This window comes from Solea senegalensis, unplaced genomic scaffold, assembly GCF_019176455.1.
Source record: "Solea senegalensis isolate Sse05_10M unplaced genomic scaffold, IFAPA_SoseM_1 scf7180000015389, whole genome shotgun sequence".
NCBI classification, from domain to species: domain Eukaryota; kingdom Metazoa; phylum Chordata; class Actinopteri; order Pleuronectiformes; family Soleidae; genus Solea; species Solea senegalensis.
Window position 1 is genome coordinate 18,441 of NW_025321310.1, and position 72,089 is coordinate 90,529.

General features: G+C 41.3%; 2 protein-coding genes and 1 pseudogene across 2 annotated transcripts; 1 reads left to right on the forward strand and 2 right to left on the reverse strand.

The window, feature by feature from the left end:
• The window catches only part of LOC122762198, a 7,453-nt pseudogene extending 4,914 nt beyond the window's left edge, over positions 1 to 2,539 (forward strand).
• A 35,574-nt stretch (positions 2,540 to 38,113) lies between these two features.
• LOC122762199 lies at positions 38,114 to 39,334 on the reverse strand. Its single transcript, XM_044017405.1, has 4 exons — positions 39,278 to 39,334; positions 39,008 to 39,188; positions 38,489 to 38,737; positions 38,114 to 38,289 (listed from the first exon to the last, which is right to left on the reverse strand). The coding sequence occupies exons 1-4, from the start codon at positions 39,320 to 39,322 to the stop codon at positions 38,114 to 38,116; spliced, it is 651 nt and encodes a 216-aa protein (XP_043873340.1). The 5' UTR covers positions 39,323 to 39,334.
• A 1,309-nt stretch (positions 39,335 to 40,643) lies between these two features.
• On the reverse strand, positions 40,644 to 42,270 carry LOC122762200. The gene is made up of 4 exons (XM_044017406.1): positions 41,942 to 42,270; positions 41,202 to 41,304; positions 40,896 to 41,124; positions 40,644 to 40,809 (listed from the first exon to the last, which is right to left on the reverse strand). The coding sequence occupies exons 1-4, from the start codon at positions 42,224 to 42,226 to the stop codon at positions 40,644 to 40,646; spliced, it is 783 nt and encodes a 260-aa protein (XP_043873341.1). The 5' UTR covers positions 42,227 to 42,270.
• Positions 42,271 to 72,089: the final 29,819 nt, after the last annotated feature.

A 72,089-nucleotide genomic window follows, 5' to 3' on the forward strand; every position in this document is an offset into this window, starting at 1 on the left:
GACATGGCGTGTTTTCCACCACAGTAAATACTTTAAAGTAACTTTTGGTTATGCTGGACTTTATTGTACATTATTTTTAATGGTGTGGAATGGCACCTTTACTTTAAAAATGATTTTGGCAAGTCTTTCACCGTGAGCTTACCATAATTGGTTGGGGGACTGAACACTGTAGACCCTCCGCCTTATAGCATGACGGCATCTAAATGATCGCCCAATAGGATCCACTCGATCCAGGCTGTCTCTGACCCGCCAGCGCTGGATCCTTAAGTCACGTGATCTCAGGCTTCCAAGAACATAGGTTTCACCTGCATTTGGAGTACTCTTACTACAGTAATATTACAGTTACAAGGCTATCCAGTTCTTGATTTGACATAACTGCATATCGTAATGGTTCAATTCCCAGTAGTTGTCTGTGTCTGTGCAGAGTTCTTCTGCTTATCCCAAAGCAGGATGCAATTCTCTGCCATGTCATGCCAATGGACACAAGGTGAGAAATCTGTTCAATGGTTATGGTGAATCTGGGATGGCCAGCGAGACCAGTGAAGGTTGTTGGGGGTAACAAATTTGTATTAGCAGACCTCTGTCTGGCCTCGTGTTCATGAAGCAAACTGCGAAAACACCTGTGAAGTGATCCCAGTAGGTGACTCACATCCCTATTCCAAGGATCATATCTGGACACCACAGCATGAAGAGCAGATATAGTTCTTGCATGGTCATCAAGGACTCTATAAAGCCTTTCCTGGTCAAAATTATTGGGCTCATTTCTCTGAAGCGATACAATAGACTGTAAAGCGCTTGTAAAAAAACGTATTACATCCTCTTCATTCCCTTTCACATCATAAAATAAAGTTTGCACTAATAAACAAAAAACAAAGAGGAACAGATGAAGATTCATTTTAAGCACTGTCACTCCCCTCCAGCGATTATCCACCATGTAGACAGCATGTGTGTCCTCAGAATGCTCAAAAAAAGAAAAATAGCCTACACTTCCTCTTTCAAGCCACCTTCCTGTTACACTGAATCGCCTTCCTGTTACATTGAAATGCTGTCCTGTTACACTGAAATTTCATATGTGTGTATGAGAGCGTTTCATATGTGTGTATGAGAGCGTTTCATATGTGTGTATGAGAGCGTTTCATATGTGTGTGTGAGAGCGTTTCACATGTGTGTGTGAGAGCGTTTCATATGTGTGTGTGAGAGCTTTCATATGTGTGTGTGAGAGCGCTTCATATGTGTGTATGAGAGCATTTCATATGTGTATTCATATGTGTGTGTGAGAGCGCTTCATATGTGTGTGTGAGAGCGTGTGTGTATGAGAGCGTTTCATATGTGTGTGTGGCGTTTTATATGTGTGTGTGAGAGCGTTTCATATGTGTGTGTGAGAGTTCACATGTGTGTTTCACATGTGTGTGTGAGAGCTGTTTCATATGTGTGTGTGAGAGCGTTTCACATGTGTGTATGAGAGCGTTTCATATGTGTGTATGAGAGCATGACATTTCACATGTGTGTATGAGAGCGTTTCACATGTGTGTATGAGAGCATTTCACTAGTGTGTGTGAGAGCATAACATTTCAGTTGTGTGTGTGAGAGGATTTCACTAGTGTGTGTGAATTGTAATTCTGAATAATGTCCCTGACGGCCCCTTATAGATATACACTTTATTTATGAAGAATAAATCACATTGTCACATTGTCATTTCATGAGAAGAGGTAACAAATATTTTATTCCAACTTTATGGGCAACAGTGAATACACAAACATACATTCATGTCCCCACACATTCATATATGCCTAGGCCTACTTCTACTTTCACACATATTCATGCTTCCATCTATGCATTACTGAAGAAGACTGAGTGAAAATTCTATAAATGTATTTGCAGTAAGAGATCAGACCGAGCTTATTTTAACTGTTGTTTGTTTTTCAACCATAGAGAATGGATCCTAAATTTAGGAAGAGGGGAGACGGTCTTGCCAGCCTCTGTGATACAGATCGCCAGATCGCGTGAAAGAGTCAGCAAGGGTGGCTGTTCTGAGTCGTGGTGGAGACACCTACAATGAGAAGCCACCAAAGTTTTATCCATGTAAGTATACAACTAGAAAAAGGATTCTGTGTAACATGGAGTTTTAGATGTTTGTAATGTATTCTGATGTGTATGTTTTTTTCAGCTGCTCCTGCTGTGTCTCCTGCCTGCACCGCAACCTCTTCTGCTTGCACCACAACCTCTCCTGCCTGCACCACAACCTCTGGTGCAGGCTGTGGTTCTTACCAAACCGGCAGCTGATGTGCCATACACAACACAGCAGTACCATAAAAAAAAGATGCAGCAAGAGGAGAGTGGCATTAAAAAGCAGAAGTACACTAAAAAGAGTGACAACATCATTTGCAAGCAGTGCAAGAGGGAGCGAGACCCTGCCACCCACCAGCAGTACTTCGGAAGTTGGTACTGCCAAGCCACAGCCACTACAACTCTGGCTGAGTGGAAGGCCTCATTTGAAGCCCAGGGTTATGGCAAAAGGAAAGATGCGCCACCACAATAATTTTGTATTTTTGTATTGTGTTGTATTTGTCTTCACTTATTCTATTCTGTTCTGTTTTATATGTATATATTATTGTATATTGCTATTTGTTATCTGTTATATACACTGTTTCACTAGAGTTGCATTATTGTTTACATGTGTATATATTTATTAGAATGCTCACTCTTTTTTTTACTGATTTTATTACTGCACTGGTTGTTTTTATTTGTTTGTAATAAATTTGTCTTCAGATGGCTTTGTCCATCAAGTGTTATTTTGTATTCAAATACAATATACATTATAATCTAAGATAATCCTTTATTAGTCCCATGCACAGGAGGAAATTTTCGCACACACCACATGGGGGGGGTATTATCACACCAGAGATAATAATTTAGCCATTATCCATCATATCAAAGGGCCAAGTTGCAAGTTATTGTAATTCTGCAACAAAGGTGTGTGTAATATTGCTTCACTCATCAAGTTATATGACATTCATCATTTAATTGATGATTGTCTATTGCTTAATCATAATGGTAAGCATACACATTTTTATTTTACAGCCAATGCTTGTGATAGACAATATACACGTTTTACATAAAAATAAAATAGTAACATTATACCTTTCATATTACTGTTAATAGCAGTCAATAATTGTGCTAAACGATATTTTAATGTTAACATACAGCACACAATGTTGGTAAGCTTATACATGTTATTTTATAACGTTAACAGTCATTAATTGTGATAAACTAGATGCTGAAATGTTTACAAACACCAAAAACGTCTTAATTAATTAATACCATAACCAATTTACAATGCAGTTCGCTTCAAAAGTGACGGGAGACACGGGACGCGAACCGGTAACCGCAACGGCATATCATGGTAGGGTGTGGAGATTTCTAGTTACAGGACCACGACAAACGGGCTATTTCCTTGGTGCTAGATGATGACTGACTGACTGTTGATCAAGTGCAATATATGGACAATAAAACTGTCGTATACATTCTGTTACGCTCTCTAATGAGAGCGGTTTGACTACAGAGAGGATCCGACAATGCAGAGACAGATCACGGTTTAACAAGGTTTATTGCCAATGCAGCTGTGCCGGGAAATGGCGAGAGCCCAGGGTGAGAGTCAGTGAGTGGGGGAATGCTGGATGGCTCAGACTCATGATGGTGAATAGGGACAGGGGAGGTTCCAGCAGCCAAGATGGGTTGTGGTGAATCCGCAGCTCTTGGGAAGCAGGAGACGTGGTGACCTGAAGCAGAATAACACCAGTAAATATTCCAGGAGTCAGAGTTTCAGAAATCACTGAAGAAGTTACCACTGGTAGAGCAAAAACAATCTGCTTAAGAAGCCTCCTGATTGCTGGTGAGGATGAGCTGCCGCAGGTGTTGCTGATCACCAGCGTCATCAGTGGAAGTAGGTCAGCCACGCCTCCTGTAGAGAGGGGAGAGAGAGAGAGAGCAGCACGGTGGAAAATAACGAATAATAACCGTGGAGGAGAGTGGGATCGTGACACATTCAAGGACAATAAACAGGTGTACCTTCGGTAAAATTTTTTAAATCCTTTTGCACTCCTCTCGCTCTCATCTCTCTCCCTCTTGTTCGTGTGCGCTGCATATTTTATAAATTAAATAAATTAATTAAAATAAATAAAGAACAAAACAATAAAAATGGAGCCAAACAAAAAAATGCAAACACACTGAACTTATTTTGAAGACACACACCCTTTTTGTTGGTGCAAACATGCACTTGTTTTTTTTATTTTTTTTGTGTAAACATGGATTTTTTAAAACTTTTTTTTGTCTTTATTTAAAACATTTTTTTCATTGTGCAAACATGCACTTTTTAAACTTTTATTTGGAAACACATTTTTGTACACTATCTACATCCTTTTGGGGTATTTTTGTCTGGGGCTGAACCCCAGCTTCACTTTGACCTTTTTGGCCAAAATCTGTGATGCAGACGGCTTCTTCCGTGGCGTCACCTTCAGAATAAAGAACAAGTACACATAAGGTTAGTGAATTTTGACTGTGGTGTGATAGCAATTGCAAGGGTTTAACTTACTGTTGTGTCCTCCTCCGACTCTTCCTCCACTGCTTTGGAGGTGGTGAAGGGGTCAGTGGCGGAAAGGGTCAGTGGCGGAGGGGTCGGCGGAAGTAGATCAGCAAGCTGGTTCGGCTCGTCTCAGGGAGAGACTGACGAACAGCTCTCTCATCTGCTTAGCAGTTGCAGTGTTTTATGCAGTGCATAGTGTTGGATGAATAACCACAACTACTGTTGTTCCACAGAAACTTTACTTAGCAATCGCATTTCACATCCATAACCATGGGTGCCGCATAACCATGGGTGCCGCCATAAACTCCCACTCTGCACATGCGCAGTAGTTAACATTACAACTTAACAATCTCCCCTTTTTCTTTAAAGAACATTTGAAAATTAGAACATTTCATTTTTTAACAAGGATGGGTTGAAGACTTTTTATGTACGTACTTTGTTGAACTTGTATTTCATCCTTCAGGGAATGAACCTGCATTCCAATGTAGCTGAAGCTGTTGCGTTCTTCACGTCCAACTTGAAAAGCCGCTTTCAATTGGGGGATGACAGTTGTGGAGAAAGTGTCTGAACCACCCCAGATAAAGTCATCAACATGAGAGCCAAGGACCCCCATCACCTTGCAGGAATCATCCAGCCAGTAGAATACTGCTGGTTCGAGCTTTGAAACAGTGGCTCCCAACTGCTGCATAGTGTCTTTCACTCTATTGTACCAGTACAAAGAAGCATCGCTTAGGCCGTAAACACACTTTTTCAACTTCCATACAGTATATATATATAGTATATATACAGCTATATAACAGCCATGATCATTTTGAGAGACTCTGAAGCACATGTAGGCGAGTCCTTAGGAAGGTCTTGAGTGTTTATCTCTTCAAAGCCCCTCGCAACTAGTCTAGCTTTTGGTACGATGCCTAGAGGTGTGTCCTTAAGTGTGCAGACCCACCTTGTTGAGATGCATTTTCTGACCTTCATCTTTCACCAAATACATCATTTCGTCTCCAGGTACTGAGTTCACTGTGTTTGGCAGGTATGAAGGCCTCATCATTCACTATTAATATGTCATCCGTGTATTCCGTGCATAACTCGGTGTGCTCCAATGGAAAAACCTGAAGGTTTTCCATTTGTCCTAGATCAACTGACCTTGTTGTACCAGCAATTACATTACATTACATGTCATTTAGCAGACGCTTTTATCCAAAGCGACTTACAAAAGTGCATTTAAACATTTGGGTACAAATAAGAGCTAGAAGTAAGTAAGAGCTTCAAGTAGAACAAACTATGAAGTGCTAGTCATAAGTGCGATGGATCAAGGAGGTTAGAGAAGATAGAGAAAAGTTTTTTGGGGTTAGAGAAAGAGGATTGAAATTTAGTCTGATAGAAAGATTGTTTGGCTGCAGAGATAGAGGCAGTGAAGGTGGAGAGGAGAGAGTGATAGGAAAGCAGGTCATCAGGGTGTTTTGATTTCCTCCATTTTCTTTCTGATGCCCGTATCGTGGCTCTCTCAGCACGCATTGAGTCTGACAACCACGGGGCTGGGGAGGACTTACGAACCCGCCGGGAAGTAAGAGGACAGAGAGAGTCAAGAGAGGAGGACAGAGTAGAGAGGAAGGTGTCTGTGGCAGAGTTGGGATGCATGAGGGAGAAGGAGTCAGCTGAAGGAAGTGCTGATAGAACAGTTGAGGAGAGAGAGGAGGGAGAGAGAGAGCGAATGTTGCGACGGACAAGTGCAATATCTGATGAGATGAGATCATCAGATTGGGAGAGTGGGAGAGAGTAGGAAATGAAGAAATGATCAGAGACATGAAGTGGGGTTACCTTGAGGTCGGAGGTGGAGCAGTTTCTGGTGAAGATGAGGTCAAGGTGGTTGCCAGCTCTGTGAGTTGGTGGAGAAGGAGCAGGTGAGAGAGAAAGCGATGAAAGAAGAAGAAGTAGATCAGATGACTTCTCTGACTGGATGTTGAAGTCACCAAGAAGAACAAGTGGTGGACCATTTTCTGGGATGTTTGAGAGGAGGACATCTAGTTCATCCAAGAAGTGTCCCAATGGGCCTGGTGGACGGTAGATGACAACAATGATGAGTTTTACTGGGTGAGTTATAGTTACAGCATGAAATTCAAACGACTGTGAAGAGAAGTGAGGCAGTGGGAAAAGAGTGAAAGTCCAGTTGGGGTTGATAAGCAGACCTGTCCCGCCACCTCTTCCAGTGGATCTGGGTGTGTGGGAGAAGGAGTGGGCAGAGGAGAGAGCCGCAGGGGTGGCTGTGTTGGAGGGTGTTATCCAAGTCTCTGTGAGAGCAAGGAAGTCCAGACATTGCTCAGTAGCAAAGCCAGAGATGAACTCAGTCTTGCGGGTAGCTGACTGGCAGTTCCACAGGCCCCCTGCAACAAGGTGTTGGATGTGTGTGGAGCGGGTGGGATAGATAAGTGAGGAAAGGTTACGGTGGTGCTGTGAGTGATTGTGAGGTTTGTAATATCTATGAGAAGAGACATGAACAGGAATGGAAAAAACGCACATATGTGAAAAGTAGTAGAAAAACAGTTGTAGGTACAGGTACTTAGCCTCATTAGCCTCCTTGTTAGACTCCGGTTTAGACTCCTTTGTCTTTGTCTTCCTGAGTCTTGACTCCAGTTTAGAATCAGAATCAGAATCAGAATCAGAAGAGCTTTATTGCCAAGTACGATTTGCACATACAAGGAATTTGTTCTGGTGTCATTGGCGCATAACAAGCATACAAAATTTTCTAAAGTGAACAGTAAACGTATATATACACAGTATATAAATGTTTTTAAAGATGAAAAAGAGCACTGCAGAAAGAGCAGTAAAGAGCAGTATGACTGGGCAGAAGTGAGTAACAGTGCAAAGTGCAAAGTTCACAGTAATGAACACAGTAATGACGTTAATATAACGCATAAAAAGGATGTAATGATAATGTGACATGTAGAGGCAGAGGAGGAGTGTGAGGAGTCAGAGTGTCGGGGGGGGTCTCCGGGCCTTGTTGATAAGGCTAGTAGCAGACGGGAAAAAACTGTTCTTGTGGCGTGAGGTTCTGGTCCTGATGGACCGCAGCCTCCTGCCAGAGGGGAGTGACTCAAAGAGTTTCTGTCCGGGGTGGGAGGGATCAGCCATAATCTTTCCTGCACGACTCAGAGTTCTGGAGGCGAACAGGTCCTGGAGAGATGGAAGATTGCAGCCGATCACCTTCTTTGCAGACCGAATGACACGCTGCAGTCTGCCCTTGTCCTTGGCCGTGGCAGCAGCGTACCAGATGGTGATGGAGGAGGTGAGGATGGACTCAATGATGGAGGAGTAGAAGTGCACCATCATTGTCTTTGGCAGGTTGAATTTCTTCAGCTGCCGCAGGAAGTACATCCTCTGCTGGGCTTTTTTGATGAGAGAGCTGATGTTCAGCTCCCACTTGAGGTCCTGGGTGATGATAGTTCCCAGGAAGCGAAAGGAATCCACAGTGTCAACTGTGGAGTCACAGAGGTTGATGGGTGCAGGTGAGGCTGAGTTCTTCCTGAAGTCCACGACCATCTCCACTGTCTTTAGAGCGTTGAGCTCTAGGTTGTTTCGGTTGCACCAAGTGACCAGCTGGTCAACCTCCCACCTGTAGGCGGACTCGTCACCATCAGAGATGAGTCCGATGAGGGTGGTGTCGTCCGCGAACTTCAGGAGCTTGACAGACTGGTGACTGGAGGTGCAACTGTTTGTGTACAGGGAGAAGAGCAGAGGAGAAAGAACGCAGCCCTGGGGGGATCCGGTGCTGATGACCTGTGAGTCGGAGACATGTTTTCCCAGCTTCACATGCTGCTTCCTGTCAGACAGGAAGTCAGTGATCCACCTGCAGATGGAGTCAGGCACGCTCAGCTGGGAGAGCTTCTCCTGGAGCAGAGCCGGGATGATGGTGTTGAAGGCAGAGCTGAAATCCACAAACAGGATCCTGGCGTAGGTTCCTGCAGAGTCCAGGTGCTGGAGGATGTGGTGGAGGGCCAGATTAATTGCATCGTCTACAGACCTGTTGGCTCTGTAGGCAAACTGCAGTGGGTCCAGGAGGGGGTTGGTGATGGCTTTCAGGTGTGAAAGCACAAGACGCTCAAAGGACTTCATAACCACAGAGGTCAGGGCGACGGGTCTGTAGTCATTGAGTCCTGTGGTCCTTGGCTTTTTGGGAACAGGGATTATTGTTGAGGTCTTGAAGCAGGCTGGCACGTGACATGTCTCCAATGAGGTGTTGAAAATGTCTGTGAACACTGGAGACAGCTGATCAGCGCAGTGCTTCAAGCTGGATGGGGAGACAGAATCCGGACCAGCTGCTTTCCTGGGATTCTGTTTCCTGAAGAGTTTGTTGACGTCCCTCTCGTGGATGGAAAGAGTCAACACTGAGGTGGGTGGGGAGGTGGAGGGGGGGACCGTGGAGGGGGGGACCTTTAAGGTGGGCATTGGTGGAGATGCCCAGGCCCCTGCTGAGGTGGGGGAGGTGTAGGTGAAACACTGGAGCTGGGGGAGTTGGGAGGTGTTGTTGGGGATGGTTTCAGGACTGTCCCTCTGTCTTTCAAAGCGGCAGTAGAACTCGTTCAGGTCGTTGGCTAGGCGTTGGTCGTTAAAGGAGTGGGGGGCTTTAGGCTTGTAGTTGGTGATCTGCCTAAGCCCTTTCCAGACAGATGCAGAGTCGTTGGCTGAGAATTGGTGTTGGAGCTTCTCAGAGTACAGTCGTTTAGCCTCTTTCACCGCCTTGCTAAACTTGTACTTTGCCTCTTTAAATCTGTCTTTGTCTCCACTCCTGAAGGCCTCTTCCTTATCCAACCTTAACCTTCTGAGCTTGGCTGAGAACCAGGGTTTGTCATTGTTGTAACTCACCCTGGTGCATGATGGAACACAGCAGTCCTCACAGAAGCTGATGTATGACGTCACAGCCTCTGTGTACTCATCCAGACTGTTTGTAGCAGTCCTGAATACATCCCAGTCAGTAGAGTCCAAACACGCCTGTAGATCCTCCACAGCCTCACTGGAGGAGGCTCCTTTGTCTTTGTCTTCCTGAGTCTTCGTCTGAAGAGTCTGCCGCTGAAGCTGCAGTACAGTCCTCTGGTTCACTGTACTGCAAATTGTAGCAGTTTTTGTATTTACCAGTTGCCTTTCCTGCCCTGCTGAGGATTTTTCCAGTATGGGCTTGGTCTTTTTTTTTTTTTTTTTTAAACACAATTTTTATTGAACTTTTTTTCGCAAAGCAGGCATGACAAGGACATTAAACGAACATAACATTAGTACCAGTAAAATACAGGCACACAGACTCAAGACAGAGGTACATAATATAAAACACAAGTAGAAAAATAAGTACCAAAGATAAATAAAAATAAATTACACACACAAAAAAAAACAAAAAAACAAAAAAAAAAAACACAGGAGCTCTGGGGATACAAGTCCAGCAAGGACAGCATAATACAAACTACATCATGATATCGCAACAAACTATGGCTCTACATCTCGCGACCAGGCTAGACCTAAAAGTCCAGACCTCAACCTACGAGATACAGATGCACCCAGATACTCAAGGAAGGGATCCCAGGTCTGATAAAATAAGAAGGGTTTATCCCTCAACGCTGTAGAATAAGCCTCAAGTGGGATGATACTCATCACAGTTTGCCGCCACTGAGTGAGAGTGGGAGCTTTATCAGTGATCCATAAGGTCAGAATACATTTCCGGGCACAGTGTAGTAGAATATCCAGAAGGTCTCTGTTGCGAAAGTCAGCAGGCAACTCATCATTAAGTCCCAATAGGCAAGTCCTTGCGCCCAGGTGTAGAAGGCGCTTAAAAATTACGTTGAACTGTTGAGTAATTGTAAACCAGAACCGCTGGATAAGAGGACAGCTCCATAGACAATGAATGAGTGACCCGGCAGCAGACTGACATTTCATACATAACTCTGACAAAGTTGGATTCATTTTATGTCTGGCTTCAGGGGTAATCGAGCCTATGCAAAATCTTAAATTGCCTCTCCCAGGCAGAGTTAGACAACAGAACACTAGAGGGCTGGCTACATAGGGCATTCCAATCCTCAGGCTCGATCGGACCCAGATCAGATTCCCATTTGCCTTTTACTTTGTCAGAGTTATCTGCATTGAGATTACAGAGGGTCTTATAAACCTTTTTGGTGAAGAATTTAAGTCTCTTGTCGTTTACCAATAAGGACGCTATAGGGGAAATAGCCAGACCCCCAGTGGATTTTTTCAAATTACACAGAACAAAATTTTTAACCTGGAGGTATTTTAAGAAATCGTTATTAGTGATGTCATATTTGCTTTTCAAGCGCCAACTGTTTGTCTTTAACATCAAGTCCCGCAGTGTCTAACAGCTTGAAAGCTAACACGGCATCTGGTAGATCCATTGATGTAATCCACCATAGAAACACCGCTTCCTCTTGCGATCCGGTCAAACTCCGTGTACGCCTCGTATTGCCGGTCTTTTTCTTCTTTCAAATACACGGAGTCCAATTTTGTCAGAAGTGCAGTCATTCCCGTGTCAGAATTTAAGTCACCTGCAGCAATTTCCAATGCACTGGCCTTCGCTCTCCCCATTAACGACAAGGTAACCGCCTAGGCTTGCTTCTTTATGTCCAGGTCGGTAACGAGTCTCCAAATTTCGACCTCATTTTTCCAGGTTTCGTAAGACGTCTTCTCGTCAAATGGTGGCGGGACTTTGTAATTCCCAGCAGCGGCCATCTGTCACAACCGAACAAGGACTTGAACCCAATAGCACGACTCAGAGACAACTTCCAAAAATACTCTAATTTATTGGACAAAGTAACAAATAAAAATCACTCTCAAAGGGAGGAAAAGTATCAACAGAAAATCACTCTATCGAGGAATCACTAGATAAGCAAAAGGCCAAAGTAACAAATTATAATCACTCACTGGGAGGAGACAAAAGGTCTAGGCAAGGTGCCAAATCAAAATCACTCTTCACGAGGAAAAAACTCTGATGGCTCAAAAAGGGACAAAACAAAGTAGCAACTAAGAAAAGCAAAAACCTTACAAACAATTGACGTGGCATGGATTGGCGTGGGTTCTCTGGCATGACAGACAAGACGAACTGACGCAGGGCAGAGGGAAGCACAGGCTATATGTAACTCAAAGTAAATGGGGAACAGGTGGAAACAATCAGGGCGGGGAAGATAATCAGACTGGCGGGAAAACTACAGGGGAAGGGCAAGTTATCTGAAACGAGAGGAAAGAGAGATGTCAAAATAAAACAGGAAGTCACAAAACAAATAGAAGGCAAAACTAAACATAACTTAACACAACTTTCTGGATATGACAGTACCCCCCCCTCTAGGGACGGCACCTGACGGCCCAGATAACTGAGGGTGGCGTCTGTAAAAGTCTGTGATGAGGTCAGGATCCACAATAAAGCTAGCAGGAACCCATGATCGTTCCTCTGGACCGTAGCCCTCCCAATCCACCAGGAACTGCCTGCCCCGGCCCCTGTTGCGCACAGCCAGCAGAGCCTTGACTGAGTAGACAGGGCCGCCGTCGACCATCTGGGGAGGTGGAGGGGGTGCGGCTGCGGGCACCATGAGGCTTTCCTTAACCGGTTTCACCCGGCTGACGTGGAAGGTGGGGTGGACTCTCATGGACCGGGGCAAACGCAGCCGGACAGCGGAAGGGCCGATGACCTTGGACACTGGGAAAGGCCCCACGAACCGTGGAGCCAACTTCCTGGAGGCGACTTGGAGAGGCAAATCCCGCGTAGAGAGCCAGACCTTCTGGCCAGGCTTGTATACAGGCGCAGGTAGGCGCCTCCGATCAGCAGCCCTCTTCATGCGGTCCACACTGCGTAGGAGTGCCTTACGGGCGGCTGCCCAGATGCGGTGGCATCGCCGGACCATGGCATGGGCCGACGGGACGATGATCTCCTTTTCTGTCTCGGAGAAGACAGGGGGCTGGTAGCCGAAGACGCACTGGAATGGAGACATGCCAGTTGCCGAGGTGAGAAGAGAGTTGTGGGCATATTCCACCCACACCAGCTTCTTGCTCCAGGAAGCCGGATTCTGCGACACCAGGCATCGAAGACAGGTCTCTAACTCCTGGTTGAGACGTTCCGTCTGGCCGTTGGCTTCTGGGTGATAACCAGAGGTGAGGCTGACGGTGGCCCCGATGAGCTTGCAGAACTCTTTCCAGAACCTGGATATGAACTGGGGCCCCCGGTCTGAAACAATGTCTTTGGGAAAACCATGAATACGAAATACTTGAGTCATCATAATCTCTGCCGTTCTTTTGGCAGATGGAAGCTTGGGTAATGCTATGAAATGAGTCATTTTAGAAAACCTGTCTACCACTGTGAGCACAGTGGTGTTTCCTTCAGAGACCGGGAGCCCCGTGACGAAGTCGAGTGAGATCTCAGCCCATGGACGAGTGGGAACAGGGAGTGGCTGCAGCAACCCCATCTGCGCTCTGGAGGAGGTCTTGTTGCGGGCACAGATGGAACACGCCTCCACATACTCCCGAACCTCCCTCTCCATGGAGGGCCACCAAAACCTCTGGGAAATGACGTACATGGTCCTCTTAACTCCTGGATGGCAGGTGAGCAGTCCGGTGTGAGCCCAATGGATCACCTGTGGACGCATAACAACAGGGACAAACAAGCGATTCTCCGGACAACCACTAGGTGTCGGATTCTCACCATTAGCCTGCTTCACCTGAGATTCTATCTGCCAACTCACCGCTCCTACCACACGGTTCAGTGGTAGGATGGGCTCCGGTTCCTTGGCAGTAGGCTCGGGGTCAAACAGACGGGACAAGGCATCGGGCTTGGTGTTCTGGGACCCCGGCCTATAAGACAAAACAAAGTTAAATCTGTTAAAAAAAAATGTCCATCTGGCTTGGCGAGAGTTCAGTCTCTTTGCTTTGCGAATATATTCCAGATTCTTATGATCTGTCCATACAATGAATGGGTGCTGTGCGCCCTCTAACCAATGTCTCCACTCTTCCAAAGCTTTTTTCACTGCTAATAACTCACGGTTCCCAACATCGTAGTTTCTCTCTGCCGGCGAGAGTTTATGAGACAGGAAGGCGCAGGGATGAAGCTTGTTGTCCTTCTCAGAGTGCTGGGAGAGTACTGCCCCCACTCCATTATTGGAGGCATCCACCTCCACCACAAACTGCCGGCTGGGATCAGGAACTGTGAGAATGGGGGCAGTAGTGAATCGCACTTTGAGCTGCTGGAAGGCCTCCTCAGCTTGAGGGGACCACAAAAAGGGAGACTGAGGAGAGGTAAGTGCATGTAGAGGTGCAGCTGTGGCACTGAAGTTTCGGATAAACCTCCTGTAAAAGTTAGCAAATCCTAAGAATTGTTGAACCTTTTTGCGGCTATCAGGTGTTGGCCACTGAGCCACAGCGCTAACTTTAGCCGGATCCATTTGCACCTTTCCAGGGGCTATGATAAAGCCAAGGAAAGATACAGTGTCGGCATGGAATTCGCTCTTTTCTGTCTTGACATATAATTGGTTCTCCAGCAGTCGCTGGAGAACCTGCCGTACATGATGCACATGAGAGTCTAAATCTGGGGAGAAGATCAATATGTCATCTAAATACACGAACACAAAGTGGTTCAGGAAGTCTCTCAGTACATCGTTGATCATTGCTTGGAAGACAGCAGGAGCATTGGTCAACCCAAACGGCATGACTAGGTACTCGTAATGACCACTAGGAGTGTTAAAGCCTGTTTTCCATTCATCCCCCTCTCTGATCCTAACCAGATGATAGGCGTTTCTGAGGTCTAATTTAGTGAAAACCTTAGCTTGCTGAAGCTGATCAAAAGCTGATGACATTAGTGGCAGAGGGTACCGATTCTTAACAGTTATGTCATTAAGTGGTGCATAGTCTATACATGGTCGGAGTGTCCCATCTTTCTTTCCCACAAAAAAGAACCCTGCCCCCGCTGGAGATGAAGAGGGGCGGATAAGACCAGCCTTTAACGAGGACTCAATATACTCGGTCATAGCCTTCTTTTCGGGGCCAGAGATGGAATATAGTCTACCCTTAGGAATAGGGGACCCCGGGATCAAATCAATGGGGCAATCATAAGGCCTGTGGGGAGGAAGGGAGGTTGCCTTCTTTTTACTAAATACCTCACTCAACTCGTGGTAACATCTTGGGACTGAAGTCAGGTCAGGAGTTTCAGAGTCTGTGACATGAACAGAGGCAATGTTATCACTAGTTTTCACATTATGACAAGACTTTAAACACTTGGTTTTACATTCTTCTGCCCAGTTCAAGACCCTCCCAGTACTCCAGTCAATGTGCGGGTTATGTTTCTTCAGCCAGGGAAAACCCAAAATGAGAGGATACTGGGCAGAGTTATATAAATGAAATTGCATAAGTTCATAGTGGTTATCAATGATAACTGTGAGCAGTTCAGTCTTGTGCGTCACTCGAAAAATCAGACTGCCATCGAGAGCGCTGGCCTCTATAGGCTTAGATAATTGTTCTGTTTTTAGCTTGAGTCTCATGGCAAAATCCCAGTCCATGAGACTTTCATCAGCCCCCGAGTCAATGAGAGTCTCCAAACTAAGTGTGGTGTTGTGATGCCTCACCTTAGTCTGGGTTAAAGCTCGAGGAGGGAATTCCGTGGAGGAGAAACGTCTCCCCAGTACCCCCCTGTCGACTGGTGAGCCTGTGCCTTTTGCCGGACACGCTGCTAGCAGATGCCCTTGCTGTCCGCAATAGAAGCACCTGCCTTCCTGCAGGCGACGACGGCGCTCCTCTGTGGACAGTTTGGTTCGCCCCAACTGCATGGGCTCCTCCACCTCCTCGGATGGCCTCTCCCTCCGGGTAATGGGTGATGGAGCACGTGAGGAGCTCCGCCAACTGGGTGTAGTGACAGCAGCGCGACCCTGATGACGACCAGCTGCAGAGGCCATTCGGCTTCGTTGTAGCTCCTGTAAGCGGTTGTCTGTTCTTATGGCCAGAGTCATTACTGAGTCTAGATCAGAAGGCAAATCTAGGGGCACTAACAAGTCTTGAATTTGATCTGAAAGTCCCTTGAGAAAAACATCATACAGGGCCGTGGTATTCCATCCGCTATCCGTGGCTAGGGTGCGAAAGCGGATAGCATAGTCACAAACAGAGTCTCTATTTTGTTTGATGTTGCTCAACTCACGTGCTTTCTCTCGGTCGGATGAGAGGGGATCGAAAGCCTTCCGCAGAGCCTGTTTAAACTCCTTGAGGGATCCGCAGATCATTGAATCCCGAGACCATTCAGCCGTAGCCCATGCCCTCGCCCTCCCGGTGAGGTGGGAGATCATGAATGCCACCTTCGATCGTTCCGTAGGAAAGGCTGAGGGCAAGTGTTCATAATGCATATCACAGTCCACAATAAACGCCCGACATCCTCCTGACTCACCAGAAAACTTTTCTGGGGGGGAAAGGCGAAGAGTCGTGGCATGGGGAGCTGAGATCAATGAAGCTCTGGTATCCGCCGGAGATGGTGTGGTCATGGTGTCTGAGGGAGAGGGATCCCTTGTGAGATGAGCAAGGACTTGATGTACTTGGTTTGCCAGGAGGTTAACTTGGGCTGTCATAGAGGCTTTGAACTCCTCCTGACTTTTAGCCATCCCCTTCACACCACTGTGCAGAGAGGCCATGTGCTCCTCCTGCTGAGTCAGGCGGGTGTTCTGGGAGCGAACGGCCGCTGTCAGTTGTTCTGAGTCGGCTGGGTTCATGCTGGTCAGTTCGTAATGTCACAACCGAACAAGGACTTGAACCCAATAGCACGACTCAGAGACAACTTCCAAAAATACTCTAATTTATTGGACAAAGTAACAAATAAAAATCACTCTCAAAGGGAGGAAAAGTATCAACAGAAAATCACTCTATCGAGGAATCACTAGATAAGCAAAAGGCCAAAGTAACAAATTATAATCACTCACTGGGAGGAGACAAAAGGTCTAGGCAAGGTGCCAAATCAAAATCACTCTTCACGAGGAAAAAACTCTGATGGCTCAAAAAGGGACAAAACAAAGTAGCAACTAAGAAAAGCAAAAACCTTACAAACAATTGACGTGGCATGGATTGGCGTGGGTTCTCTGGCATGACAGACAAGACGAACTGACGCAGGGCAGAGGGAAGCACAGGCTATATGTAACTCAAAGTAAATGGGGAACAGGTGGAAACAATCAGGGCGGGGAAGATAATCAGACTGGCGGGAAAACTACAGGGGAAGGGCAAGTTATCTGAAACGAGAGGAAAGAGAGATGTCAAAATAAAACAGGAAGTCACAAAACAAATAGAAGGCAAAACTAAACATAACTTAACACAACTTTCTGGATATGACACCATCCTCTGCTACCAATGTTGGATGAATAACCACAACTACTGTTGTTCCACAGAAACTTTACTTAGCAATCGCATTTCACATCCATAACCATGGGTGCCGCCATAAACTCCCACTCTGCACATGCGCAGTAGTTAACATTACAACTTAACACATAGAACCTTTCCTGGGTCTGGACATTGTGGCACATGAAAGTGGCCACATTGTCCCGGACCTCAGAGTCCTTTGGATTCAAAGTTCTATGAAGTAGAAAAATAAACAAATATTGGTAAGACAAACATAAGTAAAACGCCCCAAATTGAGCAATTCCTCATCATGTGTTTTTGATACCCACATAGCTGGACACCGTTGACCTGATGTCCATGAGAGTGGGCGCTCCCCGGAGGCCCATCTCTGCACACGCCGTCCGAAAGTACTTTATCAAGTTATCCTTGGCCTCCCCCCAGCCAAGGGACGAGAAGAAGTACCCGTTTGTGGGCACTGACCTCAGGCGCAGATGGAGCCACTCCAATCTGTGCCGCCCCGAACTTGTCTTGTCTGCAGGTTTTGTGGTCCAAGACCTGAAGAAGACAAAGTATGACACCACGGATTTGTAAGCGTGGAACAATAACAAAAATTGACGTGTGAATGTTTGAGAAGTTTTGGGAAAGAGATTAAAATGATACTTACATTGATGAGGTACCCTGTTTCCGGGTCTCCGACAGCGGCCTTCTCCTTCATCCTCATCTTCGTGAGGACACCCGACCGGTGCCCATATATTGATGAGAGGTAGGCCGCCAGGTACCCGATGGTTCTCAATTGGGAGCCCCGGCTCCTGCGCTCGAAGTAGGGAGAAATGGCCGTCCAGCTGCTCCGCTCTGTGTCCCAGAAAACCAGAACAAAACATTAATAACACCTCTACTACATGACCAAATGTGCGCATTGGTTCTACACTTGGTAGAGACTTGTAAAGTTATTGGTGAACTCATCCATCTCACTCACATGTTCCCCCTCCTCGCCGGAATTGCTAAAAAACACCTTCTCCTCCTTCTTCTGCAAAAACAATAAGACTTAGACTTCCTTTTATTGTCATTGCACAGAAAACACAGCAGTGAAAACTGTCAATGAAAATTTCGTTGCTTGGCAAGTGGATAAAAACCAACACAAAGTAGACATGAAGTAGACATGAATAAGTCTGTATGTAAAGTGCCTTGAGATTAAGACAATGAATTACACCACTAATCTATTATCTTCTCACTTCAGGGGGAGAGGAAAAGTGTTTGGTTTTAGCAAGCCTTTTGAGCAGCAGCTGCGGCTGCTCCTGAGACGGCGGCTACTGCTGCTGCCCTAATATATTAGTGTCCCAATATTAATTTTTTAGGAGCCCCATTCTGCACCTTTCCCTCAGGTTAAGAAGACCGTGGCTCGTCCTCAAGTGTTTGGCCACCAGTTTAAGAACTTTGCCACAAATGGGGCACTCTCCCTCACCTTTTGGCTTGGTCATCTGTAAAAGTAAAGAAAGAAAAGAAAAAAATAGGTTAACCTGATCACATTGTACAACCAACCATGATCCATCATCTAATCCTCAGTTTTCTCCTGCAAAAAGAATGAAGTGTTCTAGCTGTAATACTTTTTGTTATTATTATTATTATTATTATTATTATCATTCTTTTATTGTTATCATTATTATTTTTATTATTTTATTATTATTACTATTATCATTATTTTTATTATTATTATTCTTAATTTATTTCTTTTTCTGCATGCTCACGCTGCCCCAATTATTATCTGCACGCTCCCTGACCAGCGCGTGATCAGAGCGCAACACAACAAGAGCAGTTCATTGACGCATCTTTAGGGCAAACTCAACGAAAAACCCACAAAATACATTAAAAAAACAATGCTGACCTTACAAACATAAATAAACACAATAAACACATTTTGATTGTTTAACTCTGAAATTCAATTCAATTTCAAATTAAATAATTTAATAATAAATAACAATAATGAATAATAAATATATAATACTCACGTTTGCAGGGTAGTTCCACAAAATCAAAATCCAGCAAAAAATCACTCAGTCTTTCTCAGTGTATCTTCTCTCTTCTCTGTCCGTCTCTTCTCTCTTCTGCAGGTGCAGACGCGGAGAGTAGGTGGAGTAGAGGGGGTAGAGCCACAGAAAAAGGAGGGGAACATGGTGGAGCAGTCGTCTTCAATGCGGGCAACCCAGGTTCAAAACCTAGTCTCGCCTTTGCACTTTTTTTTTCAAGCATAAAAGTGATGTATATATGTCAGAATTGAACATATTAAATTGGTGCCGCCTGGGTTCAAATCCCGGACCTTCACATGTTTCCATGACTGATCAATAGGATGATGCCACTCAAAACCAGTTTGTGAAAGATTGGTACATTCCTCTACTAATGGTTTGAAGAAACCATTAGTCATGTCTGGCTTTTTGGAACTGAACCACAAAGCACATAAAAGTACATGCTTATCTCTACTCTCAGGGGGTATCTCATTAACACAACACAGTGTTGGCCAAATACTGAATACTGAAAGACTGGTACACCATCACAATTAAATGTAAGGGACAAGAAATCCCCTTCGCTGTTTGACTGCAAGGCCTGATATAAGGTGCCATCGCATATCACATGCCTACTACTGTCATCAGCAGGAAAACAGAGATCATGCATACCCTGATTCTCAAGAATATCTTTCAGTTGTTCCTTTAATGGAATACTGATAAAGAAATGTCCTTCCTGTAAACTGTCTTTTACTGTTATTGATGAGGAACATGATACACATGTAAGTGTATCTTCTTTTGACTGTGAAGTGCCCAGGTACTTGGTAGATACTTCAAATTGATCTATAATACCAGCTAATGGTTTCTCCAAAAAATACTTTCTTGCTGGAACTGCACTTGTACCATCAGAATGTAACTTTAGAAGTTTCAGCAAGTCTTCCATCAACACACTTGTAGTGTTGTGTCTCAATGCAAAGGAGAGAATTGAGATGCAACTTTGCCCTTCCGTTAGTCCATGGGAGTGGACATCTTCTATTGCTAGAGGTACACGCTCCTAAAATCATAGAAAAAGAAGCATTGTTTTAAAATCTGGTTTTGTGTTTTTATTTTTCCATTACATAATCTTGTTTTGGTGTACAGGGCTTAGCACAAAAAAATTAATGGAAGCCACAACACATAAATAATCAAAAAAGAGGAAGGACAGAAAGTGTCTGTACACTTACTTACATGTACTGCGGAAATGAATGTGTGAATGTTGCCATTGCAGTGGTTGTCTTGTGAGAATTTAATTTCATCCCAAATTACAAACTTCATAAATGTGTATACTGTAGTTTTGTGTCTCAGCTCTCTGCTCTCCTCTTTGGCTGGCGTCTTCATCGCTTTCCTGAGGAGAACATTATTCATCACAAATATAAGATAAAGAGGGGGACAGATGTGGTAGGGGCAGAGACAGAGTTGTAGTTTAAGAGTGTGTGTGTGTGTGAAAGAGAGAGCGAGAGAGATGTACTTTAACAAGTTCAACTCCAACATACATAGGATACAGTATGCAATACATATCAATCTTAATGTTGTATTAATGTTCATATTACTGTTATTGTATACTGTTAAAATATTTGAACAACTTGTATTTTGATGCTTTGGCAACATTGTTGTTGGAACGAGGTGAATAGCTGGCAGACAGTAGTTGCTGTAAATGCTGTAACATTCCCTATCGTTTCAACATGATGTTACATCTGCCTTAAGGTCTTTAAACACCATTTACGTTATGATTAAACAACATGTAAACATCTGTGCCAGCTGTGCACATTTTGGTGAAGCTATCCTTTCAGATTATGAACTGTTGCATTATGTCCTTATGTTGAATGATATTAGGTTATAAGCAGGGGTGCACATAAATTTTTCAGTGAGTTACTCAGGTGAGTACCAGGAGATGGTGTTTGGTACTCACCCCATATGTAGCGTGGTCTTAATAAGTGCAGTCTCCCTCACTGTCCTCTTCAGTGTCGCCCCCACTGTCCTCTGCTTCAGCTTCCTGCATGGTACATGATGAAGACGCTGTAGACGCACATCCCTGTCCTTGGTTGAGCCTCCGATTAGCTGTCTCCATCCACAGGTCAACAGCTTGCTTTGGGTCGAATGTCTCTGTGGTCTGCTTTGATAGGTGAATGTGCATCAGGGCTGAGAGACGAGCATGTGACAGACGTGATCTGTACTTGGTTTTTATTATGTTGATGTTGATGTGAGAATCCCCTCTCACAAGCTGCACTGCTTAAAGGCAGTGTAAGAGACAGCTTAACCACCTTGTTGATGTTGGCGTAAGCATCTGGGTTACTTGTATTAATTATTTGGACCATGTTTGACAGAAAGCACTGAAAACGCTCTGTGCAGATATGCTGCAAGTCACTGTTATCACTCATAGCCAGTTGCATTTTAATGGCTGGCAATAGTCTTGATATTTTTAACAGTGTTTCATGCCTCCATGCAGACCATCTGATATTGTGAAACTTACCTAGTTTCACAAAGGAGATCCCATTTTCTTCACACAGCTTCTTCAGTGCAGCAGTTTTTTTTGCTCCACCTTTTTGTAAATAAAACTGCAGCAGCTTGACCACAGAGCTATTAAATGTCTCACAGTAAGGAACGTTGCGATCAGCTGCTTTTGCGCAATTCTCCAGTGTGTGTGCGGTGCACAAAATGTGCACAAGGGTATCTCCAACTGCAGCAAGTCGCCGGAGTTTTGGCACAACGCCGTTGTAGACACCGACGTTGACAGCAGCCCCGTCTGTGCACACAGCGACCAACTTTGTTGTCCAGTCATCCAAGCCTGTGTCCTGGAAAAGTCTCACAAGTTACATTACATTACATTACATGTCATTTAGCAGACGCTTTTATCCAAAGCGACTTACAAAAGTGCATTTAAACATTTGGGTACATATAAGAGCTAGAAGTAAGTAAGAGCTTCAAGTAGAACAAACAATTAAGTGCTAGTCATAAGTGCGATGTACAAGTTTTTTTTTTTTTTTTTTTTTTCGTCTTAGTCGAGGTAGAGTCGGAAGAAATGTGTTTTTAGTCGGCGTCGGAAGATGTGGAGGCTTTCAGCTGTCCGGATGTCGATGGGGAGGTCGTTCCACCATTTGGGAGCGAGGACAGTGAACAGTCTCGAGTTCTGCGAGTGCCTCTGCGATCCTCTCAGTGAGGGGGCAGCGAGCCGGTTTGTCGATGCAGAGCGGAGTGGGCGGGCTGGGGTGTAGGTTTTGATCATGTCCTGGATGTAGGCTGGACCGGATCCGTTTGTAGCATGGAACGCAAGCACTAGAGTCTTGAAGCGGATGCGAGCAGCTACCGGAAGCCAGTGAAGGGAGCGGAGGAGGGGTGTAGTGTGGGAGAATTTTGGTAAGTTGAAGACCAGTCGAGCTGCTGCATTCTGGATGAGTTGCAGAGGTCGTATGGCGCATGCAGGAAGACCAGCCAGGAGGGAGTTGCAGTAATCCAAGCGTGAGATGACAAGAGCCTGGACCAGAACCTGTGCCGCCTTCTGGGTTAGAAGAGGCCGAATCCTTCGGATGTTGTGCAACATGTATCTGCAAGATCTAGCTGTTGCAGCAATGTTGGCAGTGAGGGAGAGATGGTCGTCAAGTGTCACACCCAGGTTCCTTGCGGTGTGAGAAGGAGTTACCACAGAGTTGTCGAGGGTGATGGTTAGATCTGTGGTGGGAGAGCCCTTTCCTGGGAGAAGAAGAAATTCAGTCTTGTCAAGATTGAGTTTCAGGTGATGGTCAGACATCCACTGAGAGATGTCAGTCAGACAAGCGGTGATCCGTTCTGCTACCTGTGTGCCGTCTGTTATGGCCTGCGCGGTTCGGTCAGGACCCAATTCAATCAGTCCAATAAAGTCCGAGGTAAATTCTCCGTTGCTGGACACAGACACAATGTAAATGATTTCCTGCTCAGTTTTTGTGATGTCCTCAGATCCATCAAAAAGTAGCCCCCAAAAATCAGCAGACTGCAACTTGGCCCGTAACTCCCTGCTGATGGAGTGAGCAATGCTCTGCATGATTCGTGTCCCCCCTTCACGTGAATGATATGCACCTCCGACGTTTACTCCAAGCCGCTTCAGTAAAGGAACATCCTCAGAATAGGACGACATGGGACGTGCGTGTTTAGCTTTATGGAAGGCGAGGAGAAAAATATTAAACAGAGCTTGTCGCTGTTCTTCATTTAGCTTGTCTCGCCATCTGGCAAGTGGGCAAATGGATATTTCTTCTTGGCTAGCGTGTTTATTAGCAATGGCTTGCGCCACATTTGTGTGCTCCTTGCTCTTTTCATGTTTGTCAAATAAAGGATGGTTGAAATTCTTTGAGCCTTTATAAAACACACCTGTTTTGTCTGCTAGCTGTGGATGTGAGCGGCACATCTTGCACCACATTTCAGTGCGCTCATCGTTAGTTTCAAGCCACTGCACATCCTGGAGCCACTTTTCTGAAAAAAGTATTTTATTCGGCTCTGGCTCAAGTTGGCGTTTCTTTGTAGGTGGCGAAACGCCAAAGAAGCTGCTTAATGTATGTTGCTTTTTAGACATCTCTGACAGTAGTTGACAAGCAACATGCAATCTGTAAGGTCAGATGAGGATGGTAAAGTACGCAAGGGCGCATAGTTACACACACGTCATTACGCATTCCTGATTTTTCTCGCGCATGCGTACCTGCGTACCAGTTATGTGCACCCCTGGTTATAAGTAATAACCTGCTAATAACCTGGTTATTAGCAGGTTATAAGTAATGTAGTAACGTTATCTTATACATAACTGTTAAAATGTATAAGGTTACCTTAAGCTCGTAAAACAGAGGGGACAAGACACTACACGATACGACACTATACTTACATGTCGTTGCGCAGTGTGTTTTTCAATGTCAGTCAAAGTTCTGTTGATTTTCCTGAGGAAACAGTCGACAACAACGGGGAAAGAATCACTGTAATTATTAATTACAGCTGCATTAAGACATAGATGTAACGTTAGCCCAAACCTTTTTTTCCATCTTGTGAAAGTACGTCTTGGAACATTTTCTCTCAACCAATCTTTTTCTTTCGTGTTGAGAGTAACGTTGTGTTTTCTTTTTGACATAGCTATGACCGTTACTTTCTTGTAGGGTAGCTAACATTAGTCACTGGACTGGGGGAAGCAACGCGATCTCACGTCAAGGTCCTCGGCATCCATGCTGTAAACACGTTGTAATATTTTGTGTAGCCTAATTTTACCGCTAGCAAGCTACCGATAACTTCACATTCAGTAGAAGGACTGTATGGTGCCCGGTAAGGGACATTGTCCGAGATCTCGCAAGATCTCACACAACTAACGTTACATCTTTGAATGAACGGCGGTACATGACGGGTGAATTTAACGTTAGAGGTAAGTGAATTAACGTATTTTTTAAAATGTTTTAGCTTAAATTTGATTTATTCATGTAACAATTGATTTTCTTTTAGTGTTCATTTAGCTAGCTAACCCAACAGTCACTTTTAACCGTTAACATTACCCAAAGTGGCGCAATTTTCAATTATATTCCTTCAAATATTTCAGATCAAATTTTGGAAGAAATTATGGTTAATATGTGCTTGGTGTTCTCAATTTAGACAACAGTATTTTCTATCAGGATATATATCATTTGTCTTAAATTTAATTCTGAGCTGAATCAAAAAAGCTTGAATCTAACTAGCCTAAACCTGCAGATACCTGAAGTGTTTTTTGCCAGAAAAAGGATGATTAGCTTATTCATATTTTCTGTCTACTCTATTTATTAATTGCTAAGCTAAGCAAAGATCTAATTTATTTGCTCTTTTCAGGACACATGGAGAGGAAGTTTGCCGTGGTGCAGTGGAGTAAAGGGGAGGATTTGGGGAATTTCAGCGAGATCAAAACTGATGCCATAAGGCGGTATGATGATTCCAAGATGGATCACGACGGGAATCCCATTTCCAACTACTCAGCTGTTATTGAATGGCGCCATGGGAAGAAACAACGAGGAGGGTGGCCTCACTACAGAGGCACCGTCATCTTTGTTAGTGGTAAGATAGAGTTATGATGGCTTTAATGGCATATTGTCCTCTTTAATTTACAGCATTTCAAAATAATTTGTTAGTTGTTCAAACACAAATAGGGCGAGAGTCAGCCTGTTTTAGCTCATGTGTTAACATTCATTGCCAGCTTACAAAAGACATTCTCGGATTTGTTGTGTTGTATAAATGATAAAGTTTGGAATATTATTGGTGGAACGTGTCTACAGCAATAACACAAGTACAAACTTTAAACATTTAAATAAGTCAGCCCTTGTTTTAAAATGTAGCTGGGTTAAACAGAGCTTATACTTTTGTTGTAACAGTTGTAATAATTTCATTATGTATACCGCACTACAAATGCAAGAAAGTTGTTAGTTGTTTCAGAAACATGCACCCATCTACGCAAGTTAACTTGAAAAGTTAATGCATAAGCGCAACTAATGCATGCGTAATCCCTTAGTTATACAGATTGTTCTCTACACAAACAATAGTACTGTGTCATTTTGATGCTGAAAGTGTCCTAACATATCAGTATATCAACTGACAACCATGTCACTTGACATTGCCTCTGTCAATTTGACATTGAAGGTGACATAATAACACTTTGACAGTTACACCAGGTGGAACAAACTTAAACATACATACATTTTTTGAAAGTTTATATATGTATATGTCAGGTGTCATGCTTGCCTAATGCATAACCCCTTCAAATGAAATGCACATAGGAGCACAAATCACCAGTTTATAGTATATTTTCAGTCTTAGTGTGACGAAAAAGTGATCTACTATTTGAGCTATTTGAACTCTGGTTTATCTTCTCTGGTCTTTTTCTTTTGTTCTGTAGCTACTCGTTTTGAGACAACTCGTAAACTTAACTCACTGCTGAAAGAAGATGAACCTGCAGAGCTGACAAAGAGGGTGTCAGTGGCCCCACAAAAATATGGGGATGATTCGGATGGCTCAACCGATACCGAGATTCAGTTTTTGCAAGTTAAGGTGATGTTTATTTACTTTTAGCTCCTGTGTATTGACCTTATTTCCCAGTAGTAATAGGATGTGTAAGGGGTTAGCACTACTGTGTAATAGGCATTACATCAAGCTAGGAAAGAAAATCTGTAAAGATCACTGATTCTTGATGTTGATTCTGTTGTACAGTAAGGTTGCTCAACTCCAGCGACAACCATGTTTGTCTTTTGGTTTTCTATCTGATGATTCTTTTTCTTTTCTCTTGACACCCAGAAGTCAAAGTTTCCCACAAGGACAGACCCCGCAGAAGAGTTTCTTAAGCAATACGGTCAATCACAGCCTTCTCCAGACAATCATACCAATCCGAGGAAGACTGTGGTTGAATTAAAGCAGGAGATCAAGGACCTGAAAGCAGAGAATGCTAAATTGAAGGAGATGGTTCTTCAAGGTATCATTATATCAATCATTGAACCTTAGACAACTATTACACTTTTTTTCCTAAATGACTTTAGGCTGAATTGACTGTGTTGTAGGCTACTTTGATCAAAGGAGAAGGTTGATAACTCATTGTTTGTTTTTGATATACTATGTCTAGATGTGCCAGTACTCCTACAGAGCATGAGGAATATAATTGATTCGGCTGCATCTCCTAAGAGATCAAGGTTGAAGCTTACCACACCACCGCTGGCCCTCCCAGGTTCTCCGAAGTCCAGGCACAGTTCTTCATCTGCCACTTCACTGCTGTCCGAGCCCAGATCTACGCTGTCCAGTTCCACGTCTGCATCTTTGACTCCGTCATTGCCTGTCTCCCAGTCTTCTAAGGTAATTGTTTTATAAAGAATTAATAAATACAGCACAGAAAATAGACCTTTTAATGAGTATGGCAGATCTAATGTGCTTTTATGTCTAAAATCTGTTGGGCTGAACAAATCATACATATTCTAACTTTAAATGCTCACCTTGTGTCCTTGTCTAAACAGGTTGAGATCCATCCTGGGACCGGAGTCATGGTTGAGAAACTGGCATGGGCCTATGCCCTCAATGCAAATTCGGCTTCAGTATTTGTAAGACATCTGCTCACCGTTGTCTTCCCAGTAGAAATACAGCTGGTGAGCAATCTTCGGGGGAACAAACGAGGCGGAGGAGATAGTCGTCTACCACTGGACAAAAATAAAGTGGATGCCATTTACAGTACGTACGATTAAAACAATATATACAGTTATTACAGTTTAATTATACAGCCTGTATCTACATAGGTATACACCTCAGATTCAATAGGTGGTTCCCCAACAGTCTCTGCTTTTATGTATTTCTTGATTTCAGCCTACTGTACTAAGGTTTTGCATTCTTGTTTTCTGTTTGTTTGTTTGTTTTTGTTCATATGTAGGTGCAACTCTTGAGAAGTGGCCAGGGACCCAGCTCTCCAGCAATTGGAAGCACGATCAACGCCAAGATTACCAAGCTCCGATCAAAAAGTAAAAACGTTCCTGTGTCCACAGCTCTACATTAAGCTGTTTTGTTTGTACAGAAGTGTATCATATAGGCTTTGGCCCTGAGTGTCATGACGGCCATTTCTTGTTCTGTCACGGTTGGGTTTTTATTCTGTCATGGTCTTGTTCTGTTTCATGTTGTGGTGGTTCTGTTTGTATTAGGTCATGGTTGTGTTTAGGTGTTCATGTTTTATTTTGGTAGTGTCACTTCCGGTTTTGTCTTGTCTACTTCCTGTCTGTCTTGTCTCTAGTTTTACTTTCTGCTTTGTCTGTTTTCCCGCATCTTTGATTGGTTGTCTTCTCCCTGATTGTTTCCACCTGTGCCCCTCCCTCATGTCTATTTAAGCCGTGCTCTCTGTTCTGTCTTGGTCGCGTCATTGTAGATTCACATGCTTGTTTCTGTAGATGTCCCATGTTTGTTTCACGTCTTGTGCTTGTTTCCCTGCATGTTTCATTGTATGTTTCGCGTCATAGTCCAAAGTCATAGTCTTAGTTTCAGTGTTTCCTAGTTTTTTTGTGTTCATGTTCCTCGGGTCTCTGTGTATGGGTTAATTCTCCCCCATGCCGGCCGGGCAGGTTGCCCCTGCTCCGACCGGTGCTGACACTGAGCAGATACTGACTACTGTCTGCTGGAAGCATGTACAGCATTTTAACCATACTACACACTGCTTAGTGCCTGTTTATTTTGAGATATGTGGTGTGCAGGAAAAAAATCACCATACTGTAGATGTGCTGGTAGATTACATCAGTGAAGCATGCTAAATAGTTGGCAGTAGAGTTCCACTGTTAATAAAGACTGCTGACTCGAAAGTTTGCAGCCATGTTTTCAATATAACAGATATGTACAGACTATATATCACTATATGGTGAAATTAGTTGTTCTGGGTAATGACCAGGCAAACCACGTCTTGCCAGTTTTAAACTTGTGTGATCCAAGACAGTATCAGTATAGTAACAAATGAAGTCATGTCATTTTAATATGTGATTCATATGTTTTTGACTGTAGAAACTTGTATGAGACATTATAAATTAATACATAAAAAACATATATTTGTTATTCTGTAAAGGTAATTTGCATTTGCTGACATATGAGAATCTTATTAAAAAAACATAGTTTACATTACATTGACATACAAAAAACTTATATGTAATTGTATATATTCATATATAAAAAGTATATGTTTTTCGTACTGGTATGGTTATTTTAATTGGTTGACATATAACAGTTGTATAAGAAAAATATAAAGAAAGCATAGTTTCCCTTTAAATTTAATAAATTTTCCCCCCAAATTTATATATTTAATATCATATATTTGTATAAAAAAAGCACATGTCTTTATAACTGAGACATGTAATTAAAAAGTACAAACATTATATTGAAAATATATGGAAAACATAATGTGCCATGCACATTCCTTATAAACAATATATCTAATGTTTTCTTGATTCATACAAAATTCTTATAATTATGTTGTATGAAAAAAAATGCAAAAGGGGCCACTTTCATGAGTAAATCATAGTATGAGACATATAAGTCTTATAAGACATACAATATATATAAAACATAAACATTTACTATTACAGGCAATGGTAAATTCTAAATGGTAAAAACCAAAAAGTTTTTTCTATTTATTTTCCATAAATATGTATTCACATTTAGAAGCTGAAAAATGACAGAAAGTAGAAAACATTCAAATTTATGAAGCTGAAAAATGACAGAAAGTAGAAAATATTCACATTTAGAAGCTCAGAAATGACAGAAAGTAGAAAATATTCACATTTAGAAGCTCAGAAATGACAGAAAGTAGAAAATATTCACATTTAGAAGCTGAAAAATGACAGAAGTAGAAAGTATTCACATTTAGAAGGTGAAATGTGACAGAGAAAAGAAAATATTCACATTTAGAAGCTGAAAAATGCCACAAAGTAGAAAACATTCACATTTAAGAAGCTGAAAAATGACAGAAAATAGAAAGTATTCACATTTAGAAGCTGAAAAATGACAGACAGTAGAAAATGTTCACATTTAGAAGCTCAGAAATGACAGAAAGTAGAAAATATTCACATTTAGAAGCTGAAATATGACAGAAAGTAGTAAATTTTCACATTTAGAAGCTGAAAATGACAAAGTAGGAAATTCACATTTAGAAGCTGAAAATGACAGTATTCACATTTAGAAGCTGAAAATGACAAAGTAGAAAATTCACATTTAGAAGCTGAAAATGACAGAAAGACATTTGAAGCACAGTAGAAAATATTAACATTTAGAAGCTCAGAAATGACAGAAAGTAGAAAATATTCACATTTAGAAGCTCAGAAATGACAGAAAGTAGAAAACATTGTCATGATCTGTCACTTCTGTTAAGTATCTTGTTTTATTTCTCCCTTCATGTTCCATGTCTTGTCTTCCAGTTTTATTTTGAAATCACTCACCCTTGTCTCTGTTTCAGGTTCCTGTCTATCTCGCCCCCTTCCTCGTCTGTGTGCACCTGATCCCTGATTTTTCTTCCACACCTGCATCCTATCACTCCCTAATCAACACTGCTTATATTCCCCTCTGTGTCTTGTCAGTTAGTTGTAGTTTGTAGCGCACGTTCCAGCACTCTTTTTCACAGCCATAGTCTTCTCGTGTTTTTGAACCTTGCCTTTTTGCCTGACGTTTTTGTACCGCTGCCTGATCTCTTTGACCGTCCGTGTACTGAACCTCTGCCTGGAATTACACTCTGTTACTGACTGATTCGTATTTTGAATCTTGCATTTGAGTCCCTCCTTCTGCTCAGCCATAGTTCATGATACAATGTAGAAAACATTCACATTTAAGAAGCTAAAAAATGTCTCAAAGTAGAAACATTCACATTTAGAAGCTGACAAATGACAGGAGGTAGAGAATATTCACATTTAGAAACTGTTTGGCTGTTGCAGCCAAACAGGATGAAATAATGAACTGGCACAAAAACAATCTTTTGGAAGTTGATGCAGGTCAAAAGTGTGTCTCTTGACTTAGTTACATTGAAAACATACAGCCTATTCACCTGCAAGCAGCATGTGCAGTGCAGAGAGATGCCTCTCGAAATGAGACTGAAAAAGAGCATCTTAGGTCAAAAATAGGACAGATACTATGGGTTGCAAAACAAACCAGACCAGACATTATGTTTGATGCAAGCAGCTTAGCGTCAAATATAAAAGGTGCCACAGTCCAGTCTATTCACGAGACAAACAAGGTCATTAGGAAACTTAAATCTGAAAAAGTGACTCTCAGGTTTCAGCAATTGGGAAACAGTGATGCTCTGAATTTTATCGTTTTCAGTGCTGCTTCCCTTGGTAATCTTCCTGATGGGGGCACACAGGGGGGAACATTGATTGGTCTCACAGGAGAAGGAGGGAAGTTTTCTCCTCTCTGTTGGCAGTCTAAGAGAATTAGACGGGTGGTGAGGAGTGCTCTGGCAGGAGAAACTCTGGCTCTGTCAGATGGAATAGACAATGCTTTATTTCAGGCTACCCTCTTTTCTGAGCTCACCAGTGGAAATGCTGTATAAAATAGTCCCCCTTTGGTCTGTGTGACGAACAATCACTCTCTGTTTGATGCCCTTAAGTCAACAAAACAGGTCACTGAGAAAAGACTCCGGCTGGAAATAAGCAGCATTAAGAAGCTCATACAGACTAAAAGGATAACAATGGTATTCTGTTCAGACACTAAATCTCAGCTCGCTGACTGTCTTACCAAAAAGATACAATTTGAGCATTTTGAAATAAACTGATAAAACATTGCAGGACTGAAAGATCACAATAAAATCAAATGCAATTACTGACCAAGTACTTCTTGATAATAGTGTTGCTGTCCTCATTGAGATAAGCACAAAGACCTTGAAGTACACAGTCCCTCTTGACTTCGATATCCTCACTCTGCAAAAAAAAGTATATGAAATATTAAAGCTATTCATTTTTCAAGACATTTTCCAGCATTTATCAGATCTTTGTCACAAATAACCCCCATGTGAAGTGGAGTGGAAGGTTGCAGAGGTAAACAAAGATGGACATTAAGAAGTGGAAGTTAAAGGGGAGGAAGAGAAGATGGATGAAAGAGGGGTGATCATGTAAAGAGAAGAAATTGTAGGAGATGAGAGGAAGAGTGGAGGTATATAAGTAGGAAGATGAGGTATGGTAGATGAAAAGACCAAAATATGAGGGGTCCAACATCTCATCCACAGAGGATATAAAGGATGGCAGCAAAGGAAAGAAAATTGACAGAATAACAAAGCTCATTGAGGAGGAAGATTAAATAGATGAAGGTAGATAGGAAACGAAGATGTTATATTGGGAGAAAAACCTCTTCTGGCTAAATAATGTAACAGTTTACTGCACTTGCCTTAGTTGTCGGAGCCATGAGAAGCCTGATCTTCTTTCCAGCAGCTCCTCCTCTACTGCTGAAGACCTTCATCAAGTTAGGTGTGTATTTGTCTACTTCTCCCAAAAACTTGGCTTGAAGTGGCAAAGTTGTTATACGCATGAATTCTGCATTTATCTGTAGGAGAGAGGGGAAAAAATGTGTTAATGGGAAAAGAGAGAATAACTTTCTAGCTTATAGATAGTCTATAAGACAATAGATATTTTCTGTGCTGAAAAAGGACAGACACTTGGGCACTATCAGATGCAGATAAATCACATCTCAATCCAATCCGGGCTTTGTCAAACCGTTTACATTTAAAGTATGTTAAAGTCTTAAAAGCACCTGCTCCAGCTCATATTAGGCTAGAGAGCAGTTGCACAAGTCATCAATAAAAAAGTTGGGCAGCTACAAATAAAATAAAATCTTGAAAGCTGATGGCATGTCAATAGATTGATATCTTTGATGGAATGGAATGGAAAAATTAGTGTCCAGTCTCCCTCTATAATCAATCTCTGAAAACAGTCTTAAGAAATTCTGTTGACATAGGAAAAAAACCTGCTTACCATTGTTTTTATTGTAGAAATAGATATGTTGATATAAAATAAAATAATATTTTCCCCGAGGTAATAATTACCTTAAAATCATTTTGGAAAGCAGTTACACATCAGCAGAGAAGTGTGCAAAATGTCATCAGTAATGCTTACCTCACTGACAGTGAACAAGGCAGGCCATCTGTTCACAAAGTCAGAGACTAACGGCGAGTCCTGGACAACCTCTTGACGTCTATAGGAGAAGGTCTTCTGCATTTTCTGCTTGACCACAGCTTCATTGTGTCTCTTTTTCACCTCTGTCAAGAGAGCTACACTTTCAATTTTAAGACTCTCTCTCGTTTCACCGCAAGGGAGAGATGGGAGAAAGTTAACTTCAGCTTTTCTTGGTTTTTTGATGTTTGCAGCTGGTTTTTCTTGACCTTTGCGCTTGTTCTTGAGAGAGTTTACACTGACTTCTGGGTAACCAATCTTGCACAGTTTTGTGCAGAAATTGGCAACTTTTGTCTTTAGATACTGTTTCCATCCTTCATGGCCAGCTCGAGTTCCTCTTTCCCTCAAACATGGATGGACATGCACCAAGACCTCAGCAGCCTCTTCAATTTGGGAGTCACTGGGGTATGCTGTGTATTTGAAGATCTGTTCAGCCATGCCTTCAAGTATATCCATTCTTAGCTTTGGGGGAGGGGTAAGAAGAGTGCCGTTTTCTCTGAATTCTGCATTTGCTCTCTGGAGTAAAATGTCAGCAAAATATGAAAAGTTGGGAACAATGAAGACTGGAGGCCATGAAGAGGTTCTTGACTCTGGAGATGGATCTAAAATGATGGTGTCTGCACTGCCAAATGAGTGATCAGAGGAAAAACCATCCTCGTCCAAGGATCGAGAGCTGAAGGAGTTCACAGAGCTTTGGGATATGTTGGGAGAAGTCAGTGGGGTGCTGGTGCTGCAAGGTGGTAGAGTACCTGGAATGCTGGAGATAGTTTCTTCACATGCAAAAAATACCACTTTCACAGTATCCCTGTCTCTTATTTCACTTGTTGAAATGAGATTAACATATTCATTTCCAAAATCTGCATCTTTATACTGCAGTCTGAACTGTTGCACAAGTCCGAAAGCAGTCTTTATCTCATGGACAAGTTGATCCACAGATGCTGGTATCCCTGACATCAGGCTAAGTTTTCTAGCGTCATCTCCGCCAAGGACGACTCTCAGGTGGACTGGATTTGACATCTTTCACTTTATGGATTCTAGGGAACAAATACAGGACACAAAAGGTTATGAAAAATTGAATTACTGCAACTTTATTTAATAACTTCCACTATGGTTATCTCTCACTGCTAATGTCTGACTTATAGGGATAGTTCAACATTTTGGCAAAGTGGGTTCATTACCTTTATTTGTCAGTGCAAGCTATTTCTAGAATGCCGGAGCAGAGCCATGAGCTGCTCAGAGCTATGCTACAGAGGCTAATGGGATTTCTTGGTTTTCCTCATCAAACTTATCAAATACACAATTCAGCAACTCCAAAACACTCTGGTGGAAAAGTTGTGACCTGCACATCTACCACGCTATGAGATAATAATGGAACGTTAAAAGACTGAGTTATTTTAGAGGTAAATTCATGCAAAACCACTGATATGCGTTGCCTTCAGCTACACTTTTTCTACAAGCAGTCTCTGTATTTATCCTGAAAACAACTCTGTCTCGTAACGTTCCATTATTATCTTATACTGTAGTGGTCACAACTTGTCCATCAGAGTGTTTTGGAGTTGTTGGATTGTGTTCTTGATGAGTTTGAGGGAAAACAAGAAATTCCATTAGCTTCCATTTGTCAAACCATTCCTTTAAAAAAATCATAAATCATAGACAGACAGATAGATAAAAACATCTAACATTTATATTATTTAAAGAGGAAGACAATTTAAAAAAATTTCATATGACAGTTGATTTGGTTTTTATTTGTTACACCCCTATTTCAATAAGACATTGAGAAAAAGGTTTCGTGATAAACCCACCTTAAACAATAATGTGCCTTTTCAAGGTAACCATTCGTTTCACAACCACAGTGTAGTCACAGAGTGGATAAGCATCGGCCAGGTTTTCAAGATGAACTAGGGCAACCTCTCTATTAGGAGATATCGTTAGTTCATAAGCTCTGAAATGCTCACGATACCATGCAAACAATACCCTTACAACAAAGCTCAAACTTCTTTCAACAATGCAGATTTGAAGGATGTCTGCAAAGCCAGGTAAGCCACCTGTGGAACCATATGGAATAAGCATTCCAATTTTGTAGGAGATGCCTTTAATGGTTGCATTTTTGGCAAGATGTACATCATTGATCTCAGGGTATTTCTGCCTAAGGCTGCCCACTACTTCCTTGTTCATTACATCTACAGGAAGCACAGAAACATGTTCAACTTCCAAAGCAGGTTTCAGATGTAATGCACTGATATGATATGCAATCATTTGCTGATGTTTAGTTGCTAATGTCAGTGGAATATTCTTGAAACAATTTGTGTGACGAGCAACTTTCTTAAAGAAGCTATGCTTCGCCTCGAACCTCATAGTCCACTGCCCTACCAAAGGCCCAAAACATTCAATTAATTGAGGGTAATGTTCGAGGAAGTGATGTTTTGGTAAGATTTGTGCAGGAAAAAGTTCCAAGAACCTGTCTCTGTGTTCTGTGATTTTGCAGTCCAAGTAGGCGATGGTTTCTTTATTATGAAGAGGGGCAACAGCAAGTTCAACTATGTCTTTTAAATCAAGCAACACAAGCCAAGCAGGCTCTGCCTCTGGTATCAGGTCTCCTATTATAAACGGAAGCAACCTCAAAAGATTCCAGTTTTCATGGGTGTTACCCCCAATGGTCCTTCTAGAGGCGTAAGTGCATGGTATAATATGAGGTTTATTAGTTCTGTCTCCCCACTTATAAGGAAAGTTCAGGATTAAGTTGTTTAGCGTGTCAAGAGACAAATATTTTTTGGAAATTATTTCACTGATGCAGAGGGCAATTTCAACAGGAACAACACCCTCAAATACGTCATGGACTATATCAGGAGGGTAGCCTCAGGTAACATCAAAATGAGATAAATTCTTAGTAAAAAAACACTCTCTCTTTACTCCACAATAGATTGTTGAGTTCTCCCTTGCAAACTTAATGTGTGTTTCATGTACATCTTTTGTTCGTAAGTTAAAATGTCATGACTGAACAGCCTTGTCCTGAATGTCTGTTTTCTCACCTGTACAAAACCTGCAGAAGTACACACCAGAGAAGCTTTCGATGAAGCCTGCAATCCCGTGGGCTCCTAAATTATCAGCAATGACTGACTGGACTGTGCCTTTCACGAACTCTCCAAGACCTGTAATAAAAACACCATGTTTCTCTAAAATGATCAAATCCTGTAAAAGGGGCTCTAGAATTTTTTCATACCCATACACCTTAACATCAGTACTCTTACATAAAACTGCTAGGTAGATGGAAGAAAGAACTGAATTAGATCCAGGTGGTAAATTGTTCAAAATCCAATACACACCACAAAGTTTATGAGTTTTTCTGGATGTGCCTAAAGGATTGCACACCTCAAAGTCATCTACATATAGTGACACTGATAATTTCAAATCCTCCCCAGTGAAAAAAATGTTTTCTTTAAAGGTGACATCGAATGCTTGTATCACACATATATGTTAGTTATGGCGGTCTACTTACATATATTAACTTGTTTTCATGGTTCAAAACCTTCTAATCGCTGCAAACGAGCCGATCAAAATATCTCCTCACTGACGCTCTCGTCAGCCGTGCTGTTTCAGACCAAAATCCCACCCCCAGAACGTGGACTGTGTTGTGATTGGCCATCCAACGAGAGCTTTCCCACTGTCCTGTGATTGGCTAGGTACCTGGAAGTGACGTATTTGGCACGTCAGCTCTCCGATCCGATACGCAGCTCCCCCTCTGGCACGATGGATGCTCTGCTCGTCATTATCAAAACATTGTTAAATGGCTGTGTCACGACCCCGCGCCGTAATCCCTTACACATTTGACCCGGAGTCTGACCCAGAGACAGAAGATACTGTCGCAAGTGAAACACCTCCACAACAAAGACTGCTGCAGGACGCCTCAGAACGGTAATATGTTTTCTCTGTGTATATTCCCAATACTGTATGTGATTAATTGTAGGGAGACACTGGTTGAGGCTTGTTAACCGCCCCTCCCCCCACCATTTTTTCTCAGTATAAGCTTCAGCAGTACCTGTACATGTCTTTTTGTTTTCTATTTAGATTTTATCACTTACTGTTTGGTGAAACGCTAATTTTAACATTTTGTGTAGATATATGGTGGGACTGTATTGAAAGTAGTTTTGTTCCCCTGTATGTAATATGAGTAACTGATGCATAGAACTCTTGAATCTATGAAATGTGTTACTGTACTTTTCATTCACAATACTGTATCTCTGGAAGGTGCACTTGTAGTACAAATTTGACTATTTTCAATCCTGTAATTAGGTCAGTGCACTATAATGTGGCTCCATTTTCTCTAACCTGTCTGTAACTATGATTGTACCTACCTTTTTACAGTAATAATACATCACCTTTTTGAGTGATCCAGCTATTTTCACCTAATTACTCTATGCCATTACTGTAAGAGTATTGCTCTGACCATTTTTAGGTTATCCGAAGAATGAATGAGCTTCCGGACACACCAACATGCATGACCTACCATCCAGGCCTGGAGCCTAACTGTTTGAACCCATACACACTGCAGAACATGAACAACATCTACCGGGCAGACTATGGGCCTTTGCGGGGAAGAACAATACACGAGTATGTATGTAACATACAAATAAGAGGCATGTTTAAATCATAACACACATAAGTGATAAAAGAATTGTGTCTTAGAAATGTTTAATAAATACTTTTTACACAAAATGTGCACAGTGCAAGAGCAGCATTTAATTTTTTTTACATTTCTATCCACTTTTCAGTCGCTACCGGCATTTAGCATACCGCAGCTTTGTCAGCTGGTGCTGGGGATATTTGGGACGACGTGTACGAGGAGTTTCCTGATCTGGCTGGACAATATGTTGGCTTCCGCCCACCCCTTGACTGAAGCGGGTCACGTGTGAGGCAATGACTTCCTCCTTTAAGGGCCTGTCATACTGGGCTGACAGGGTCTCTGGGATGGCGATCTTTCTCATGTCCTCTGCGAAAGACTCTGGGTCCTCCATCACCTCCTCGAACACCAGCCTCATCAATTCAGCCACATAGTCTTTAAAATGTAACAGAGAACCATGACATTACATTCAGACAGTAATTTCTTTACTGTGTCATTACATTTTCAGCTATTTCAATTTAAATGTGTTATTTGCTGTGTTAGGTGTTAATTTAAGTTAATAAGAAAGAAAAAAAAAAGCCAAAAAAAGTTGTCAGTATTTGTCAGTTTTTGTATAACGTTTTATTCAATGTAAATAAAATTTTTTAGTGACTTACTGTACGTGGGGTCTGTTTTGACCGGCTTTGCGGTGGGTTCTCCCTTCTTGGCCTTCGGATACGACACTCTGTAGACAGCTTGACCTAAAGCTGTTGTTGCCTGCTCACGGCTGGAATTTTCGTTGTGATGCATGGATGCAAGGTACAACCTATGTAAATATAAAGATTCCGATCAATGAGACAGTCTTGTTTTGATTTTTAGTTCCAACGGTTATGATACCCAATACTTACTTAGTCAACTGTGGTTACAGAATTCATTATAATGTATATTATCTGCATAACATCCCAACATATGGAAAAACCACATTTTTAGGAGCAAACCGCAGAACCAAACTGTGGAAGGACTCCAGCGTAGAAGTCTGGTAGTGATGGCTTAGCTTCTCCATGTCTTTCAGGACCCTCTTGTTAGTCAGGGTATTTTCTACCTTGTACAGTGCAACTGACCCTTGAGTAACAAAAGGTATTTATCAAATACAAATCTTTTAATTTGATTGCAATATGTTCAATCCATAATTGTTGATCTTGCATTTGAGAAAGTTGGGTTTATACAATGAATTTGAAAGAAAAACAGTATAATTTATCACAAAGTACTTATAATATCCATTTCTTTTTCATTACATTTGGAAAGGTTTTTTTTTTCTCACCTGGCTGGAACCACTTGTTTTTATCCTTCGACACCCTGTCAGCATGTGCACACTTTGGGTAGATTGGGTTGTCGTGAGTATGCACATCCTGCATGTGATTTATCATGGATGTCCAATTTGCCACCTTCTCTCGGCCCGATGTTGAGGACGTTGCACTGTAGTACACATGGTTCTTTATGGCATGCAGCCACTTATTCAAAATCTGACAGTCTTTGTTTTTAGCAAGTTTCTGCAGTTTCTTGGACAAACCTGAAAAAAAAAAATAAAAAATACAAATACATTCTATTTGACACTTTTTCACCCTGGCCTGGCCTACTGACAAATATGTGCAATATGTCTGTACATGTTGTTATTCATCCATGTCTTAGGTATCAAAATGTGGTTGAAGCAGTAGTGAAAGGGCTCAGACTTTAGTTTCTTAGTTACTTAGCCCGTGGTCGCTATTAGAAATTTTATTTCTGAATTTGTGCAACATAGTAATACAAGTGCGTTATGAAAAGCATAGTGATAAAATATTACCTTTTTCAAAGTGCCACACGTCATAAAAATGTGTAATTTGTAGGTCTCTCAGAAACTTCTGGATCTGTGGGTGTCTGTCTGTAACAATATAATCCACAGCCAAGCCATTGGATTGCAGATGGTCCAGACTTCGTCGTAGTCCCTCCTTTTCCATGTGGTAGCTACCACCCACTTCATTGCTCTGTTGAGAGAATTGCAAACACAAAGTAGAAGTAACAAATTAAAAACATATCTTTCTTCAAAGTAAAATGTCACGAGAATCCTACACACCTGAACTAGCTGGAGGTCTAAAATTTTGTTGCTGTCCATGTGCATCAAGGAATAGCTCCCAAATTTTGCAGCGTGCCCTGAAGTAAACAGAACAATATGAATTCATTTCTTGAAAAAAAACTAGTGATTGATTTTTTATGTTTACAATTGGTATTTATGATTTTGATGGTGGTCTGATTTTTTTCATTACCTGGTGAATCTGCACGCATGTCTCCTGCAACTTGAACTTTCCCCCCCGGTTTCAATGTGGAGAAAAGGATCTGCTGGTCACTCTTCCACTTGTGGACGATTGCAGGTTCCAGGTATTTCCTTGCATGTTTCCGGAAGGTGTCATAATGTGAAATCTGGAGCTGCAAGGCGCGGCATAGCTAACATAACAATAATACAAACAGTGTTTAGTAATTGTCTATTGGTTGAAAGTGTCATATGATATGGACGACAAAACATTAATAGTACTACCTTTTCCAGCTGGATGAAGGATGCACCAGTGAAATGTCCCACACAGGATGGGACGCCACAAAGTGCAAAAACAGGACACAGCTTCGAGGGTTCAGGTGCAGAAAGGGTGCTGGTTTATTGCCAAGTGCTCACGTGCACCAAAAAAAAAGAACAAAAAAACAAATAAAGAAAATACTTGGAAATCACAAAAAATCCAAAACAGCCCTTCATAGGCAAATCAAAAACTCCCTTGGAGAGGCACAAAAAAAAAACAACCTGGCAGCAAGCTGACCTACAGCCATGTGAAAAGCACCCCCTTCCCGTCTCCCCACTAGCTTTAAATAAGCCCACCAATCAGCTACTCATTGGGAGAACTCACTCGGATAGGTAACACCTCTCCAAGCACCATCATTATAATAGCCATAAACAATAACGTCAATGCCATAATATCCCCCTCATAATAACTATAAATATGCATACAGATTTCCCCCTTCAAACATACATTTTAAATGCGTCACATCAGCAATAATAATGATACACAGAAGTATTCACGTCCACTCACCCCCGTCATTAGCAAATACCAGTTGTACTGTCCTGGGACAGAATAAGGATCTACTCCCACTGTGGCTCGCGTTTCCACCCAGACCAGTTTGCGGACGGACCTGGGAGACCGGCAATCGACTCGTGAGTGTGATGTTGCGTTTGGTAAACTAGAGAACGTATTGTTAACTGCATGGAATATGTAACTGAACCAGCAGGTAACTCACTGTGCGCTGTGTTAAGTAAATAAATGCCGTTGCTTGAACCGACGTGTGTTGTGGTTGTTTGTAGCCGTTAGCTTCGCTTAATCTGTCGATCAAACGTGCTACGAAACTCGGCTTGGAAATGCCGCCCGTGGACAACGCTGCTATGTGTCGCAGGCTCCGGACTAGATGGTAGGCTCTGGGAAAACGAGACCCTCGTTTTTCACAGTGCCCTTCTGTTGCTGCTGCACTTGGCATTTTCTCTTGCACACTGGACATGTGTCAAAAAGCTCCCTCAGGCAGGACTCAAATACAATGTATTTTTTATCCATGTATACGGCACTTTCAGTCCTACAAATGTAACAAGACAAAAAGCATTTAGCCTCACTTCTTCGATCTGAAGTGACAAGCATAGTGAACTTGAAGTCAGTACTTACGACATTGTTGAATCGTGTGTTGTTAGGGATCCGCCAGGAGTAAAGGTTGAGTCATTTGGGTCGACTTGTGACTCTGGTGAGGTGAATCCCTCTTCCTCCTCTGACTCAACACGTGCTCTTTTTTGTGGTCCAAACCCTGGCCCCTTTATAGGTGTGGATGAAAACATGTACTCAGGCAGTGTGGTTTGTGTGCCAGCAGTCTCATGTGACAACACTGGTGTCTGGGTCCCTATGGAGTAGATACAATGTGTGAACATTTCATGCTCTTTATTAATTTGGTTCTTATGAAATTTCAATTCTACTTACTTTGGCTGTGCACGTGTGTTTTCAAGGTCCCAATTGACAGTTGAGTGGCACATGTTCTCACACTTGGAGCTTCTGTTTGTGTGCCCGTGTGGATAAAACGATCCTGGTATGGAAAATAGTAAAGGTTAAAACAATAATACAGATCATGCTAAAAAGACTTCATTACCTTTCCTGAATCTGCCCCAATTCGACTATAACTTTTTCCCTACTTTAACATAAACACACGTTTCCTACACCGCCTGTAATGAGCTCATCGCCTGAATAACGTTGTGTTTACAAGTGAGAGAGACACATGCACGCAATTGAAACGAGCAAATACGGTCCCAAACTTCTACAGCGATTAGCCTGCTTAGCTCTTCGCTCCCCGGATAGTCACCCACAATACAGCCTTGTTTACCGGCATGGAGAGACACATACACGCAATTGAAACGAGCGAACACAGTCCCAAACTTCTACAGCGATTAGCCTGCTTACCTCTGTGCTCCCCGGATAGTCACCCAAAATACAGCCGTGTTAATCGGTGTAGGGTTCCCGAAAAACTCCTATAGTGATTAGCCTCCATACCTACGTGCTCCCCGGATAGTCACCCACAATACAGCCGTGTTTACCGGCATAGGAGAGACACATACACGCAATTGAAACACGAGCGAATGCGTGTAGCTTAGCATGTAGCCGGCTATCGCTAATGCTAAACGGCAGAACGAGCACACAAAGACAGTATTACTGTTTGAAATACTTACTTGTGCTGCAGGTAATCCAGCATGTATTGTAGGCACTGCTCCTTCTTTGAGGCGAAGTGTGGTGCTGTGCCCTGCTTTGTATTGCGCGAAGTTTGTGTAACAATCCTCTGTGAAGTGGTTGCCACATACATGGAGAATTTTGGGAAATTTAGCAGGGGCATTCCCATCAAAAATGAACAATATCCACTGAGCTTTTGTTTGCTCGTTGGTGGGGAGCTTGTGGAGCGTCTTTCCTTGTTTACTACAACCCAGAACAGAGCAAACTGATCTTTTTTTCGAAGACATGTTCTCAACCGATATGCTCAGCAGCTACAACGAGAGTAGTTCTTCTTCTGCTGTTGAATTTACGCAACCGGATGTGCCCGGAGTAGTGCCTGCACCAGGAGGAGCTACGGTGGTGAGAGGAGTGGTGAGGATTTCTGATGACATCATCAGCTTCGGGAAGTGCAGATCCGCTTGGCAGAGCCCAGAAAAACAATGCAACACTATTTTCTCAGCAATGGCTGAACTGTTTGTTCTGAAACTTTAGGGTTTCATAAACGAGGTAATGACGCAGATACACACACAAACGCAGCGTTAATTGGAGCTTCCGGTCTATGTGGCCTTTAAAGTAAATTCCATCCCTTATTGATTTATAATGTACTACATTCAAGGTACTTTCCTGTGTCTTGTGTGTATGGATTACACTTTCTAAAATGTCACGATTATTTAACAGATGCTGAAGAGAAGGCAAAATGGGAATATACTGATATGTCTTATTGGTCTTAGGGTCAAGGATGTACTCAACTGGGTTTACCACATTGAAATGTTTTTTATAATACTGTTTTCTTTTGTAGGCTGTAGCTAGGGGGCCATCTTTTGCAAAGGCTTTAGCTAAAGGACAGGTTTTGCACACTGTTTCAGCAAGCTCCTTGACAACTGACTCATTAACTGTAACAGAACATTTATTAAGGATGTTACACAGGCTACTGAATGTGACTGGAACAGATACAAAGCTTAACAGATGTAGCTGGTACAAAATGAACATGCTCTAACTTTAATAAAACTGAGGCTATATTCTGCTCAATAGCTTTGGGAACATCTTCAATACTAGAAGCATGTGCATCTACGTCCGTTTCAGATTCTACATCTGTGCCTGCTGCACAAGAAACATCAATCACTGAAGTGTCTGATTCCTGTAACCTTGCAACAACACTAACAACCTCAGCTTTGAAATCATTTACAGTATGGGGATTATGTTTCCTGTTTTTATGAGAATTAAATGTATTGTAAATGCTAGTTTTAAATGAACAATCTTTGAACATACATGTTACAGTTTCATTCCTTCTTAAATATTCATTTACATGACTGAAGTAATCTCGTTCATTTGCAAGTTGAGGACATGCACACAGCTGACATGAATATATAGATAACTCTGATGGTTCTGAAGATGTTTGACCTTTGTGAGAACGGTATATATGACTCAAAAGACTGTTCCAAAGTCTAAATGTGCAAGGACAATTAGAATATGGGCAGCAATGCCTGAACCTGCTTCCATGATGCCCATGTTTTAGCTTGCAATGTTTAAGCAATTCATACCTACTTGGGACTGATTTTCCACAGACCTTACATTCCCACACACCCATTCACATGTTCTACCTAGAAGAGAAGGAAAAACACATGAAAATAGAATAAAAGCTAACATTTAGCAGAAATCTATGGCTTATTTAAAACTTCAACAATTGACAATTCCATCAACATGTACTAAAACAACAACAACAAAAAGTAACAGGAAAAATATTAAATTTTTTGTCCCCAGTGTGGAGGAAAAAGCATATGCAGGAATATAGTGTAATGTAAATGCAAGTAGTATTAAGTTAGATAAGTTTGAGCAGTTTGAATATAACTGTTTAATTTATCTTTTGCAAACAGGCGCCTGGAGATAAGTTAACTTCATCCGGTTGTGTTACCTGGACAACACAATGGGGACACAGTATGTAGCCATATCCAGTTAAATTCAACATTAATCGTAAAAATATATATTTTCACAGAAATAAATTTATATTATTTAGTATTAATAACACCCATTAGAATTTAAGTGGTTACGTTAATCACGATGGACTGGCGAACTGTCCAGGGTGTACCCCGCCTATCGCCCGATGTAGCTGAGATTGGCACAGCACCCCCCGCGACCCTCTGGTGGAGGATAAAGCGGTTAGATGATGACTGACTGACTGACGTTAAGCACATCATTTACAGTGCTAAATCTCAAATTACGTCAGCTCGTGGGACTTAACTAAAGTTACTCCTTTATTAATTTAGGAGAACATTCCCACATGAGCAGCATTTGCCTCCCTGAGGGAGGTGTTGAAGATGTCTGTGAACACCTCTGACAGCTGGTCAGCACAGCCTTTCAGCGCCCGCCCAGGGATGTTATCGGGACCAGCGACTTTGCGGGGGTTGATCCTCCTAAGGATATTCCTCACCTCAGCCATGGTCACACTGAGGGTCGCATCACCTGGTGTTGGGGTTAGTCTGGTGCTGGTAGAGCTTCTGGGATTCTCAAAGCGAGCATAGAAGCTGTTCAGAGCATCGGGCAGACAGGGGAACTGTGCATCTTTAGTGTTGTAGTCCGTGATGCATTTTATGCCCCTCCACATGCTCCGTGGGTCATTGGAGAAGTGATCCTGGACCTTCTGAGCATAGGTGGATTTTGCCCTCTTGACCCCTGCGATCAGCTCCCTCGTTGGGGGCGTTGCACACGGTCCAATGTGTTGTCTCCCCGTGTTGGAATGGTGACTTGCTGGTGGAATTTGGGCAGGATGTCTGTCATGTGTACGTGGTTGAAGTCTCCAGCTACCACGTAAAAAGCCTCCAGGTGCTTGTGTGCTTGAGAATGCTAACCACTACACCACATTTATTTAGTTTATAAATACATGTGCTATGTTAATGTTTACCACACATTTAGGCAGCTATCAGTCATAAGAGTTAGTCAGGCAGTCATAAGAGTGTTAATTAGTGCTCGCGATTAGTATTTCTGCTTTTTTCTCCTTTCTTACATTTGTAAATGGGTGCCGGATCATTTTTCATTTGAGTTCCATTTTTTATGTGCACTACATTTGTAATGACAATGACACTTTGACAGTTTCAGAGTTTACAGTTTGAGTAAAACCCCTTTGAGGCATTTTGAAATTCAAAAAAGTTTTAATTAAAAATTAAAAATGTTTTTCCATGAAAAAAAATGTGTTGAATTCATTTGCAAGGTCCTCACTGAGACATGATTTCATGTTACATACATACACCATTATGAGCAACTGTCTATTTATACAACAATATCTGTAAGAATTGTAAAGACTAAAGACCCAAATGAGCAGATAGCTGTTAAAAACACTGACTCTAAGAAAGAGAGAGGTGCCCAGTACATATGGTAAGTGGTAATGACATGTGTGTTTCCATCGTCGCATCCCCTGTCAGAGAGCCTCTCTGTAGCCCGTGTGCCTCATTATCATCCGTCGAGGCAACTGAGACCAATGGAGACTGCAGTGATGTCATTGGTCAGTTAACGACTCATTCCCGCAGCCCTAGTGTTCTGGCGGTGAATTGCAATGCCATACTGAAAACTGCAACACATTACCAAGCACTATGACCTTTCAACATTTTTAACGTCTTTTTTCTCGTCCTCTCCTTTTTTTCCTAACTTACAGGACGCTGAAAATCTAGTTCATGTTTTTGTTACAGTTCATTCAAAATGCTGCAGCACGAGTTCTGACAGGAACTACTAGAAAGACCATATAACTCCAGTGTTAGCTTCTCTACACTGGCTCCCCCGTACAGTAGCTGCTATCTATGTTTCTTTGTTTTTGAAACAATGACAATAAACATCTATTCTATTCTAGATGGCCTCAGTCTGTCCTCCTGCTTCTCACACCCGCATCTCCTGTGCTCAATTCAGAGTTACACCAGGATACCTGCTCTTCAGATCCACTACTATGCCTGATTGATTATTTGTGTGTGCCTTGGCTCCCCAGCCTTTATTAAAGCCCCTTTGCTGAGATTTCCTGTTTTTTTTTTAATACTTTATTTAGCCAATATCTCCAGTGCAAGGAAAAAGTCCCTAATTAGTCCCTAATTGAGTAAAAGATGCAAATTTGCCATCAATGTACAGATCTAAAAATGTTTTGATACCCCTCTCTCTCCAGACCCCAAAAACCCCATGTAGCAGTCCAGACTTGAATGAATGAGATTTCCTGTTTGACCTACAATTCTACCTAGGCCCCTGCTTTTGTTTGCCTGCCTGTCACTCTGACTATTAGTCTTTTTTTCCCTCAATAAAATACCTTCAAAAATGTTTCTGTTTGCCTGGTTTATTCTGCATCCTTTTCCTCGTCCCTGCTATATATTGTCAGCATTCAGGTCACTCAGTTATTGCTGCAGGAAATGAGGAATAAGTTATTCTTTAACTGAAAACAAGTTTTATCTCGTTGACATTAATTGTTCTGGTTTGTGCTTTGTTGAAATTTTAATTGATCTGTGGTGGTTATGGATTTGTCTTAGATATGTTTCGGGGCTATTTTACATGCTTTAGGCAATCATGATGTATTTGATTGTATAACTTTAAAACACATTCATCATTTCTATAACAACCATAACCATTAACTGCCTTTACTTAAAGAACAGTGAAAATATAAAGAGTAGGGGAAAAAACAAACCTGAACCACGGAGTATGGAAAGTGCAAATGTCCTCCTCTCAGAAGCCATTTCCTTCATCACTGTCAAAGCAGGAAAGGCTTCCATCAATGCCCTTGCCATTAGTACCAACAACAAAATGAAATATGTCATCTGTGATGCACTGTTTTTGCACAATACGCCAGTAAAACATTTACTTGATATTTAAATAGAAAATGCCTAAATATTAATACTTTAACCAATACCTGTCATTAGGTAATTAACACAATTGGAAGCAACCAGCCCTCTCTTCAATTACGTTTACAAAAACAATTGTACATTGATAATTCACACTATTAACTGATGCTCTTTAGTATAAATCAAAACTAAAACATGTTGTGTGTAACTGTGATTTTATTATGTATGTAAATTTATTTCATATCTTTGTCTTAGAATTATATACTCTGTGTACTTTGATGACTACATCTTTTTTTTTTAAAACTGTGGATCTATATTGTGCACTACTTTCAATCAAGACAATGAAATAAAAACACTGAACAGTCAATCCTAATACAATGACACTTTGAACATAGCCATGGCAGAACTCACAGAAATAGAGCAGTTAAAATTTAACAATATGTTACCATGGTGACAATGACCCCACAGCTACTGCCATCATGTTGAACTGGATGTTCCATCGTTGAGCCTCTCCATTTGATAGCAGATCCTCCTCATTTTGAAGTATTCACTTGTTAGAACACATGGAGAAATAGTGTGTCTTATACACATGTGTTATACAAACAATCTCATATTGTTGTAAATAAAAACACATCAGCTGATCAGTAAAAAATAATTGGAAGATAAAGAGCTAGTTAATTTCAAATCCAGTATGTAGATACTGAGGGCATGACAGTGACAGATAAGAAACAATACAAAACATAAGAGGTTAATTGTTTTGGGGTAGGTTACTTCTGCCCTAACCTGACTCTTTTTGCAGCATCTTCAGAGTCTGCTTCCTCTGATGCTGGATCCAGCAAAAATACGGAAGCTATGGCAGGAAAAATGTACTGGGAAAAAGATTTGATGTTATTTAAAGAAACACATTAAACAAACCTACTTAAAGTAATAGGTTTTCTGAATTGAAAAATAATGTGAAAGTTAAATAATGAAAGTTTCTTAGGTTTTCGTATCAATGTGATAACTTATAATGTGTGTTTCATTAAGTCAGTAATTCATAAAAGAAAACATATAAAACCCAAAGTATTGTAATACAAACTGTACTCATCCCAGTCAGCCACTTCAAACTCAAAGAAATAATTTTGGCTCTAAAAGGTGTAGATACGTCACAGTCATGAAAATACACATTACCTTTGACAAGCCATGTCGTCTGAGCTGACTTCGCTCCCCAAAAAGTATTACACCTGCTGTGTAATGATTGAGAATGTAAATATTGTTTCCCATGTTGAACTGGGTGGCAGAAAGATGGAAGAGGCCCTCGATAACCTAAATCCAACAACTGAGATATAGACAGAAAAAAAACACACAAATAAAACATATTCAGCAATAACAATGAACTGAAATGTAAGACTTTGAAAAATTAGTCAATCATTTCCCTATACGTTTTTGATCGTTTCATAACATTTTTGATTAAAATGTTATGTGTGTGATTAGTTTTGTGCAATGGATATTCATTTTTACAACAAAATACCTTGCCTGTTAGCCACTGGTGAGGTCTTAGTGTTCGTAGCTCACTGTGGCGGATCACAAGATTATTTCCTCTAATATGGGAGGGGAGCACAGCAAGTACAACTTCAGAGTTCTTCCTTTTCCACAGTGATGTCAGCTACAAACACAAACGAACGACTTGTTAATTCATCAAATTAACCATCAACGACAAACTTTGCAATATCTGCATTCCATACACTTACCGTCATGCTTTCAGACATTTCAGGTGACAATGTCTTGACTTGGTCTTCCATCCTTTTGTCTTCCACAACAGGGACATTGGCCATTCTCACGACGTGAGCAACTTCTGTGTCAAGCTGTACACATGTTATGTATTAGCTTTAGTGAAATGGCATTTACTGTCAGTAAAATGTCAGTTTCATGGTTTAATTTGGTCAGAAGTAATATTAGTCATAACATCTACAATTTACCTACAGTTTATATCTTTTATTAATTTTAAGACTTTAAGAACTTGATTGTAAAACTCACTTGTGATTGCACGGGTTCTGAGGAGGGCCTCATTTGTATCAGTGATGATGGATGTTGATTGGTGGGAGGCCTTAAGCTGTGAACAATGTGAGATGATTCCAGGAAATTGAAACATAACCCCATTTGACTCTTAAAAGATAAAGACATGGTTTGACACTGTCCTACCATGTAGTGGGCATTACAAACACTGTTTCTCAAACATTGCTCTTATCTTAGTTATGCACTTTATACGTAAAGGCTGACAGATGTTTAAAGATCACCTGTGATGTCACAACTTCTGGCGATGGATTGGAGATGCCTCCATGCTACTCTGACAGACTGTGTGACGGGTCGGATGTCGTATCCTGATAAACACAAATGAAAAAACGTTCCAACTTTCATAAGTCAAGTGTTTGAAATACAATTTTGTCTACAACAACTACAATTGAAGTAGAGTTCAAAATAAATGCAGTAACATGTATGACAATAACTGAAAATGGTGTGTGATGTTGAAATATTGTGGCTAAACTGTCTGTGTCATCTTTCTGTACCTCTGGGATGATGGAGGTGGACAGAGATGGTTTGGGAGTCTTGAAAACCTGATAACCACAATTGTAAATGACATGAAAGTTGTATATGTTCAGTGAAACAAATAGCAAGTGTCACTCTAAAGAAATGACGATCCTTGAGATAATCTGTACTTTACCTTCTTCTCTTGATGTTTCTTAAAATCAAAAGGCTTTGTTCTGTGTTTCCTCTGTTTCCATTTTTCAACCTCGACCCTGTGTGTCTAGAATATAATGAACAGAGAGCAATAGGTACAATTAATGTTAATGGAAGATAACATTTGTAAGTGAATCTTTGTCGGAATTCTACTTTTCAAACAATTGTTATTTAATTCCTTATTCGTTGTCATAGATTAGTAGATATGTGACAAGATGTGTACATTCTGTGATGTATTGATAAATGGCAATTTGATCAACAATGGTTTGTGGATGTTTGTAACAATAGCTTCAGTGCTGATGCCTGAGGTTAATTTTGTAGTCCTGGAAATGATTATTGCCTGTAATAGGATATAATGCGCAATGAATAAAAGAAAGAAAACTCAATAAACTAAATGCTTAAAAATCAGCCCTTAATTTACTCTATTATTAAATGCTAATTTCAGGAAAAGTCTCTTCTATGTAACAGAACTGACATAGCTTTAAATCAAGGTTATTATTTTGATGGCGTTATGATACTTAGAACAAGGACAGAGATGACAAAAACATTAGTAGAATCTTTATTAAGAATATCATACCTTGTTCTTTGTTTTCTTGGTATTCTCTCAGAAGTGCATCATGAACGAGTGTGTATGTGTGCACAAAGTCATCAAGTCTTGTGAGCCTCTTGTGCTGAAAGCGAATCTTTTTCAGATCCCACTGGCTCTTCTCCATGATCCCCTGGGTTTTATTATCTGTAGTGTAATTCTGTCAAATAATAGATTTGTTAGTGAGTTAGTAAGTTTTCAGTTTGGCGAATGGTATGTGCCTATAATTGCATGTTTAATAACTAGGTGTTAAAGTTGTGGTTTACTTTAATTTTAGTTTTTGGTAAATTTGACCTGATTTGATTTCTGGGCCAGTCTTTCAAACCTTTTTGACACCTTTGCATAAAAGGGTCCTCTTCCATGACGTTCAAGGTTACCTGTCACAGAAGCACAAACCTTTAAGAATCAGAAAACAAGCTAAAAATAAATGTAAACATGAAAAATAGTTAGTTCCCTTACCCAGTAGTAGGCCTGACCACAAGGCAGCCTGAGGCAGAAAGTACTTCTGAATGTTCGGTATGAAGTTTGGGCAGAAGTACGCATTTTGCTCTCCATCTTTGTACATGAGTGGCCTTTTTCGAATTTTGGGCCCATGTATTTTGACACAGTCTGTGATGAAGGAGCCAAGAAAGTATGATACAGATGGATGCAGTGGTGTTGTCACATGTAACATAGGCAACGGGGACAGGGGAGCATCCTTTGACTGGATTTCTCACTACAAGTTCGTAGATATAAAAAGGTGCGCTGTCCCCTTTTGCCTTTTTAACGATGCTACCAGTGGCATCTAGGTACACAATGTCTTCCTTTGATCTTTGGTGGAATAGCTGAATTGTTTTCTTAGACCACAGCATAACACCTTTAGGCTGCAGGATGAGCTTCTGGATCAACGGGTCATCACTGCCTTTGTTGTCTTCTGACATCATCTGTAGACTGATCATGTCATTGTCGTGCCGCCTTAGTTTTTTCCTTTCACTCCATGACAAAGTTCATTACTCCGGTTGCTGGCACCTCATCTCTACAACCAGATTGCACAACAGTCTCGTCAAGCTTATTCAAATTCTGTAAATAGACACTTCTTGGGAGTTTTGAGGTCAAAGTGTCAGCAATCACTTGTCTTTCTTTGCCTCTTATTGGCCTGCATCTCAACTGCTGTCTACTGTGTCACACATCGCCCCCGTGGAAGTGAACAACAGCCTTGAGGGATGACTCATTTTCAACGTTCACATTTACCTGAACACAGCAGTCATCAAAGCGGCAGTACCCTGCACAGGTAAAAAGTGGGGTGGTTCTCTGAGAACCTACTTTTTTTTACAGAGTGCCGCTTGAAAACAAAGCTACAGTATGGATGTAAACTTCGGATACCCTTTGCCATCACATTTGTCCAATGCAGACTTTTGAACTGGTGGTTCTGTTGGGTTTTTCAAAGTTCTGCCCATTCCTTGTGTGGAATGAAGAAAAAACATGGCTGCTCAGGCAATTTGTGGGTGAAGTAATTTTCGTTAGGCTCTTCATCTACTGTAGATGAACCGGTTGAGGCATTGCACGTCTTCTGCCAACACAAATTGAAATTAAAAGTAAATTAGACTTGGAAGGCATAACACTCTACATATAAAAAATGCATTCATGCCACTCACTAAAAAAAGGAAAGGTTGTTTAAAACAACAACATATAACCAACATAACTAATTACTACATCAATGATATCCATTTGAAAATTCCCTAGTTTAGCTGCATATTGCAAATTTCATTATATAATGTGAGCAAAAAATATGAATTGACTGTTTTCTGAAATAGGACATCCCTGATAAACTGATAATGTCATTAAGGACTTCAGAGTACTCCCTTAATGTTGAAAAGAATAGTTATGAAATCATTTCAGATTATAACAATTCAACCTAACATACTTAAATTCACTAAGAAGTTTCTTTCCTTACATTACAAAGCTTTTTGAATCCATTGTCATTTTACCTCAAGGCTGTCATCCACAGAGGATGATGCTGTGACAAGAGGGTCACAGAGCCTGGTGAGTCCAACACTGTCTCAGGTTGTGGCACCACTGTTGTTGGATCGGGTCGATCTCCCACTGGGGACACAGAGCCGGGCGAGTCCAACACTGTCTCAGGTTGTAGCACCGCTGTTGTTGCATCGGGTCGATCACCCACTGGGGACACAGAGCTTGGCGACTCCAACTCTGTCTCAGCATCTGATGTATGGCTCTACACATACACACAAACCCCAGAACCAACAGAAGTTAAAATTCATAGCAATGCTAAGGTCTTAGAATGTGCATTTAATCATTCCTTCATAATATTATAGTCACAATACATTTACACAATTTATAGATGAAATACTGAGTTAAGATACCACAGACGTATAATCCAAAAGCAAGAAAATTCTAAATTGTGGAATATACAATGGAAAAAAATCTTTCATGATTACCTTGTGATGTTGTAAGTAGACATGTTTTATTCTTGTCCTACTAAGTAGGAGATTGGGGATTCCCAAGTCCTTGCACACAGTGCCCCAGAAACTGTCCTCTGGATAAGCACTTACTGTGCCGAGTGCAACATCTGTCTTGACCTGAAGCCTCTCGATGCATGACAGAATTTCTGTTGCACTGATTGACTTATTTCTGGACTATTCAAGCAAGGAAATAACATTAATATGTTAGGTTTATATTTTTATTTGTATAAGCAATCAGTACATTTGCAAATAAAATTAACACTTACCCTCCCAAATGTTGAGAAAGAAAACAATCTGTAAAGACATTTCTGAATAGAAGTTACAGAAATTATACAGAACATGATGCAAAAACCACAGCACCCCCCGCGACCCTCTGGTGGAGGATAAAGCGGTAGATGATGACTGATGATGCAAAAACCAGTATGCTGGGCCATAATTTTCTATGGATACAGACAAGTAGTAGCATATAAAAATTCCAATGATAGGAAAGCCTAGGCCAGGGCTCTCAAGCTTAGAAGTCAGTTCAGGTGAGGGGCACCTACCCCTGCCCTTTGTTATGATTGTGTTTGTAGGCATTGGTGGCAGATTTTGAGGCCTTAAGGAATGGTGTTAGGGCGCTGACATCTTTGAACATAAATGTAATGATTAATGTATGCATGGCCAGGATATAAAATGTAAAATTTGATATTACAACTAAAAGTAGGCGCCTGACTAAAATGGACTACGCAATGATGAAACTGTATTTACTGCAACTGCACTGCAAACTGTTATTTCAGAAAGAAAAGAAACAACAACAACAGAAACATGGAAACATGACTACACTAGTGTATGGACAAGAAATGATAACAGAATAAGCCACAACCCTTCCTGTATATAAGTTATTTCATTTGAAACGTTAAGATTATTATGTACCCCCCACTTGAGGCACAGATCTCTTAAAAAATTACTTTCATTTTTATTTCATATTATCATATTAGCTAAATAAATGACTTGATAAATAGTAATGTACTAATTCCTTGTCATTAAACATTAAAAATATGTGCCTGGTTGGCGCAGTTAATAAAATCAGAATAGAGCTTCCCTTGTGTGTATAAAGTCACCTCACAGGTGCTGCAAAATGACAACGCATCACTCACTGTCTACCAGGGCAAAACACATGCAGACGAACATTGGCAGTGTTCTGTAATACCCTCGACCTGGCTGCAATAAATGCCTCAGTTCTTTAAGAAAAAGAAAAAAAATGCGTTGATGACACAGAGAAACTTTATCATGCGCCTCGCAACTGAACTGCGTTCCGTCCACATGAGCGCAAAAGCCCGACACGTCGCGCGAGCCCCGACAGAGAAGTGAAATTATTTGACATACATATGTGAATGCATCAATTAATTAAACACCTTATGATTGGCGAATTACGCACTGGCGATAGGCTATACCTGGTCATATTTCTCCTGGTTATGTTTAACGTGATGATGATCATGCGCGAATAGAATATAGAATAATAAAAAATATATGTACTGTAGGCTAATAATTGTGCCCCCCCATGTATTTCATATGCCGTCCTTAAGACAGAGGTCTGGCGACGGGTCTGCTTGAGAGCCCTGCTAGGCATATCAATAACAGTCACTAATTCACTGAAATTTCCCTTCACTTTTGAAGTCAAAAGTAGTTATACCTACCGTTGACGGTGGGCCATCGAGAATTCTTAATTGTCTGGGAAGTACTAAGTTGAATAGTGTGTGAATCATGGACTACTGTAAAATAAGCTTTTTATTCCATGTCAAAGTTGGACAAAATAGACCTAATCATGTCCTCTGTCAAGGATTTTGGCAGAGGATTACTCAAAAAGTACACAGTAAAAGTACTTCATATTATGCTTGCAGGTAGTCTGGGAAATACTAAGTTGAATAGTGTCTGAATCATGGACTACTTATGTAAAATAAGCTTTTTATTCCATGTCAACGTTGGACAAAATAGACTTAATCATGTCCTCTGTCAAGAATTTTGGCAGAGGATTACTCAAAAAGTACACAGTAAAAGTACTTTATATTATGCTTGCAGGTAGGGTAGTCTGGGAAGTACTAAGTTGAATAGTGTGTGAATCATGGACTACTTATGTCTACTACTTCCTCTGTCAAGGATTTTGGCAGAGGATTACTCAAAAAGTACACAGTAAAAGACTTAGACTTAGACTTCCTTTTATTGTCATTGCACAGAAAACACAGCAGTGAAAACTGGCAACGAAATTTCGTTGCTTGGCAGCATTGAATTTTGTCACTTATGAGTTTTGATGAGAAATGAAAAGTACTTCATATTATGCTTGCAGGTAGTCTGGGAAGTATTTAGTTCACTACTTTCTAGTTTTCTCTTCGTTTCTTCTTCTTCTTTGAGTTTTCTGGCGGAATCCTCTGTTTCGGTGTGTAAACAAAGTTTAAATAAATTAATAAATAACGCCAGGGTGTTGTTCCCGGTTGTTGCTCTCCGGGGCTGCCACTGGATACTACTCAGTCCGGCAGTATGAATCTTGGACTCCTCACAGTCACTCCCAGCTCTTCAGTGCCGTTTCATTACGATTACCGTAAACGTTAGTAGATTCGCGCACTAGAAAAAAACGTGCGGCTGATTTGACCAGGTAAACGCGAACCACGGCTGGCTTGACCGCAGTGAGGGGAAGCTGCCGCAGGTGTGGAAAGAAGCAGTGGTGGTACATTGCCATCTAGCTTTGACCTCCAATATATGCAAGGTGATGGAGAGGATAGTGGTGGACAGTTTATCTCACATGTTAGAGAGGAAAGGTGTGGTGGCAGGTTATCAGAGTGGTTTTAGGAAAGGAAGGAACACCATGGAACGCTGTGGGACCAGGCGAACAGGGAGTTGTGATGGGAATTATGTACCTCATGTAATGCATGAAGACAAATGTTCAATGCAACTGTTCGATGTGACTTGTGACCAGTGACCCTTTGCATTACTTTAGGAATGTTTGATGTGACTTGTGAATAGAGACAATGGGTCTGTGACTTAGGGCAAGGTGATAACAGACCCACAGAGGCGGGGGTCTGCACCTCATGGCAGGGTGTTAGCAAACCCATTGAGACGGATAAATATCATGTGTTTCCTCCAAGACAGGGAGTCTTCACTTTGTAACTGGCCTGTGTCTTGCTTTGTGAATGCTCCTCTTGTACAAGATTAAACCCTTGTTTGGATTCAGAGCTGACTCCGATCTCCTTCCTCCGGATCTCAATTATTTTAACAGGAGTCAGTTGTTCTTGGATATAGAGAAGGCATATGACATGATGTGGAGAGAGGATCTTTTTCTTTTTTTTGATCAAAAACCTACTTTATACCCTTAATTTTTGCAATGTTGGGCAAAAGCGTCAACAAGAAGTAAGAAAGTGTTAGAAAGAAGAGTGAGACACACTGTGCTGTTTGTGCTGTTTGTTTGTTGGACTGATACCTTTATTCTTTTCCAATATTTTCTGTCTAGTAAGCCAAACAGGACCTATCTTGTGTGCCATGTTTGCCTTAAAAGCCAGAGAGTCCTGTCAGTGCATTTGCACAGGGTTTGCATGAAGAACAGTCCACCAGAAGCAATTGCAGCAGAGCTGGAGAATGCAAAAAGGGGCTCCCGTGAACTCCTGAAGGAGGGTAGGGTATTTAGTTATGCTATCCTTCGCCAAATTATGGATGATGCTGATCCATGTAGCAGGTTGGTACAATCCAGTCTTTGACAATTACTCCTTGTTTCCTCTGAAACATTTTAAGTACTGTTCTCTCATTGAAAGGCTGATTGAGGAGCTGAGGCACCGTCATTTGTTTGTGAGTGGTGTTCCTCTCTCTCTGCCAAATGCCAACGTTGTGGCCAGACCATCATCCCCCAGCAGGACCACACAGCCATCAGACACTAAGACCTCAGGGAGTGACGAGACGGAGAAGTCTGCCGCTGTCAGCAGTGATGAGATGTATCAACGGTGAATGTCTCCGTTTTGCAAATTCCCTGAAGACATTCGTTTTAGATTGCGGCTGCTTTCAATCACATTTATACACTATAATAAGAAAATACTTCTGCCACATTGCAGTGAAGCCTATGTCAAGTCTAAAAACCTGACCAGGCAGCACATGGAAACGATGGGCCTCTACAAAAAGCACTCCCTGGACTATCCACTGCTGAGGGACTTTGGCAATTACCTTGAAAAAGAGCTCTACAATGAGAATTTCAAACAGGAGGTGAGGAGCACCATTTAACACTTTATTTAAACCTTACAGTAAAGTAAAGTAAGGATTTATTTTTTATGTTTTTTTAAAGTCATCATGATTAAAAGTTAAGTTAAGATGTTCTCTTTTCTTTTCAGGTTGAAAATGTTTCTCGGTACCTTTATTATGTGGACTCACTGGCACCATCTTTGGAGTTTGTCAGAAACAGGGAAAAGTTACGCGAATACCTCCGTCGCCTCTCTGAGGCAAAATTAAAAAAGCAAACACAGCTGAATTACCTGAAGAGCCTGAAAAGGTAGGTAGTATTTTTAATGAAGACAATGAACATAAATGGGCTTAAATACATGTACATATTTAATACTAATATACAATGCCAGTTAATACTTTGGCTTCCTCTGACAGATTCCTTCTTTACCACACTGTCAACACAAACCTGAGGCAAGATGATCAGGATCTACATGCGGAGTGCAAGCACTTTATTGAATACATCGGGTCAGTACAGAAAAGCTGCTCCAAGCTCGTGAGTAAAGAGATCACACAAAAGAGGTCAGTTTAATTGTTCACAACCATGTGAATTGATTGTACTACAGATATGAGCAATTGGCCAAGTAACGTGATGCTTTGTGAATCCTCATAGGGTTTTTTGTTGTTTTTGTCTCATAGGCATAACATGCTAATAGAGAAAAATCAAATCACAACAACAGACTGCTGGGCTTTGTTGAAGGCTGCCAAGAAGGACTTTGAGCTGGTCATTGGAAAACTGTTGAAAGACAGAACTTTGATTCTGGACAAGAGTGAGCTCACATTAGTGGTGTATTATCTGGAGGCCATCTTGATTTTGAAACACCTCCAAAGACCAGGCGTGGTGGAGCACATGACTGTGAGTATTACTGTGCTATTTCCCCATACATTCTAGCCATTAACCTTACTAATATTGTTTACCGGGCCTTCCCTCGTCAGAACAACATGGTGGTGAGATGATGGTGCAGGTAGAGACTTGGCTGACACAAAACTTAGAACAAAAAAGGATTTTATTTGCAAGTCAAGCATCATATTAAGCGCCGCAACTTGCTTGAGAGAGTCTGCTCGTGTCAAAATCCCGAACAACTCTGCTCCCAGATGAGCGAAACTAACCTTATATACAGTAGATTGTAGGCATCACATTAGCTGTGTTAATGTGTTTATCTTAGTTCATACACTTCACTCATCTATGTTGTATCCTTGTTTTGAACAGGTCCAGGAGTGGATTGCCAGGACAAGTTCAGGGACAAATACAGTCATTGGTGTAAAGGAGCACAAGACAGGAGCACAGGAAGTGGCCTCATTTGTCCTGTCAGAGGAAGAGGAACGTGTAAGTTCAACACATCTCCTGGGAAAACCTGTCAGAATGTGTTCAAAAGCACAAGTTCATCTTTATTTCTTTTTTCCCCCTCTGCCAATAGTGGTTTCACATCTTCTATACTCTGGTGCGACAACAACTCAAGAACTCCAAGAAACGCAAGAGGGGTCAGGATGAAAACGACATAGATGGAGAGGAAAACTTTTTCCTCTCCACTTCAGGGAAGGGAATATACAATGCTTCCAATGATCTCAACCGACTGCACTCAAGGTAAGCTAACCTTGATGATTAATTTCCCTGCAGTACGTCCCTCTGTTCATTGCTGTCTAATGTGAGATGTGTTCATACTTTTGTTAAACTTGCATGTAGATACGGGATAAAGCCAGTGACCAGCCAGATGGCAAGGAGAGTCTTTGAGACAGCCACTAAGGACTTGACAGATTCAGAAAAGTCACTGGTGGCTGACTACCTCTCACATTCCACTGCAACAGCGGAAAAACATTACCGCATAAAGCAGGTGGATCATCTTTTGAGGGCCAGTCAGCTGCTGGCTAAACTGGCTGGTGACTCAAGGTAAGCATTAAAACTAATCACCTTAATATTTTTTTATAAAAACAGAAAGTTTGATGTTTTTTTTCATTCTAATTTATTTGATATAGTTCTCAGTCAGCCGAGGAGGGTTCCAGCCATGCTTCTCACAGTGCTGTCTGTTCTGCTGGTGCCCATCAACAGTCAAATGAGCGGCTCATTATGTCACACCCGGTGACTGTTGATGGACAAGTGCCAGATCTTTCTGTGCGCAAAAGGGTATCCACACGATGTCATCGCAAGCTGTTTGAGCGTTGCGTGAAGACTTGCATGAAACTGCGTCTAAAGCATGTCCACTGTGAGTGAACTTCATATTCTACATCATTTTCAAGTAAAAAAGATTCAACATGATTCATCTATGTCAGTTACAAAAGATTATAGGAAACATTTTCTTCACAGCATACTTCAGCCGACGCTGCCCATCAAAACCACCACTGAAAAGGTGGATCTCCAAACAACAATGGACGAGTAACATCCATTGTAAAGGGAGAGTTTGCAGGGCTCGACTGACTTTGAACACTTGGAGTTTACATAAACGGAGTCCTGCCCACCAGCCTTAAGACACACCAAATAAAACTTGATTGATTTGTAACCAAGTTATTGTGACTAAAGGTTGAGAGATGTTGCCTGCTCACTGGCTCCCCTCTCCTCCTTATATGCCCCTCCTCTAAATATAAAATATAAAAAATAGTATAACATTTTTTTAATAACATAACATATTCTCTGTACTTTTCCTATATATTGATATTGATATATTGAAGTACACACTATTAAGCATTAGTTAAGCATGAATACATATTGAATTCATCATTCACAACGCATGAATACTCATTAGTATGTAGTTTATAAACAGTGTTACTGCTGCTGCTGGCTGCCGTTTAGTGTATGTTCATTGTATGTTCCCATGAGTGATTCTGCCAGGCATGCAAAGCAAGCTGTGTGATTCCCTGTTGAGGATTGGTCCTTCTGAAGCAGAGGCAGTCTACTTCCTGCTTCCTGTCCACCGGCATCTATGATTGGTGTGGCTGTGATTCGACCAAGTCTACCAATCGAGACTCTTCAATCAACCCCAGCTGCAAAATAAATAGGTTGTTTGCCCTCAGTTCATGTGAGGAGTCAGTGATCAGTTCACCTCGCTGTTGGTCACATACCTTTCTGTGTACAAGCGTATTTTGATAGTATGTTCGTTTAGCTTTGCCTGGCTGGAACCTATTTGAGTGGTTCTAGCCAGTGTTCTGAATCTTTGTGTACTTATTTAGCTCAGAGACTACCTTAACCAGTTGGTCTCTCTCTTTTGTTCCGAGACTGTTCTTTTGCAGAATAGCTGCTTGTGTGTATCTTTGTTAAGCTTATGGGTGCTGACCTTTTGTTCTTTGGTGTTTCTTCTTTTTTTCCAAGAACTAAATAGCGGTCATTTATTTGATGTGTTTTAGTTATTTGTCAGCACCTGTACAGCCTCCTTTTGTTATGTTTCCTTGTGCATGTGCACCCTCCTTATTTGATTAAGTTGTCCCATTTCACCTTATTTCTAATTCCAAATCGCATGTTACTGCTCTACAAAACAGTTATAAATCTTTTAACACTACCCTACCAAGAGGAGTCCTTTGGACGGTTTTTGATTTCTTAAGGGTGATCACTTTGTTGAAATGAAACACGTGAGGGTCAGGGTACTAAAGTATAATCCGTTTTTCTGTCAAAACCAAAATACGAAAAAACTGAAACAGTGCCCCCTCGTCCTTTTTTCGTTTTAAACGTTTTCACATCAAGCTGTTTGCCTATTGTAGATTCACTCCTCCCAGCCTGGTGCAGGTCTACAATTTTGTTCCTGGTGTCCTTCGACATCTCTTTGGTCTTGGCCATGGTGGAGTTTGGAGTCTGACTGTTGGAAGCTGTGGTCTTTTATACAGATAACGAGTTCAAACAGGTGCCATTAATACAGGGAATGAGTGGAGAACAGAAAAGCTTCTCAAAGAAGAAGTTACAGGTCTGTGAGAGCCAGAGATCTTGCTTGTTTGTGACCAAATACTTATTTTCCACCATCATTTACAAATAAATTCTTTAAAAATCCTACAATGTGATTTCTAGGATTTTTTTTTCCCACATTCCGTCTCTCACAGTTGAAGTGTACCTATGATGAAAATTACAGACCTCTGTCATAATTTTAAGTGGGAGAACTTGCACAATTGGTGGCTGACTAAATACTTTTTTGCCCCACTGTATCTCTGTACTCTTGCATTCAACACAAGATCAAATACCTCATGCTGTCTTTATTCCACCACAGTGTTTCTCAATCAGCGGCATACACAATTTTACTAAATCATACGTGACGTACGCTGATATTTACACCACAATCTACACCAGATCCTGCACAAGTTTGATAAATGAGAGTGTATTCTGAGCGGATTTTTAAAGGCCACATAGACCGGAAGCTCCAATTAACGCTGCGTTTGAGTGTGTGTGTATCTGCGTCATTACCTTGTTTATGAAACCCTAAAGTTTCAGAACAAACAGTTCAGCCACTGCTGAGAAAATAGGGTTTTATTGTTTTCCTGGGCTCTGTGAAACAGATTGGCACTTCCTTAATTTGATGTCGTCATCAGAAATCCTCACCACCACAGTGCCTCCTGGTGCGGCACTAGTCCGGGCACATCCGGTTGTGTACATTCAACCGCAGAAGAAGAAGAACTACTCTCGTTGTAGCTGCTGAGATGCAGAGCATCCACCGAGCTGTGTATCTGAGAGCTGGCCTACCAATTATGTCACTTCCAGGTACCTGACCAATCACAGGACAGTGGGAAAGCTCTCGTTGGCTGGCCAATCACAACACAGTCCACGTTCTGGGGGTGGGATTTTGGTCTAAAACAGTGCGGCTGACGAGAGCGTCAGTGAGGAAATATTTTGATCGGCTCGTTTGCAGCGATTAGGAGGTTTTTAACCATGAAAACAAGTTAATATATGTAAGTAGACCTCCATAACTAACATATATGTGACCATGAAAACAAGTTAATATATGTAAGTAGACCTCCATAACTAACATATATGTGTGATAAAAGCATTTGATGTCACGTTTAAAAAATATGTCACATGACTTCAGAGCCAGCCCTGGGCATAGGCAGTATAGGCAAATGCTAGGGGCGCCGTCATCCACAGGCGGCGCCGAAAACCGAGGAAAGAAAAAAAAAAAAAAATATTTATTATAAATAATACTTTTATTTATTATTTTTTTTACCAGTGCTATTATTACTATTATTTCGAAACATTGTATAAGCCCACAGTAACATAAAGTCATAGCAAAGACTATTAAATAATGCAGAAGCCTTTTTTCTGGGTGCAATGAGCCTTTGCGCTGTGTGAGGGGGGCGGGGTCAAGAGTCCAGCTGCCTGAATCCGACAAGACCGTGACCCAGAGACAAAGAAAAAGATTAATGACACTGTATCGGAATTATATCCAAAAGACTGAAGCCACCCGGCACCCAAGGAAGGAAAAGAAGGAAAGAAGAGGAAGAAAAACGTGAAAAAGATAGAGGTACAGTAATGTCAATGTGATGAAGTTCATGAATTTACTAGTTTAATGCATCGTAGTTACCGTTGTTGGAGCAGAGTGTTAGCTTGCTAGCTTACTTCGGACGATAGCGACATTGTTTAATAATCAATAAATAGCTGAGTCGACGTGTGTTAATGTTACTGCACCTTAAATTCATCAAGGACGTTTGGAAACTTAACGTTAGGCCTGTTCAGGTGTTATTTTACAGGTGTTTTTCCTGCTTGTATGTCAGTTAAAATGCTTGTAGTTGTCCATCCCCTTTGTAATAGTAAGCCTTTGGTTTTATGTGTCACAGTTTATGTTTGTTAAAGTTTACATCAGTGTTAAAGTGCAGTTAAAGTGTATTACTGTTAATAGTTCATACCTTAGCTTTCCCATATCATTAATAGGCTATATATACATATATTTATATATATATATATATATATATGTTCATTTCACTGCACTTTACTGGTTTTTGCTCTCTGGTTAGACTGAATGGCATTGCAATGACAATAAAGTTGAATGAATCTCATCACATTTTCATTATTAGTCTATATTAGTCTCATGTATAGCACACCAAGCATCTGTTTTTTTATTCAAATGTAACATGCAGTCGTAACATATACTTCTCTTCTCTCTTCAGATGCACTTTTAAAATATTTCAGTACCACCCCCAGTGACACAGCATCAGGTGCTCCTGTCCCATCTACCTCTGCACAGCCCAGTGATACAGCATCAGGTGCTCCTGTCCTTTTTAATTTTATCACTTGTTTCTTTCTTTAGTTTTTATTTGGTGAGATATTTTTTACTCAAAGAAATAAAATCTTGAAAACACACATGCAGTTTCTGTGTGATTGTATGAAAGTTGATTGTGAAATTGACTGCTGCGATGCAAGGGGGCGCCAGCTAAAATCTTGCCTAGGGCACCAAATTACTCAGGGCCGGCACTGGATAAATGTAAAAAGTAAATGAGGGGGCGGGTCGGAGGGACCCGCCCCCTCTGCATCTTCCCCTACCCCGTCTGCACCTGCATGAGAGGGAGAGAAGAGGAGTGAGACGTGGTGTGAGGATACGTGCTGGATTTTGGATAGTTTGAGAGAGAGAGAGCGAGAGAGAAGAGGATTGAGAAGTGAGTTGGATTTGCAAACGTGAGTATTATTTATTATTAAGTTATTAAATTATTAAATTATTACATTTATAATTGACTGTAATGTTAGAGTTAAACACTCAAAATGTGTTTATTGTGTTTTTTTTTTAATGTGTTTAGTGGGTTTTTCATTGAGTTTTGTCGAGGTGCCATAAAGACGCATCAATTAAGTGCTTGTTAAGTGTCATGCTCTGTTCACGTGATGGCCAGGGAACACGCAGATAGTAACTGGTGAAACCCTAATAATAATAATTATAATAAAAGCATAATAAAGTTAACAATAATAAAAATAAACTAATAATAATAATAATAATAATAATAACAATATGATAAAATAATAAAATGATTAAATAATGATGATAGTAATAATAATTTAAACACTCACTTTGTGTTTAGTGGGGTTTTCATCAAGTTTTGTCGAGGTGTCATAAAGACTCGTCAATTAAGTGCTTGTTAAGTGTCATGCTCTGATCACGTGCTAGGGTTACCCTGGATTTCCACTGGACGCGGAACGGCCGCGGAACGGCCGCGGCGCGGTTCTGCTTCGTCCTCTCCCAAACGTCAATCCCCACCGGGCGCGTTACGGCAGCGGCGCGGAGCCTTGGGAGCCAGCGGTATTCACGGAAGATCGCGCGATAATCTCGAACGGACGCGAGATCCCGCGATAGACTGTGTGTATAAAGGAAACAACAACAACAACACAGCTTCTTTCATTCTCCGACGTGGACGAACTGTTGATCTGGCCATCTATTTTCGATATTGTGCTTCTACCATGTGGAAGTTTGCTAGTCAGTTTCTCTAGTTGCCTCGTTTTATGTAGTTTCATTATGTCCTGATTGTCTGTGCAGTATTGACAATGTAATAACATAGTTAATAAATTAGTTAATAAACGTATTGTGTTTTATTTTGAAAGGGGGGCGGAAGTGTTTTACTTTGATACTGTGTCGGACTTCCTGTCTTGTGCGATCTGCTTCGTTGAAATTTACGAGGTTCAGCAGCGGCAACAGAAAAATAAGAACTGATTCCTATCGATAGCGCTGTGGCGCGGCGAGCCGCTTCTGGGCCGCTGCTGATCCGCGCCGCAGCGCGGCCGGTGGGAATGCTCACATTGATTAGAATGGAAGCGACTTGCAACGGCTACCGTTCCGCGGCCGTTCCGCGTCCAGTGGAAATCCAGGGTTAGTGTGCTCACAGATAGTAACTGGTACCAAGTGAGCACGCACAAATCCTAATAATAAAAAAATAATAAAGATAATAATAATATTAATAATGATAATAATAAACTGTAATAATAATAAACTTTTCATGTTTTTTTTTTCGCGTTTTAAGATGACGAAACCGAAAACACAGGGCGAGTGCCCAATATGTGGCAAAGTTCTGGTGTCGGTGGCCAAGCACCTGCGAATCAGCCACAATTTGGTGAACCCGAGGGAGAGGGCCATTTTGAACAATCTGGCAACGGGGAGAACCCGAGTGCCACCAGGGCCCTGCCCTCTCCCTCTGTGTGCACCATACATGATAAACCTGGAAAAGCACTTGAGGGCCCACCAGGACATCAGTGCCGCCCGGATGCAGACGGAACTGAGGGCCATAAAGAGGTTGACGGCCCTGAAGTTGCTGGCTGACCTGAGGGCCAGTAACCCCACTCCTCCTATGGTGTCCTTGTTGGACATCTCCGATGCAGATCAGGACCCGGAGGAGGGGGTTTCTGGCCTTTGCCAAAACAAAACCTGCATCAATGCCAGGCTAAGGGTCCGCGAACTCGAGAGGAAGCTGGACGACGCAACGCGTCTCAACGCTGACCTCACCGTGAGTGAATAAAAAAAACATAGCAATTATACATTCTATCCATGTTTAATTTCTTTGTCCTGTTTTCTTTTGCTGTTTGTTTTTCCCTCTTCAGAGACACCTGAGGGAGCTCCAAAAAGCAGCTCCGTGTCGCCAGCGCCCCTCCTCCTCATCTGGGAGTGAGGGGGAGGAAAAGGAGGAGCAGCAGCCACCGCAGCACCAGCGGCGGCCCCCTGCCCTGCTCCACCCTGACACAGATTCCTCCTCTGGGACTGAGGAGGAGGAAGAGGAGCAGCAGCAGCAGCCACCGCAGCACCAGCGGCGGCCCCCTGCCCTGCTCCACCCTGACACAGATTCCTCCTCTGGGACTGAGGAGGAGGAAGAGGAGCAGCAGCAGCAGCCACCGCAGCACCAGCGGCGGCCCCCTGCTCCGCCCAGGGTCCTCCTCTGGGACTGAGGGAGGAGAGCAGGCAGCCAGGCAGCAGCCTGCCTTCCTGGCAGCAGCAGCCAGCAGCGAGGGCAGCAGCAGCAGCTGCAGCCGTAGCAACAACCGCCGTAGCAACCCGCCTTGGCAGCAGCGCGCCCAGCCGTAGCCGCAGTAGCAGCAGCCATCGCAGCCGCCACAGCAGCCGCTGCCGTAGCAGCAGCCGCCGCCACCGCCGCCGTAGCAGCAGCCACAGCCGCAGCCGCCATCGCAGCCGCCACAGCAGCCGCTGCCGTTGCTGCAGGGCCTGGAGGACATGAGTCCTGCCTGTGTGTTGTGTGAAAAAAAGAAAAAAGAAAAAAAAATGTTAAAAAGTTCAGTGTGTTCACATAAATTGTTTTGTTTTTGTTCTATATGTTCTGGTTCTATTTGTTCTTTGTCAATTTTTTTGTTGTGTTCCATTTGTTTTTGGTCATTTCTTTTGTTTTGTTCATTTTTTCTTTTTTGGTTTCATCTTCTTTTTCCACTTTCTGGAGGAGGAAGAGGAGCAGCAGCAGCAGACACCGCAGCAGCAGCCCCCTGCCCTTCCTGCCTTCCTGGCAGCAGCAGCCCCCTGCCCTTCCTGGCAGCCGCAGCAGCCCGCAGCAGCAGCCGCAGAGTAGCAGCAGCCGCCGCGCGGCAGCCATAGCAGCCATCGGCAGCTGTGGCCGCAACAGGTAGTAGCCGCCGCAGCCAGTCCCGGAGGACATGAGTCCTGCCTGTGTGTTGTGTGAAAAAAAGAAAAAAAAAAAAAAAAAAAAAAAATGTTAAAAAGTTCAGTGTGTTCCGTAAATTGTTTTTTTTTGTTCTATATGTTCTGGTTCTATTTGTTCTTTGTCAATTGTTTTAGTCATTTCTTTTGTTTGTTAATTTTTTTCTTTTTGGTTTCATCTTCTTTTCACTTTCTGTTTTGGTTCTATTTTTACCTCCACATGGGCACTGCCGTGATGTGGCGTGGAGGCTTACAGCCTGTGTGATATCAGAGCCTCTGGATTTTTCAGAGGCTCTAAGATCACACAGGCTAACCAAAATGCCCTCCTTTCCTGGTTTCCAGGTGTATGTGCGCATCCGACGACAAGTCTTCATCTGAAAAGGTTGGTAAGACCCACCAAGACCCCCCCCTCATATGCGGGCAGCATAACCTCACCCTGAGGAGCTTAGTATCACTCTGGTAGATCTGGGAGAGTTGGAGGCTTTGGGTAAACTCGGCATAGCTCACCCGTAGTACTTAGTGGCGTCCAAGTACCCTTGGGGAGAGATCCCAAATCAGCCCAAGGCCCTCAGATCTCCCGCATTGACACAAGGCATCCCAAAGTGCATAACCTCACCCTGAGGTGCTTATGTTACAAAACTAATATGTTGCATTTAAGATTACAACAAGGGCCATTTGGACAAGAATTTTTCTCTTCCTTTACAACAAGAAGTAGGGGAGTAGCAGTGTTGCTCAGGAAAAACCTACCTCTTATAATAACTGACTGTGTTAAGGATCTGAATGGTCGCTATGTGATAATCAAAGGTACTTTGCAAGGTCAAAATATTGTAATGATGAATGTGTATTTTCCACCTGCTCACCCAGTCGCCTTCCTTACCAGAATGTTTTTGGACTTAGCTCCATTCCTTTCTAACTCCACTGTTATTGTTATTTTATTTTAACTTAATAATAAATATGCTTATTGACAAATTTCCACATAGTAACGCACCCCCTCTCCTCAGGCCAATACACTCCATGCTCTATGTGAGGAGTTTGGGCTTATTGATGCTTGGAGGTGCACCCACCCCTTTGATAAGCTATATACATTTTTCTCGGCCCCACATAAGTGTCAAACCAGGATTGATTATTTTGTTCTGCCAAGAACTGACTTATATTCAGGTTAATCATGCGGCATAACCAGTATAATTATTTCAGACCACGCAAGAGTAATTATGGACAGCGTTACATCAGTCTCGTCACTGGATACTTAATACAATTATTCTTAAAGATGAGGAATTTTGTTCCAACTTCCCTACTGAACTTAAAGCATTTCTGGAAATCAACACTTCATTGGCCAGCAATGCGTGACACGGGAGAAACAAAAGTCTTTGGAGAGTGAATTGACGGATAAAGAAAAAGCATATATTGCCTCTCCCTCACCACCACTGTGGCAAGTAATCACGGTAATCAGAACAGCTCTAAACTGTCTTCTTACCAGGGATGCAGAGAAGAAAATTAAATATACTAGACAGTATATAGGAGATAAAGCAGGCAAATGTCTGACCGACTATGTTAAAGTGGACATATTATGCTAAATCAACTTTTTAATCATTTTAATACTTATATTTGGGACTTGAAAACGCAGACTCAGTCATGTTTTTCGTGGTCCCCCTTAGTGTAAGTGTAGGAGTGTTTTACACAAATTTACACATAAAGATGGCCACAAGGTATATGAAAATAAACTGATAAATAACTGCTTTAAGAACTTTTATGAAAGCCTGTACTCTTCCGAGCAAGCTCCAGAGGGAGAGCAACTACGGGACGATTTCTTTGCTCAATTGGATTTGCCAAAGTTGTCAGAAGAGCATAAGACTGCTCTTAATAGTCCCACAACTAAAACTGAAGTGATCAAAGCTAATAATAAATTACAAAATGGAAAATCACCAGGACCTTCTGTTGTGAATTTTATAAACAGGTCCAAAATATTCTTGTAGATCCTCTTCTTGACCTGTTTAATCACTCCTTCACTACAGGAGAATTCCCACAGACACTGAAGGAGGCCAATATATCCTTAATTTTAAAGAAGGGGAAGTGTTCTGACTCTTGCGGATCCTACAGGCCCATAGCCCTCCTAAATGTGGATAGGAAGCTGCTTTCTAAAATCTTGACCAGACGGGTTTTGTAAGGGGTCGGAATTCAGCTACCAATTAGCTGAATTTAGACGTTAGACGTCAGTTGAATGCTATCCTAGCTTTTAAACAAAAGTCTGTTAAAGGGGACATATTATACCCTATTTCCCACATTAAAATAGTTCCCTGGTGTCCTTATGAACATGTCAGTGACATGCTTTGGTCAAAATACCATAAGGATGAAGCACCATAGCAATTCAATAACCCTGCTAAACCCGCCCCTTTCAGAACGCTCGGTTTTCGTGCATGGTCCCTTTACATGCAAATGAGACACAGGCAAACACACACCCACTTCTTCCAGGGGGTTTCTGATTTGTCCTCTTTACAGCGCTCACTCGCTCAGCTTCTTTTCCCTCTGCTCCATAACTCTCCCCCTCCCTCCACTAGTTCTCTGACAATATCAACATGGCAGCGTGCGCAGAAAACAGCAAGAGTGCCGTCACAGGAAGAGACGTCCTACATAAGGATCGAGCTGAACACTGTCCAACTGTAAATCAGTTAAAAACACTTAGGGACAGCACCGCTGATCGCCACCGGCGCGCGGCGAGCTGCATAAACTGCCGCTGTATGTGACCGTATCAGACTGAGTCTGTGCTCCCGTCATGGAGGACGTACTGAACAAATATTTTTAATTAGGATGTGTCAGAATGGTCAGTTAGAAAGTCAGAAAGTACAGAATATTCACATTTAGAAGCTCAGAAATGACAGAAAGTAGAAAATATTCACATTAAGAAGCTGAGAAATGACAGAAAGCTGAAATATGACAGGAAGTAGAAAGTATTCACATTTAGAAGCTGACAAAAAAGAGAACGTAGGAAAGGTTCACATTTAGAAGCTCAGAAATGACACAAAGTAGAAAATATTCATTTAGAAGCTGAAACAAGACAGAAATTAAAAAAATATTCACATTTAGAAGCTGGCAAATGACAAAATTAAAAGATATTCACATTTAAGAAGCTGAAATATGAAAGAAAGTATAAAATATTCACATTTAGAAGCTGAAATATGACAGAAAGTAGAAAATATTTACATTTAGAAGCTGAAATATGACAGGAAGTAGAAAGTATTCACATTTAGAAGCTGACAAATAACAAAATTAAAAAATATTCACATTAAAGCAGCTAAAATATGACAGAAAGTATTCACATTGAGAAGCTGACAAATGACACAAAGTAGAAAGTATTCACATTTAGAAGGTGAGATATGACAGAAATGAGAAAATATTCACATTTAGAAGCTGAAAAATGACAGAAAGTAGAAAATATTCACATTTAGAAGCTGAGAAATGACAGAAGGTAGAAAGTATTCAAATTTAGAAGCTGATAAATGACAGAAAGTAGAAAATATTCACATTTAGAAGCTGAAACATGAAAGAAATTAAAAAATATTCACATTTAGAAGCTGAAAAATGACAGAAAGTATTCACATTTAGAAGCTGACAAATGACAGAAAGTAGTTAGTATTCACATTTAGAAGGTGAGAAATGACAGAAATTAGAAAATATTCACATTTAGAAGCTGAAAAATGACAGAAGGGAGAAAGTATTCACATTAAGAAGCTGAAATATGACAGGAAGTAGAAAGTATTCACATTAAGAAGCTGAAATATGACAGGAAGTAGAAAGTATTCACATTTGGAAGCTGAAAAATGACATAAATTAGAAAGTATTCACATTTAGAAGCTGATATATGACAGAAAGTAGAAAATGTTCACATTTAGAAGCTGAAACATGACAGAAAGTAGAAAATATTCACATTTAGAAGCTGAAAAATGACAGGAAGTATTCACATTTAGAAGCTGACAAATGACAGAAAGTAGTAAGTATTCACATTTAGAAGCTGAAATATGAAAGAAAGTAGAAAGTATTCACATTTAGAAGCTGAAATATGACAGAAAGTAGAAAGTATTCACATTTAGAAGGTGAGATATGACAGAAATGAGAAAATATTCACATTTAGAAGCTGAAAAATGACAGAAAGTAGAAAATATTCACATTTAGAAGCTGAGAAATGACAGAAGGTAGAAAGTATTCAAATTTAGAAGCTGATAAATGACAGAAAGTAGAAAATATTCACATTTAGAAGCTGAAACATGAAAGAAATTAAAAAATATTCACATTTAGAAGCTGAAAAATGACAGAAAGTATTCACATTTAGAAGCTGACAAATGACAGAAAGTAGTTAGTATTAACATTTAGAAGGTGAGAAATGACAGAAATTAGAAAATATTCACATTTAGAAGCTGAAAAATGACAGAAGGGAGAAAGTATTCACATTAAGAAGCTGAAATATGACAGTAAGTAGAAAGTATTCACATTAAGAAGCTGAAATATGACAGGAAGTAGAAAGTATTCACATTTGGAAGCTGACAAATGACATAAATTAGAAAGTATTCACATTTAGAAGCTGATATATGACAGAAAGTAGAAAATGTTCACATTTAGAAGCTGAAAAATGACAGAAAGTAGAAAATATTCACATTTAGAAGCTGAAAAATGACAGAAAGTAGTAAGTATTCACATTTAGAAGCTGAAATATGAAAGAAAGTAGAAAGTATTCACATTTAGAAGCTGAAATATGACAGAAAGTAGAAAGTATTCACATTTAGAAGCTGGCAAATGACACAATTAAAAGATATTCACATTTAAGAAGCTGAAATATGAAAGAAAGTATAAAATATTCACATTTAGAAGTTGAAATATGACAGAAAGAAAAAAATATTCACATTTAGAAGCTGAAATATGACAGAAAGTATTCACGTTTAGAAGCTGACAAATGACTGAAAGTAGTAAGTATTCACATTTAGAAGGAGAGAAATGACAGAAATTAGAAAATATTCACATTGAGAAGCTGAAAAATGACAGAAAGTATTCACATTTAGAAGCTGACAAATGACAGAAAGTAGTAAGTATTCACATTTAGAAGGTGAGAAATGACAGAAATTAGAAAATATTCACATTTAGAAGCTGAAAAATGACAGAAAGTAGAAAATATTCACATGTAGAAGCTGAGAAATGAAAGAAGGTAGAAAGTATTCAAATTTAGAAGCTGATGAATGACAGAAAGTAGAATATATTCACATTTAGAAGCTGAAACATGACAGAAGGGAGAAAGTATTCACATTAAGAAGCTGAAATATGACAGGAAGTAGAAAGTATTCACATTTGGAAGCTGACAAATGACAGAAATTAGAAAGTATTCACATTTAGAAGCTGATATATGACAGAAAGTAGAACATATTAAAATTTAGAAGCTGAAATATGACAGAAAGTAGAAAATGTTCACATTTAGAAGCTGAAACATGACAGAAAGTAGAAAATATTCACATTTAGAAGCTGAAACAAGACAGAAATTAAAAAAATATTCACATTTAGAAGCTGAAAAATGACAAAATTAAAAGATATTCACATTTAAGAAGCTGAAATATGAAAGAAAGTATAAAATATTCACATTTGGAAGCTGAAATATGACAGAAAGTAGAAAATATTTACATTTAGAAGCTGAAATATGACAGGAAGTAGAAAGTATTCACATTTAGAAGCTGACAAATAACAAAATTAAAAAATATTCACATTAAAGCAGCTAAAATATGACAGAAAGT

What these genes read in the sequence shown, in the direction of transcription:
- LOC122762199 (XM_044017405.1), bottom strand. Translation starts at nt 39,322, where the DNA reads ATGCACATGGACAGCAACAAAATTTTAGACCTCCAGCTAGTTCAG. An exon ending in TAGACCTCCAGCTAGTTCAG is followed by an intron (nt 39,189 to 39,277) that starts GTGTGTAGGATT and finishes TTCTCTCAACAG; the next exon opens with AGCAATGAAGTGGGTGGTAG. An exon ending in AAACAAGTGGTTCCAGCCAG is followed by an intron (nt 38,290 to 38,488) that starts GTGAGAAAAAAA and finishes TTGTTACTCAAG; the next exon opens with GGTCAGTTGCACTGTACAAG.
- LOC122762200 (XM_044017406.1), bottom strand. Translation starts at nt 42,226, where the DNA reads ATGTCTTCGAAAAAAAGATCAGTTTGCTCTGTTCTGGGTTGTAGTAAA. An exon ending in AACACACGTGCACAGCCAAA is followed by an intron (nt 41,125 to 41,201) that starts GTAAGTAGAATT and finishes TCTACTCCATAG; the next exon opens with GGACCCAGACACCAGTGTTG. An exon ending in ACACACGATTCAACAATGTC is followed by an intron (nt 40,810 to 40,895) that starts GTAAGTACTGAC and finishes TTACATTTGTAG; the next exon opens with GACTGAAAGTGCCGTATACA.